This window comes from Miscanthus floridulus, chromosome 1 (genome assembly GCF_019320115.1).
Source record: "Miscanthus floridulus cultivar M001 chromosome 1, ASM1932011v1, whole genome shotgun sequence".
NCBI classification, from domain to species: domain Eukaryota; kingdom Viridiplantae; phylum Streptophyta; class Magnoliopsida; order Poales; family Poaceae; genus Miscanthus; species Miscanthus floridulus.
Genome location: NC_089580.1, coordinates 160,498,661 through 160,567,455, shown reverse-complemented (window position 1 = coordinate 160,567,455; position 68,795 = coordinate 160,498,661). Strand labels below are relative to the sequence as shown.

The 68,795-nt window shown below is 46.2% G+C and overlaps 8 protein-coding genes across 8 annotated transcripts; 3 read left to right on the top strand and 5 right to left on the bottom strand.

Annotated features, from left to right (window-relative positions):
- Positions 1-17,367: 17,367 nt before the first annotated feature.
- On the bottom strand, positions 17,368-18,260 carry LOC136499854 (octanoyltransferase LIP2, mitochondrial-like). Its single transcript, XM_066495364.1, has one exon. The coding sequence runs from the start codon at positions 18,235-18,237 to the stop codon at positions 17,503-17,505; it is 735 nt and encodes a 244-aa protein (XP_066351461.1). The 5' UTR covers positions 18,238-18,260; the 3' UTR covers positions 17,368-17,502.
- Positions 18,261-18,349: 89 nt separating this feature from the next.
- Positions 18,350-20,747, top strand: LOC136499863 (tRNA-specific adenosine deaminase TAD2-like). Its single transcript, XM_066495369.1, has 7 exons — positions 18,350-18,686; positions 18,761-18,798; positions 18,891-18,957; positions 19,078-19,237; positions 19,329-19,434; positions 19,630-19,733; positions 20,383-20,747. The coding sequence occupies exons 1-7, from the start codon at positions 18,651-18,653 to the stop codon at positions 20,421-20,423; spliced, it is 552 nt and encodes a 183-aa protein (XP_066351466.1). The 5' UTR covers positions 18,350-18,650; the 3' UTR covers positions 20,424-20,747.
- A 7,490-nt stretch (positions 20,748-28,237) lies between these two features.
- LOC136545612 (uncharacterized) lies at positions 28,238-36,368 on the bottom strand. Its single transcript, XM_066537621.1, has 5 exons — positions 36,277-36,368; positions 35,698-36,075; positions 29,573-31,535; positions 29,091-29,297; positions 28,238-28,862 (listed from the first exon to the last, which is right to left on the bottom strand). Exons 2-5 carry the CDS (start codon positions 36,027-36,029, stop codon positions 28,527-28,529), a joined length of 2,838 nt encoding a protein of 945 aa, XP_066393718.1. The 5' UTR covers positions 36,030-36,075; positions 36,277-36,368; the 3' UTR covers positions 28,238-28,526.
- A 1,300-nt stretch (positions 36,369-37,668) lies between these two features.
- Positions 37,669-38,998, bottom strand: LOC136499843 (uncharacterized). The gene is made up of 2 exons (XM_066495355.1): positions 38,898-38,998; positions 37,669-38,434 (listed from the first exon to the last, which is right to left on the bottom strand). Exon 2 carries the CDS (start codon positions 38,415-38,417, stop codon positions 38,085-38,087), a length of 333 nt encoding a protein of 110 aa, XP_066351452.1. The 5' UTR covers positions 38,418-38,434; positions 38,898-38,998; the 3' UTR covers positions 37,669-38,084.
- Positions 38,999-40,694: 1,696 nt separating this feature from the next.
- Positions 40,695-46,240, top strand: LOC136545603 (14 kDa zinc-binding protein). Its single transcript, XM_066537614.1, has 5 exons — positions 40,695-40,846; positions 41,404-41,461; positions 45,534-45,623; positions 45,735-45,852; positions 45,950-46,240. The coding sequence occupies exons 1-5, from the start codon at positions 40,791-40,793 to the stop codon at positions 46,015-46,017; spliced, it is 390 nt and encodes a 129-aa protein (XP_066393711.1). The 5' UTR covers positions 40,695-40,790; the 3' UTR covers positions 46,018-46,240.
- Positions 46,241-46,909: 669 nt separating this feature from the next.
- Positions 46,910-50,362, top strand: LOC136545583 (uncharacterized). The gene is made up of 9 exons (XM_066537594.1): positions 46,910-47,173; positions 48,162-48,337; positions 48,533-48,637; positions 48,762-48,818; positions 48,906-48,986; positions 49,498-49,532; positions 49,638-49,727; positions 49,824-49,980; positions 50,099-50,362. Exons 1-9 carry the CDS (start codon positions 47,038-47,040, stop codon positions 50,222-50,224), a joined length of 963 nt encoding a protein of 320 aa, XP_066393691.1. The 5' UTR covers positions 46,910-47,037; the 3' UTR covers positions 50,225-50,362.
- Positions 50,363-51,125: 763 nt separating this feature from the next.
- On the bottom strand, positions 51,126-54,814 carry LOC136545592 (ABSCISIC ACID-INSENSITIVE 5-like protein 2). The gene is made up of 4 exons (XM_066537604.1): positions 54,519-54,814; positions 53,826-54,421; positions 53,649-53,720; positions 51,126-51,743 (listed from the first exon to the last, which is right to left on the bottom strand). Exons 2-4 carry the CDS (start codon positions 54,402-54,404, stop codon positions 51,663-51,665), a joined length of 732 nt encoding a protein of 243 aa, XP_066393701.1. The 5' UTR covers positions 54,405-54,421; positions 54,519-54,814; the 3' UTR covers positions 51,126-51,662.
- An 8,521-nt stretch (positions 54,815-63,335) lies between these two features.
- Positions 63,336-65,302, bottom strand: LOC136466323 (uncharacterized). The gene is made up of 2 exons (XM_066464702.1): positions 64,978-65,302; positions 63,336-63,523 (listed from the first exon to the last, which is right to left on the bottom strand). Exons 1-2 carry the CDS (start codon positions 65,300-65,302, stop codon positions 63,336-63,338), a joined length of 513 nt encoding a protein of 170 aa, XP_066320799.1.
- Positions 65,303-68,795: the final 3,493 nt, after the last annotated feature.

Here is a 68,795-nt window from a genome sequence, read left to right as displayed (position 1 = left end):
CTTGTGGGCCATGTTTGACCATGCTCTAGACCTTTTCATGAGTTGACCATAAAACAACTTTTGTTCCTTAATAAATTTACTACAACTTTGCTTTAGGTTGCTCCAACATGCATAGACTCTAAGTTACTCTTTTTAAATAGTCAAACAGTGAGACTCCTAGGGTCAATTCAAGTCAAAATTGCACTTGAGGGCATTTTGGTCATTTTGATCTACATGAACAATGTTCCAACAAGTAAACTAAGTATAGTTAAGGTGTATTAGACCATGATCAACCATTTTACAAAGTTGTTATACCACTTCTACTGATCACATGTGATAAAGAAAGTAAAACAAGCAATCCATACATATGTTTCGATACAGTGTTTCACATGTTGCGTGACCTTGTTGTTATCCTATACTTGTCACATTACTACCCTGTTGCCATGCTTCAAGACATGGGAAATTCATGTTTCATTGCTATGTTGCACTACTACCATTCACAAACAATCTAGTACGAAACAAACAGAATATGCGAATGTTTCATATGTATATTTCAGGGAAAATGACATGATGAGATAAATGATGCACATGTTTATGAGATGAAATGCAATTAGTAGAAGCCAAACACTGAGGGTGTTACACGAACCATCCAGTTTCTTCCATGGGATCATCTCAAGAAGTTCTGAGATCTGCTCCCAGTGCTCGAGCTTCTTCGACCAGCTGTTCTTCTTCTCTGGAATGAACCCCACGTCACACAATGTGATCGTGTTCGGCTCCTCGCGGATATAGAACCACTTCTTGGACCAGTCATCCAAAGATATGTTCCAAGGACAGTGCAGGTACTGGGCCTTCATCTCATCACGTAGATTGAGGTAAACACCTCTGGCTATCTTCGAGCCACCTCTTCCTTTCTTCCGCAGACAAAAAAGATGGCGAAAGAGGTTGAAATGGGGCTGGAAGCCACCATATGCTTTGCAAAGATGGATGAAGGTGGAGACAAGAAGAATCGAGTTGGGATGCAGATTGCAAATCCCAATCTCGTAATACAAACAGAGCCCCTGAAGGAAAGGGTGCACTGGAACCCCAAAACCCCGCTTGAAAAAATCTTCAAAAACCACAATCTCACCTGGTTGTGGATTGGGGTACCTTTCTCCTTCCGGTGCGTGCCATCCTGCGAGTGCCTTGTTATGGAGCACCCCCATGGTGACGAGGTCTTCGATGGTTTGCTCATTGCTTCTTGACTTCCACCACTCCTTTGCCATGACTCCGGCTTTCTTCTAGGCGTCACTCTTCGCCATGAATCCGCCCTTGCTGATGGAGGCGGATATGGTGGAAGGGTGATTGGTGATGAACCCGGAGGTATTAGGGTTGGCAAGAGGAAGAAGAAGGTTGCAGCGGCGAATGGTAATGGGGATCGGTAAAAAGTAACTTACCAGTTCTATATTATATATAACCAAGAGTTCCATCGTTTCGTCTGCCCGAGATTCTTGAGAGACGTGCGCACGCGCCGCAAGCGGTTGTTTTCACAACCTCGAGATCTGCGCCAATAAACGCGCCCCTTCGTTACCAGTGTACGCTCTTTGTTGCTAGTGTGAGAGGGCCCACACTGATGCACCTACTTACAGGTGCCAAGCGACTGTTTGCTTGAAAGGGTAAGAGGGCAATATGACATGCTATACCCATCTACTTTTTTGACCAGACGTGTCAGATTGGACTTGACAGAGTAAGAAGATAAATAAATACACCAAAGAATAGTACAAGCAGCGTTCGATTCTTCGCTTCATGTCTCGTGCTTAGGGACTGCTCAGACCACTGCCATGCTCGGGGACTGCTCTGACCACTACCATGCTCAGGGACTGCTCCGACCATTACCGTGCTCGGGGACTATCCAGACCACTGCCGTGCTCGAAGACTGCTCCAACCATTCCAGTGCTCGGGGACTGCCTAGACCACTACCATGCTCGGAGACTGCTCCAACCACTACAGTGCTCGGGGATTGTTTCGACCGCTACCGTGCTCGGGGACTGTCCTGACTACTGCTCGGAGACCGCTCTCCTCGGCTACATGTGATTTGTACTCACATACAGTTGAGAGACATTTATTCAGACCTTGCTACAAGGTTCATACCTTGCCTTCCAACAAGCTCGGAGACTACATCGGTATGATGCACCTGCCAGTGCATCTCGTATCGCCTGTTTGACGATTGGGTTCTCAACTTAACTGGGAATTCTTTTTGTACCCTGGCATCACATGCCTGCAATCACCCACTACCATGCTCGGCGACTAAGTGGGCACACTTCACCTAGCGGTAAATGTGTTTATTTAGTTTACCCCTATGCTTTGACTAATTGTTAGGATTACTATCGTGCTCGGGAACTGTCCCGACCACTGCTCGGAGACCACTCTCCTCGGCTACATGTGATTTGTACTCACATACAATTGAGAGACATTTATTTAGACCTTGCTACAAGGCTCATACTTCGCCTTCCAGCAAGCTCGGGGACTACATCGGTACGATGCACCTACCGGTGCATCTCGTATCGTCTGTTCGACGATTGGGTTCTCAACTTAACTGGGAATTCTTTTTGGACCCTGGCACCACGTGCCTACATCACCTACTACCAGGCTCGGGGACTAAGTAGGCACACTTCACCTTGCGGTGAATGTGTTTGTTTTTTGACCCCTACGCCTCTGATGATCAAGAATGCTACGCTTCAAGACGCACTTACATTTCTTCTTAGAAATACAAGTGGGCACACTTCCCAGGATAGGAATCTTTTTATTTTTTCTTAAGAGCACCACACATTCTTCGGACAACCTACTTCTCTAGTTGAATATGGTGGTTAGAGATGTCAAGAACTCAAACCTCAATGTTCAGAGAAGGTTAAAATGGCGTGTCGTAGCATAATACATGGTGCTCGGGGACTAGCTGTGGGGGTATTAACCCCTATACCCTTATGGCTAGGCTTGGGCCGGCCTAGATTAGAGGGTCCGGTCCACTAAAAGACAACACGTGGCCCGGCCAACCTGTTCGGAGTCTCGCGCAAGGAGTCAAGACAGATTTGGCGATCAAGCAAGATCCTAGTCGGTTAGAATAGGAACTCTTATCTGGTCATCTATGGCAATTGTAACTGGCTAGGATTAGTTTCTAGATCCATAACCCTGCCCCCTGGACAATATAAGGTGGGTAGGGGACCCCTCTAAAAAACATCTCTCATTGACATACAGTAATACAATCAGACGCAGGACGTAGGTATTATGCCTTCTTAGCGGCCGAACCTAGATAAAACCTCATGTCTGTCTTACGTCACCGTCTTGTTTGTGACTTGCGCATCTGTCTGCCAACAATCTACTACCTTGGGCATACCCCTAGGTAGACTACCGACCATATTTCATCGACAGCTAGTATGACTGAAGCAGCCAGCTCTGATGATGCCACTGAGGAAGGGAGCATCTCTGTAGTCCCGGTAATAGGTGCAACGATAGAAGGACCTAGGACATGCAGATATGGAGGAGTGGGCTACCCTATCAACTCACTGAATGAAGCACCATGGCTCCTAGACACTATAGTCTCTAGCACTAGCAGCGAGGGCATCTCAGCCTGTGTGAAGCCCATCTGAAGAGGTATGAACTACCGGGCTATCACTGGTGAAGCAAAATACTAGGACACCTACTCTATAGGTGAAGCAAACTATGCTGGTGGCTGTCCCTGACTCTGAAGCCCACTAGGCTGTAACGCTAGAGTCATCGAAGTGGTGGTAGGCTGACCAAGCTGGGGCGAAGGCTATGGAGGTGGAGCCCCAATCACTGTCACTACATGCTGCATAAATCCAAGTAGCTGCTGCATGAGGATCTGCTGCTGATGCATGGCCAGCTGCTGCTGCTATAGAGCATGCGTCTGCTGCTGAATAGCAAGCTGCTGTCGCTGAAACTCATCCTGCCGAGTCTATAACTGTGCAAAAGTGGCAGCGATCTTCTGAGCCTAGCGTGCCTGATCCTGCCTCATCCGCTCAAGTATAGCAAGTAGAGTGGGGTCTATCTGCGGTGCAGGTAGAGCTGAACTGGAGTTGCCGGCCTCATGATCATGTCGATGTGCAGGCATCTGAGGAATGTCCCGATAGTCCTCGTCTGAGCTATCACTGGGGTCGCTCTCGACCATCCCCTCCTACTGAGCAAGCTACTCCTCCTCAGTAGTTGCAATACCCCTGATAATAGCATCCTGTTGGGCTATAGTCTCTGGTACATCTAGATGACGACGCAGCTAACTAGGTGCCTATGGTGTACTATGACGGATCATCTGAGTCAGGTTGTATGTAGGGAACTCTGTAGTAGCACCACTATACTTAGCTAACATCTCAGGTGACCTCACTGTAACTGCCCTGTGAATAAGAAATGTGATCCAATGGGCATAGGGCAACTGTCGATGACCTCTGAACCTCTCAGCAATAGTATCCTCCATCTCTGATAGAAGGAGATCCCAAATGTCAAATATGGTCTGCTACATCTAGGAGTTGAGAAGCCATAGCTACAAGCGAGTCAAGCCCTCGTGATACCCTATCCTCTAAATCAAGGTCCACCTCATAATGGCATCCAGCACTCTAGCTGTAGGAGTGAGATCACTAGGAGTCCTGCTCGACCCCTCACCAAAGGGCTCCTTGAAGCAGTGGTGAACCAAATCTGTGGGAGGCACCATACTGCCATGAAGGCATCTGGGAGGCGCTGTTTGTCCATAGCAAACATCATGTAACCTGATAGGCTGCTCCTGAAGCCTAAGTATCTCCCTGACTCTAGTGCTCATTAGCCTGTAATCCCTGCCTCTGAATGCAAAATGAATGTATCTATGCTGTGGGTCAATCCATAGTGTAGCATAAAACTAACAAACCCAAGATGAAACATATAATCATGTCTGTCCAATCAAGTCAGTCAGCCCTAGCAGATATGTAAGGTAGGGGCGAATATGCTACAACTATAGACTCAATGTTGCACACCCTCTGAGGTCTGAATACAGCTCCACTATTAAGATATGCATTGTAGAAATCTTCCTAGAGAGGTGTGTAGAAGTCCTCTGATGCTCTGTCATCCCTCCTCGGCAGGAACCACTACTCAAACTCCACAAACCTGAGCTATTGCACCTGCTTGGCCGTGGTGGCCCTCAAGTCCAAGTGTGTCACAGGAGGCAGACCCTATGGTCTAGGTGGTGAACGAGAACCCCTCCACTGTGTATCCACCCTTGGTGTGACTGGAGCACGGGTACGACCATAGCGACGAAGCTATGGCTGAGGTGCCTGCTTGGTCTCCAAGGCCTGCTATCCCTCCTAAGTCTGCTCTGCTGACGGTGCCTGCTGCTGTGACTCCCCCTGAGGCTGATCCTCATCAATGGCAACACACCGTCCTCCAATCATGAGAGTCCTAGGTGGACCACCATGAAGGCGCTCAACTTGCTCAAGTGTAGCCCTTGCTTTTGGTGAAAGTTGATCTGCAATCCAAACTCCACTACGAGCACCTCCTCTCTTGGCACGCTCTATGACCTCTGCAACTACGGTGACTCTCGTTGTCTCTACATCTGGGTACTTACGCTTCTTTGTTGCAGTCTTCTTTGTTGCCTTGCCTTTAGGATCTATAGGTAGGCAAGGCGAATGCCTCGGATCCTTATCACCCGGACCGCCCCCAATATTCTTGACGCGAACCATCGGTTGGATCTAAAGAGAACAACTGCCACTGAAAAGAGACAACTATCAATTGTTACTTCTGAGGCTTGGCCTCGATCCGTACTTGCGAGCTTGGCCCTAAATTGATTGACAACTGCCACTGAGACCTCAACGGCATCGACTCGCTGCACGATGGAATAGATAAGTTATACAAATAATTTTAATTATTCATCTAGGGATACAAAACCCTAATAGAGCAAGCAATTAGGTACAAAATTGAAACGTGGGCTTGCTACCTGACGAACCGACGAGAAGAGGTACGAATAGGGAACCACCAGATCGGCTAGGGTTAGGGTTCCGACGAGGTGCGATGGCCGAGCGATGCAATGTTGGCCCTAGAGCTATACTATGTCAAAGGTGACGCTAGGGCAGAGGCTCGGTGGTGTTGGAGAGGCTGTGCGTGGGCACGACGGCACTAGGGTGGCACAGCACGGTGGCTTGGGCTTAGTGGTGCACGGGGCATGCGGAGCAGCATGGCTATGGCAAGCAGGGTGGCATGGCGCGATGGAGGCGGCATGGGCGGCGTGCGGGAGCAGCACGGCGCAGGCAGGGCACTGCGGCGTGGCGGATGCTCGATGCTGAAGACGGCGGCTCGGGGCGGTGTGGCAAAGTCGGCGGCTAGGGTTAGGCGTGGATGCGGAGTTAGGCATGATGGCGCGATGGTTATAAAGGGGTCCCTCGCGGGATTGAATAGGAAACAGAGAAAGAGTTGCAATCCACACGATTCCTACTGACCAGATGCTCCGGTGGTAGCGACCGGACGCTGCCACCCAGCGTCCGATCGATTCTAGAGAGGACCAATTTCTCAGGAATCATGACCGGACGCATCCATTGGACACCGACCGGACACAGACAGAGTCCGGTCACCTTGCCTTGACGCCTTCTTGCTCGACCAGACGCTGAAGCTCCAACTGACCAGACGCTAAAACACAGAGTCTGATCACTCCTTCGCAGCAAATTCACCTCCTATGAACTGACCGGATGCTGGACTCCAGAGTCTGGTGCAGTGTCCGGTCACTCTTTCTTCAGCAAATTTTCAAAGTCCTTCGTGCTGCCTGTTCTCAATCAAGTCCCAACTTGAATAAGATCCAAATAAACACAAATTTTGACTGATATGAGTGACCTCTCTCAAACCCTCAAGTTTTTCAAAATATTTCGCCTTAGGCTATAATTCTTTTTAAGAAAATAGTCAATAAGAGGGCAATTTGAAGACAAACAATAAAACAACATTCATGCATATGTAATGCAATATTTCTAAGTAAATCTAGTTGCTTGTCAAGTTTGATCCAAGGTTAAGCTTCTTCACATGCTTTTCGGTGGTTATCTTAACCATGTTAGACAAGCCCTATATGCATTACAAAATATTAAACATGTTGTATTTTACAATGCAATGCAAGGGACAACACAAGCTCATTTTTTTAGTAAAGTTACTAAAATCAAGCACATTGAGCTCATTTCATAATCTACAAAATGTTGTCTCATCTAGAGGTTTAGTGAAGATATCCGCCAATTGATCCTCAGTCCTTACACCTTCTTGTGATATATCATTTTTAGCAATATGATCTCTAAGAAAGTGATGGCAGATATCTATGTGCTTGGTGCGAGAGTGTTGAACCGGATTATTTGTAAGTTTTACCGCACTTTCATTGTCACACAAAAGAGGTACTTTATCTAGAACTACACCATAGTCTAGCAAAGTTTGTTTCATGTAAAGTATTTATGCACAACAAGCACCCATGGCAATGTATTCCGCTTCGGTGGTGGATAAAGCCACACTATTTTGTTTCTTGGAGGACCAAGACACAAGTGATCTACCAAGCAAATGACAGCCTCCGGATGTGCTTTTTCTATCAACTTTGCAACCGGCATAATCCGAATCGAAATAGCCAACTAACTCAAATATTGCTCCTTTGGGATACCAAAGGCCAATGCTTGGTGTGTGCTTAAGATACCTAAGGATTCTTTTTATGGTAATTAAATGAGTTTCCTTAGGATTAGCTTGAAATCTAGCACACATACACACACTGAATACGATGTTGGGCCTAGATACGGTTAAATATAACAAGCTACCAATCATAGAGTGGTAGAGACTTTGATCAACCATGTTACCTCTCTCTAGGTCGAGATGTCCATTAGTTGGCATTGGTGTCTTGATTGGCTTACATTCATCTATCTTGAATCTCTTGAGAAGACCATTTGTATATTTCTCTTGAGAGATAAAAATCCCTTCTCTCATTTGCTTGACTTGAAAACCAAGAAAGAATATAAGCTCCCCAATCATTGACATCTCAAACTCCTTCGACATCAATTCACCAAACTCTTTGAAAGAATCTTCATTTGATGATCCAAAGATGATATCATCAACTTACACTTGACAAATGAAGATGTGCCCATCAAGCTTCTTGGTGAATAGTGTGATGTCGACCTTCCCAATGGTGAAGCCCTTCTCAATGAGGAAGTCCCAAAGACGCTCATATCAAGCTCTTGGGGCTTGCTTAAGCCCATATAGCGCCTTGGGCAACCTATAAACATGATTAGGATATCTAGGGTCTTCAAACCCAGGAGGTTGATCAACATAGACTAGTTCATTAATAATGTTATTTAAAAATGCACTTTTCACATCCATTTGGTATAGTTTCATGTCATGATGTGATGCATATGCAAGGAGGATACGAATGGCTTCTAGTCTTGCAACTGGTGCAAAGGTCTCTCCAAAATCCAAACCTTTAACTTGAGAGTACCCCTTTGCAACTAGTCTTGTCTTGTTCCTCACAACTACGCCATGATCATCTTGCTTGTTGCGGAATATCCACTTTGTTTTAATGACTGTTGAACCTTTTGGCCGCTCTTCAAGAGTCCAAACTTCATTGCAGGTGAAGTTGTTCAACTCTTCATGCATGGCATTTCTCCAATCCGGATCTTGAAGATCTTCTTCTACCTTAGTAGGCTCAAAACAAGAGACAAAAGAGTAATGTGCAATAAATGAAGCAAGTTTTTGTGAGCGAGTCATTATACCCTTTGATGGACTCCCTATGATGAGATCTTGTGGATGATCTTGTTGTAGAGGTGTGTTTCTTCTATTGACCACTTGAGGAGGAGGTTATGGGGCATCAACATCTTGTGCTTGTACCACCATTTGATCATGGGAGACATGAGTGTCTTCATTTTCTACTCTCCCATCTTTATCACCATCTTGTGGCATATTTGATGAAGAAGGTGGATCAATTACTTATACATCACCTTTATCATCTTTAGGCTTGATGTCTCCAATCGGAATGTTCTTCATAGCCTCCCTTAATGATTCATCACCTACATCATCAAGATTCTCATATGCTCCTTGGGAGCTGTTAGATTCATCAAATTCCACATCATATGTTTTTTCAACCAAGTCAGTGGCGTGATTAAATACTTTATATGCTTTGGACTTTGATGAGTAACCAACAAGAAAGCCGATATCACAACGTCTTTGAAACTTCCCTAGGTGTTGCCGCTTCTTGCAGATGTAGCATTTGCAACCAAACACCCTAAAGAAGGAGACGTTCGTCTTCTTCCCATTGAGCAACTCATAAGGTGTCTTACCAAGGAACTTTTGAAGGAATAGGCGGTTGGATGTAAAGCATGCGATGTTGATAGCTTTCGCCCACAGAGCTTTGGGGGTGTTGTACTCATCTAGCATTGTTCTTGCAAGAGTGATCAATGTCTAGTTCTTTCTCTCAACTATACCATTTTGTTGAGGAGTATATATTGCGGAGACCTCATGCTTGATCCCAACTTCATCACAATAGGCTTCTATGTTTGTGTTGTTAAATTCTTTGCGGTTGTCACTTCTAATCTTCTTGAGCTTCACTTCAAATTCATTTTGTGCTCTCTTGGCAAACTTCTTCAAGCAAGATGCAACTTTGGATTTGTCATGAAGGAAGAATACCCATGTGTATCTTGAATAGTCATCAATAATCATAAGACAATAAAGATTTTCTCCCAAACTCTTATATGTTGTTGGTCCAAATAAGTCCATGTGAAGGAGTTCTAGCACTCTTGTGGTTGACATGAAAGCTTTTGTTGGATAAGTATTTGCAACTTACTTGTTGGCTTGACATGCACTACAAAGCTTGTACTTTTCAAATTTCACATCCTTTAACCCTCTCACCAAATCATTCTTCATTACCTTCTTGAGTGAGCTCATTCCAACATGAGCAAGTCTTCTATGCCATAGCCACCCAAGTGTTGTTTTGGTGAATAGGCATATTTTCAAGTTAGCATCTTCGGAGGTGAAATCCACTAAGTATAGGTTGTTGTATCTAAATCCTTTGAATATCACTTGATCATCATCCCTCTTAGATACAACAACTTTCTTCTTGGTGAACAAGCATTGGAAGCCAAGATCACATAATTATCCAACAGATAGCAAGTTGAAACTCAATGAAGCAATATAGAGCACATTTGAGATAGAATGATCATTTGATATTGCCACTTTGCCAAATCCTTTAACCTTGCCCTTAGAATTATCTCCAAATGTGATTCTTTCTTGTCCATCTACTTCTTCATCTAGTGAGGTGAACATATGAGGATCACCGGTCATATGTTGTGTGCAACCACTATCAATAACCCAATAACTTCCACCGGTCTTGTAGTTCACCTACACACAAGAGATCAAGCTTTAGGAACCCAAACTTGTTGAGGGCCCTTCACCTTCTCAACAAGTGACTTTGCAACCCAAATTTTCTTAGGCCTATTCTTATTTAGAGGTCCTAAGAACATGACTTTCATCTTTCCACTAAAATCCTTTCTAAGCATGTAATGAGCATTAAAGGCAAAAGGTCTAGCATGCTTGGATAAGGGTTGTGGTGGTGGAGTTTAGCACTCATGGGCAAAGTGGCCTTCTTGTCCACACTCAAAACACTTTTTTGGCTTTAGCTTTTGTTGTTGTTGAGCTTGAGCCTTCTTCTCTTTGTTTGCCATGTACCCAATGCCACTTCTATCCATCTTCATGACAGTGTTCATTAGTAGCTCACTTTAAAGATGCTTGCCTCTTGTGAACTTGCTCAATCCAATCTTGAGATACTCTTTCTCCAACTTGAGCTTCTTGTTCTCTTCCTTGAGAGCATCATTATTTTTCTCTTGCTTGAGCTTCTTGTTCTCTTCCTTGAGCTTCTCATTCTCAAGAATTAAGTCACCATCATGATCACTAGTTTCAAGCACTATGGTGTTGGTGGTTTTGAGCTCTTCAAGATCTTTCTTGAGCTTTTCATTGTCATTCTTGATCTTGACAAACTCATCATAATCATCAGCCTCAACCACTTGCTTGCCCTTCCTACTAGAACTTTGCTCAATGCTCTCAATGATCAAATCATTATATGATGTGGCTATATCAATCTTAACAATATTGTTAGTAGCAACATGTGGCTCATTGGATAGAAATTCTTGAGCAATGACAAGATTATCATGATTAATCTCAAGAGTAGTATATTCTTCTTTTAGCTTGTTGTGGCTAGTGATGAGCTCTTTGTGCATCCCTCTAGGTTTATCATGTTTATCTTTAAGCTCTTTCTTAGAAGATTTGAGCTCCTTGAGTTTGGATGATATAGCATCATTTGCTTCTCTAAGCTCAACACTAGCCTTTTCGGCTATATCACCTTTTGCTAAAAGTGAATCATTCTTAGCCTCTAGTTTTTCATTCTTAGTTCTACTCTTTCTCATGATCTTAGTGTATGGATTTAGCAATTTAACAAGATCATCATAAGAAGGTGATTCATATTCTTCATCATCACTATCGCTATCATCATTGCTAGCATGTTCATCACCACTACTATCATCATTTGATACCTTGCAATCACCCTTGGCCATAAGGCATAGGTGCGTAGGGGATGATGGTGGTGGTGGCGGTGAAGATGATGAAGAGTCAATAACAATGGCGGCCACCTTCTTATTGTCATTGTCATCATCGGATGAGCCACTAGATGAATCAATGTCCGTGAGCCAATCATCGACGATGTATGCCTTTCCACTTTTCTTCTTCTTGTGGAAGTCCTTCTTCTTGCCATCTCTCTTCTTGTATGGCTTGTTTTTCTTCTTCTCATCTTATTCTTCATTGCTTGAGTCATCTTTCTTGCCCTTGTACTTATTCTTGTACTTGTCTTTCTTGGGCTTTGTGCATTAATGTGCTAGATGACCAAGTTCTCTGTAATTGTAGCAATCCATCTCGGAGATTGGCTTCCTTCTAGAGCTTGTGAAGAACTTCTTCTTCTTGCCATCGAACTTGATGCCACTCTTGTTGAGCTTCTTTAGCATCTTGGCGGTTCTTTTCACCATGAGAGCAAGGCTTGCATCATCGACATTATCATCACTTGAGCTCTCATACTCAAGCCTTGCTTTGCCCTTCTCTTGGCTAGCTTTGAATGCTAAGTCTTTTTCTTTCTTCTTAGCAGAGGATGAGCCATCTTGTGGTGTGATGTCCATGTACATCACATGAGTATTGATCTTTCCCAAGATTTGTGTTGGTGTAGAGGTGGAAAGATCACCTTGATGAAGCACAGTCATAATATGCCCATATTTGTTAATGGAGGGCGCTCAAGATCTTTCTTACAACATCAGATGGTTGCATTTGAGTGAGTCCAAGCCCATTGACTTCCTCTATAAGAACATTCAAGCATGAATACATTTCATTAGAACATTCTTTGGGAAGCATCTCAAAAGAGTTAAGCTTTTTCATGACAAGATGATAGCGTTCCTCACGCTCACTCTTTGTTCCCTCATGGAGCACACAAACATCCGACCATAGTGCATGGGCGTCTTTGTGGTTCCTCACCCAATTGAACACATCTTTGCAAAGACCTCTAAAGATGGTGTTTCGAGCCTTTGCATTCCATTTTTTGTAATTCACCTCATCGCCTTGTAGGTGTGTAGCATCTCGAGGTTTTAGAAAGCCTTATGAGGCAGCTCTAAGTATTCCAACATCTAGAGCTTCTAAATACACCTCCATGCGGATTTTCCAATATGTAAAATCATTCCTCTCAAAGATAGAAGGAGGTCCATCTTCGTGAGACATCTTTCTCTAGGTAGTTAAGCCTAAATACATGAGCACGAGGCTTTAATACCAATTGAAAGGATTAAGAAGCCCAAGAGGGGGGGGTGAATTGGGCTAATTCTAAATTTCTTTGCAATAATTAAGTCCTATGGTTAGCCTAATTAACCCCTTGTGCCTAGAAAGTGTATCTATTGATCTACCGCACAAAAGTTTAGCAACCTATGTTCTAATCCTACTCTAGCATGGCAATTCTATGAATGTAAATGACAAGAATTAAATTGCTCAAAGTAAATAGAGAAGGAGGAACACGATGATGTTTTACCGAGGTATCGGAGAGTCGCCACTCCCCACTAGTCCTCGTTGGAGCACCCGTGTAAGGGTGTAGCTCTCCCTTGATCCGTGCAAGGATCAAGTGCTTTCTGCGGGTTGATTCTTCGACACACCATCGCGGTGAATCACCCACAACCGCTCACAACTTTAGTTGGGTCATCCACAAGCTCCGCCGGATGATCACCAAACTCCCAATCACCACCAAGCCATCTAGGTGATGGCGATCATCAAAAGTAACAAGCACGAACTCTCACTTGACCACGACAAGCCTAATGAGAAGGGTGGATGCACACTTTGCTACTCTTGACCTCACTAATGAGGGCTCTCTTTGGGATTCTTAAATCTCAATCACCTCACTAGGACCTTGCTCTTCTAGGCACTCTCAAAGGTGTTTCTCAGCTGTTGGAATGAGTAAAAGTGCCCCCACATATGAATAGAGGAAGTATTTATAACACTGGCTGAAAAATGTACTGTTATGAGCCTCTGTGGGGTGACCGGACGCTCTGGTCAGTTCACCCCGAATTCTAGTGATCAAGTGGTGACCGGATGCTGGATAGCGTCCGATCATGATTTTCCCTCTCTAGAACCATACTGGAGTCGACCGGACGCTGGGACTCAACGTCCGGTCACTTCACCTCTCAGCGTCCGGTCACTTCCAGACGACTTCACCTTGATCAAATGAACTGACCGGACTCTGCACCAGCGTTCGGTCACACCGAAGCCAGTGTTCGGTCAGCATTTGACCCTCCATTCACTTCCAACTTTCGATCATACGTGAATGAAGTTTGCTCCAATGGATCTAAGGGTTTTTTAGGAGCTATCTAGTGCTAGGTTTAGCAAGTGTGCACCACACCTAACCCACTAGACTCACCTAGGTCAAGCTACCCGTCCATACCCCCTTAATAGTATGGCCAAAGGAAAAACAAAATCCTAAACTACTCTAAGTGTCTCTTCAACTCCAATCGACACATAGAACTAGTCCATCCTTTGAAAACCGAAATGATTTCCATTGTAGGGGCATGACCACCATGATTGCCCAATCGATCTCCATTACCATGACCTAACTTAATTGCCTCTACAAAATACACGGTAGTCAGAGTAATCATGTATTCTCAATAATCACCGAAACCCGACTAGGGGCCTAGATGCTTTCAGGACGTGACGACGATGCGACGGCAGCGGCAGCGTCGTGATGTGAGGAGCAGTGGCAGACGTGTCGGCAGCGCAGCACGGGACAGGGCAGGTGACAGCGGCGGTGGCTCCGCGTGGCGGGCCAGCGGCGGTCGTGCCATTATGAAGCTAGAGGCGGCCAAGGCTGGCCGCGCGCGGCAGCATGCGCGACCAATGTGGCGATGTCGAGCGCCCGAGCGCGGTGATTGCGGCCACGTGACCAACCGGCCTGAAACCGATAACGCGCACGAATTTTAAAGCCCTCAACATGACCAAACATGCTCCTAAACCTAAACCGTCTTCATCATGCTCAAGATGGCACATGAGACTATCAAATCGAGCTATAACACTACACCATTCCTTAACTCAATCTCTCACCATAAATTGCTAAACATAGCAGTGTCTAACAGTCATCAGACTTGAAAATTTCTCAGTTTTAGAGCTGAATTTGATTTCCATTTGTGATTTCTAAGCTAGTGGAAATATTAGCTAGTAATATTATTTTTCGACTGCAAGTATTTCACTGTCATCTACAAAGTTTGTACTTCAAGCTTTATTTAAGTATCACATGCATGTTCTATAATATTTTTGCTTAATAAAAATTGGTTTTAAACCCTAAGTGATATAGCATGACTATCGAATCAACTTTTGTTTTGCATTTTAGTTGATCGTTTCGAGTTACAGAAATTGAGCTACACACATTATCACATGCATTAATACATAAACATGATGCTCATGACATGTTTTAGCAAGTGATTTACGGTGTAACACCGAGGGTGTTACAAAGCCATAGAGTGAGCATCGATAGGCCAGCACCTCCTCTAAACTCTTCCCTCACTCTCTATTTCACTATTCTATTTATAAGAATAGGTCCTATGGAGGACTAATCTTCTCTTGATTGTTGGCTCTGATCCTTAAGATATGAATTAGGGTTTTAGGGATCTGCTGAGGGAGGGGGCAGGGGCGGGTATATATGGGCCGAAGCATCCATCGTGAGTCATTGGATCAAACCGACTTAAAGAACGGTGTAGATGCAACCTAGGAGGCGGTGGACAATCGACATAATGAAGCGGAGGCTGACAGGTGGCCCCAGGGGCCGGGCGGCCTGTAGGTGGGGCCGACCGGCCCCACATGGCAGCCCCTCGGCTCCTGCTTCAGTGGTTTGCCTTCTGGACTCTTCTAGAGTCTTCTGATGCTCGTTTCGCGACGGATAAGCACGATTAATTCTGACTTGTAGGTCTGCCTTGACGGTTTTCTGGATAAACCCTGCAAAAAATACAGATTCACCAAAACTCATAGAATTTGTTAGTTTAAACCCCTAGACCTTTATTGGTGATCACAATTATGCCCTTATACATGTTTTATTGATGGTTTATAATGGTTGTTAACTATCATCAACATACTTCTCCTTAATATGTATGTATTGGGGTAGCCCAATATTATTGAGGTTGCTACAATAGTACCCCAATATATCTTCCCAATACCATATAAAAGGTGGATTCCATAGGAGTGTAAGAGCCTTTCTAAATCTCACTCTCTAAATCTTCATTTGGAGAGCCATTTGCATAAAAATCGCTTTCTATATCTTTTCACTCTCCAATTGTTTTTCTATTTCTCATGCGCACTCTAGAGAGCCACTCTCATCTTCTATTTTTGGCTAGCGAAAAAATCCGGAATAGCAGATGGCTATATTTGATAACCATTTAGAAAGGTTGTTCGAGGGTAGTTTTTCTCTAAAATCGTTATTCCTAGCATTTAGGAAGGATGTGGAGAGTCTCTTAAAGATGCTCTAAGAAAAAAGATGACTACAAATGGTAGTTGAGCTGGTCCCCATGGTATTGAGAGAGATACAACTCCTCTTTATTTAATGGAAGATAAGAGAAATATTGATAACAAAAAGAGAGATATTAGGGAATTGCTGGAGTAACAAAGAAAACATAGTTTTATGAGTATATGGGTAGGTATTGAGAAACCGCTAGAAACCCTAATCTATTTCTAACTAACCAATCCTTTTTTTAATAATATGTTTGCCTCTTACTGTTTTCTCATATAGAACTATTTATTTTCTTACTTTACTCATACATCCAATTTACTCTGATCTTCCGAGAAAAATTCTCTTGATTGCGGAAATTTATGAGTTAGAGAGGATATTTGACAACTTTTTATTTTTATAAGGAGCTCTTTTTTACCAAACGTTGGAGTACACGTTTTTCCTTTTTGCTAAAAATTCAAAATAGGGAGTTGTTTTACAAAATTCCTGAAGATGCTCTAACTACTTTTTCGTCCATCTAAGCAGTATGTGACTAAACGCAGGAATTTCATAGTTATACCTAAATTTTATAGGAATCAATTTAATTTCACGGAGAAAACACAGGAACAGGGAAAAAAAAGTTTTGCATTTCAAATGGGCCCGACAACAAATCGTAGATCATTGTCGTGAGCTTTTTTTTTTTGCAAGGGCTTCGTTGCCGTCAGCTTTAGGGTCTTTTTGGAACGCAGAAATTTTACATGAATTCCGCAAGAACTTCACAGGAATCATTTCATTTTCACAGAAAAAACACAGGAATAGAAAAAAAATTCCCGTGTTCCGAACATGGCCTTAAGGTTCACTGCTTCAAAACAGAAAGATGATCACAGCATCAACAGTGCTTGCTGCATTAGAAAGAGAATCACAGCATCAACAGTGCTTGCTGCATTCAATTTCCACTGACGATTCAGCGCTTTGCAACGACAATGGGCCTGTTCGCTGGTTGGGGCTGGTGCTGGTTTGGGCTGGCTGGTGCTGGTTTTTTGTGAGAGGAAAACACTGTTGGCTGGTTGGTTTGGGCTGGAGTACTAAGGTCTGTTTGGTTCCTGTATGAAAATTTTAGTCTCTGATTCATCGAATGTTTGACATATGCATGGAGTATTAAATATAGACGAAAAAAATAACTAATTACATAGATTGTGACTAATTTGCGAGACAAATTTTTTAAGCCTAATTAGTCCATGATTTGACAATATGGTGCTACAGTAAATATGTGCTAATGGCGAATTAATTAGGCTTAATAAATTCGTCTCCATCTATGTAATTAGTTTTATAATTAACTCATATTTAGTTCTCCTAAATAGCATCCGAACATCTGATGTGACATGGACTAAAATTTAGTCCGTGGAACCGAACACCCTAATGCAAAGTGTTACTGCCGTGTCAAGCTTGCTCCAAAAAATGATGACAGGATGTATCAAATGAAAAAAACATTCCAAAATTTGATCACAGGACGTTCTAAAGAACGCAAACTGAACCACGCGTCAGCGTTGCGTAGCTGCAGCTCCAATCAGGTCACCACGCTCAGAATCATCCTTGAATTCCACATCGGTAAAACCCAAAGTAGTCGCCAAGCACCGCACGAGCTGATCGTGGATGACCCCGTCGGCCGGGAGCTCCACTCGGTCCCCCACCTCCCGCCGCAGCGACGTCACCCCCTTGCCGGCGATGCCGCATGGCACGATGTGCTCGAAGTACCCCAGGTCGGGGTCGATGTTGAATGCCAGGCCGTGCCACGTGAACCCGGAGGAGATCCTGACCCCGATGGCGCCGATCTTGCGGTCCCCGACCCACACCCCGGTCTCGCCGGGGTCCCCGGGCCGCGCGGAGACGCCGTGGAGCGCCGCCACCTGGATCATCGCGGACTCGAGCCCCTCGACGTACCTCCGCGCGCTGAGCCGCAGGGCGCGGAACGACAGCACCGGGTACAGCACGGCCTGCCGCGGCCCGTGGAACGTGACGTCGCCGCCCCGCTCCGTGCGGTGGAGCTCGGCGCCCAGGACGCGCAGCTCGGCCTCCGGCGCGAGCAGGTTCCGCTCCGCCTTCTCGCGCCGCTTGCCCAGGGTGTAGGTCGGCGGGTGCTGCAGCGACAGAACGAGGTCGCCGACGCGGCCGACCTTGCGGTCCGCGACGAGACGCTCCTGGAGCTGGAGCGCTTCGCCGTACTTCACCACGCCGAGCCTCCACGCCTCCAGGACCCTCCGCGCGCCATCGCTCATCTCCCTCGCGGTCGGTAGGGGAAGAGAGATGGTCGGGGATAGATGCACGACGCCTCGACGCCGTGGTCAGGGACGAGCAGAGAGGAGGGAGGCGAAGGGGATGGGTACGGCCCACGGGCTTATGAGACGCCGAAAAGTAACCCAGCCCACCCAAGCTAGAAAAGGGCCCAGAGGGTATAGTCCAGCGCCGCCGCGGAGACGCTCTCCAGCAACGCCCGAGCGACGGCCGCCGCCGCCCGACGCCCCTAACTCGACGCGCTGCGGCCGTGCGTGCCCCCGAGTTGCCGAGCGCCGTCCAGCTCGTCTGCTCCAGCACCCTGCGCGGCTGCGCCCTGACGCCAGCCGACCCGTGCGGTCACTTCCTTGTGCTTGCTTGGCGTAGAAATTCGGTTCCTCGCTCCCTGGTCCGGAGGATGGCGGTGGCTTTTATGGAGCTAGCACTCGAGCAGGTACGGCTGCTAATCCTGCTCGCTTTGCAACTGGAGCGCGTATGATTTTACCTTCGGCTGATTGTTTTGTGTAGGCAAAGTTTGCGCTGGATAACCTCGAGGTCCCTGTTGGGTATGCTCTCGCTTATTCGCGGTAGTCGTTTACTTATTCTTACTTTGCTAATTGCTTGGCTATATCCTTGCTATTTTCCTCACTCATGTTAGGTGTGTGATTGTGGAGGACGGGAAAGTGATTTCCTCTGGTAGCAACAAGACGAATGCCACCCGAAATGTGAGATATGCTTTCTTTACTTTTTTTACTGGAGCCTGTAGATGCCAGCTTTAAGATATTTCTTTCGTGTGTTCGTTTGGCCAATTCATGTCATTATGTTGTGACTTTCCATGTTGCAAGGCTACCAGACATGCTGAGATGGAAGCTATCGATGTCCTGCTTCGGGAGTGGCAAAGCATGGGTCTTGATCAGCCACAGGTCGCAGAGAAATTTGCAGGATGCGACCTTTATGTCACCTGTGAGCCCTGTATAATGTGTGCGACAGCATTGTCGATAATTGGTCTGAAATTTTTATTGTCTATGTTCTCCTGTTAAACTGTTTGTATTTATAGGAACTTCCGATTTTGACATGCTTTGCTTTCATTGGCTAGGAATAAGAGAAGTTTACTTTGGTTGTGCCAATGACAAATTTGGAGGATGTGGATCAATCATGTCATTGCACAAAGGTGCTACTTCTTCGTCAGATGATTTATCAGGGTAAGTGGAAGGCAACACGGAACATCTTGTCAAAATGATTGCTTGTTCGTGCTGGCACTTAGTATGTTGCATGCGCTGTCATGATTTCTGCAAAGTTGGACCTGCTTGATCTTTCTGTTTTCATGCTTGTGATACATAGTTTTAGGCACTAACAACGTGTACCTATAAACGTTACCTTGTATGTTTGTTTGTTAGGAGCCAAGCCTCTAAACCAAAAGGTTTCAAATGCACTGGAGGGATCATGGCTGAAGACGCGGTAGCTCTTTTTAGGTGTTTCTACGAACAAGGAAACCCAAATGGTTTGTACTTTTGCATGCACGTATTATTATACAATGATTTCTAGAATTTATGCCTCTGCATAGACTTCTCATGCAGGTCTCAAGTTATAATAATATTACCGTGTTGCTTATTTTGATTTTGTATGGTTAGCTGGGTTCATGATTTTGTGACATTATTACACACACAAGTACAATTTCATTAAGCATCTTATGACTACACAGCAGGCTGAAAGAAAATTCCGAAAATTTTTATATTACATATTTTCTACTGTTTATGTTGCATATTCTTCTCTACTCAATAGATGTGTGTAGTCATAAATCATTGCTAATATTTTGTTTAGATCCATTTTTTTTAGAAAAGTCATACTTCATGTGTGAGTTTCAAAAGAAAATTCAGCAAAATTTTGGCTGAATTTCACGAATTTCGGGGTAACCGAAAAACTATTGAGAACCATATATTGGTGTTATGGGAAGAAAAACTAGTGGATATATATAAAAAATAATCTTATACCAAAAAACATGGTTAGGCTAACAGTCATTTTGCATATTCAGTTAAGTCATTTTGCATATTTCTACAGCAAACAGAACTTTTTTCATGTCATTTAAGCTTCTGATAAAAATTTTTCTTCAATTAAGCTTCTGATGAAGTTCTTCTGTGTACATGTTTCAGCCCCAAGGCCTCACAGACCAGTACGAATGCCTCAACAATGATTGGTTTGTTTTCCTGGACTACAATCATAACGCAAAAACCTCAGGAGTCAGGAGTGCAGACATACAAACTTGACTGTAAAACTAGTTTAGGATTCATTGTATGCTTGTATGCTGCTATTTGATAGTCTTTTTAGTCTGGGAGCGCAGCCACATTTCTTGATCGCAGATACCCAGCATGTTTGTCAATTTAAAAGGATTTGTGACAGAAGAGTTTTGTCAGTGTCCGCAAATCCAGCGTTATGCAATTGCGATATATGCTTTGCTTTGTACGAAATACTTTTGAGAGGTACCTCTATGCTTACCTCTTTGAAAATTACAAATTTGAGAGCAAAAAAAAAAAAAAAAAATTGTTTACGACTTCAAGGCTTTGTTTGGGATTTAAAGGCTTTTTTGTTGTTGTTGTTTATGACTTCAAGCATTTCAAAATTGATATAATTCCTTTATAAAGCATTGAAACACCGGTTGACCACTTCTATTGGTTCTGGAAAATTTCATGCATCTTTTATCTTATTCAAAAAGAGAAGATAAGCAAGACAGCAATGCCACAAAAACCAAGCGTGTAGTAGATATATAGAATAGATCGCATGGTGGTAGACGAGTTTTTGCTATAAGCTTTCGACCTCCTATCTATGTAAAGAGACTAAAAGCATCTCCAAGAGCGACGCTCATACGCGGCGGGCGCGCGCTAGGAGTGATAGCGGCGGGCACGCGCTAGGATGAGTAGCAACACGCATGCGCTGAGGCTAGTTAGTTGCGAACGAGCCCAGCAAGTTGCATCTTACTCTAGGCCCATCGACTTAGGAGCCTGGTTCCCAGTCTAGCTTCGTCACCAGGCTCATTTAGCTTCTCGAGTCCAGTTTTCTACGTAAATCGATTCTCCTGGTTTATTTGGACCACCATTTTTTTCTCTAGCTTTTTTCTTTTTCTTTTTCGGGATAGCGGGTGTGTGGGTAGTGAATGGGCAGAGGAATGGTTTTACTTACATATGTAAGTAGAAGTAACAAGCTGGAACACAAAATGACATAAATCAACTTTTTTTAAAAAAAAAAAATGAGAAGAGAGAAAACGTTTATTACGTAATAACTGGTTGGAACGAAATGCTTTTTCATCGAATGAACAAACTTTACACTAGAACACTAAAAACTTTGTATTTTCCGCACCATAACTTTTGCACTTGGACATAAAAACTTTGTAATTAAAAAACTTTCAACATCACAAATTTTCTCTGAGATTGCTTGATTGAAACGATAAAAAAAGAGACGTACCTAGAGAGCTCCCGCTCTGTGCGGCATCTGAGAAAGGATGTCAGTGGCAAACTTTACCCTAGCCTGTGCAATGCGAGAAGACTGCGACTCGAACCCGAGACCTTCTGGTCACAGGCAGTAAGACTATACCGCTTGCACCAGGCCCGCCTTTCGCTCGATTGAAACGATACAAGAAAATAAATAAAAAGTTCCATAAAACAGACATTCAAAGTAATAATTGCACAAAAACCTATTACACTTAGAGTTGAGAGCTTACTACATTTGTATAGTTTGATGAAGGAAAGATACAACGGTAAATAATCAGAACATATCAAAATACAAATTTAAAAAAGACTAACATCTATTTACACACCATATCACGTTGAAAAGTGAAAAGCAACTTATCAATCTAAAGACAATCAGTTTTATTTTGAGGAAGAGCACCAATTGCGAACAGGCTGCAAGTTCAGCAACATAAGTCTGTTGCAGTTTTCCGATCACTTTTCTTCCCCGATCAACTAGTGTATCGTCTTCATACTTCAAATTGACCTGCAACCAGTAAAAGATAACCACATTGATAACTAAGGTATGAGAGCGACAATAAAGAAATTCAAGAACTTTATACTAGCACATTTAAACTTTGTACTTTAAGATTTAAAACTTTGTAATTTCAAAGTTTATTTTAAAATTATAGAACTTTATACCAACACATTTTAAACTTTTTATTTCAAGATTTAAAGCATTGTAATTTTCAACTTTACATTTTAAATTCAGGAACTTCATACAGCCACCTTTTAAACTTTGTATTTCAAGTTTTAAGACTTTGTAATTTAAAACTTTACATTTTAAATTTAGGAACTTTATACTAGCACATTTAAAACTTTCTACTTTAATATTTAAAACTTTGTAGTTTCAATTTTATTTTTAAAATTCTAGAACTTTATACTAGCACATTTAAAACTTTATACTAGCACATTTAAAACGTTGTATTTTAAGCTTTAAAACTTTGTAATTTCAAACTTTACATTTAAATTCAGAAACTTTATAATAGCACATTTAAAACCTTGTATTTCAAGCTTTAAAACTTTGTAATTTCAAACGTTACATTTTAAATTTAGGAACTTTATACTAGCACATTTAAAACTTTCTACTTTAAGATTTAAAACTTTATAATTTCAATTTTTTTAAAATTTAGAAACTTTATACTAGCACATTTAAAACTTTGTATTTCAAACTTTAAAACTTGTAATTTCAAACTTTACACTTTAAATTTAGGAACTTTATGCTAGCACATTTAAAACTTTTTACTTTAAAATTTAAAACTTTGTAATTTCAAAGTTTATATTTGAAATGCAGGAACTTTATACTAGCAAATTTAAAACTTTGTATTTCAAGCTTTAAAATTTTTGTAATTTCAAACTGTACATTTTAAATTCAGAAAGTTTATACTAGCACATTTAAAACTTTATACTTTAAGATCTAAAACTTTGAAATTGGCAAGACACGTCACTTTCCATCCATCTGAATCATGGTTCAAAAAGGCGCTACTAGGCGCTCGCCTATGGGGGTAGGCGGAGGGATAGGCGGCGTCCACCCAGATCTAGAGCCGCACTGCACAAGGGAGGAAGCCGCGCCAGGAGCGGAGGTCACCGGTGGGGGAGGAGGACCGGCGGACGGCGGGTGGAGGTCGCTGGTTGGGGAGGAGGACCAGCGGACGGCAGGCGGAGGTTGCCGGTGGGGGAGGAGGACCGGCGGACGGTGGGCGGAGGTCACCGGTGAGGGAGGAGGAGCGGCGGGCTCGTGCGCGTGCGGGCGGCGCGCCGGCCAGAGGAAGACAGAGAGAGAGAGAGATGCGGGAGAGGAACCATTCGGCGGCGGCTGTGCGTGTGTGGCCATGCGGGAGACCGAGCAAAGGAGAAAGAGGAAGGGATAAGGTGTTGGGCAACTTGGGCTTCGGGCCGTTTACAGTTTTATGGGCCTTTCTCTTCAATGAAGTCCACTTATCTCATGTTTTCTTTTCCTTTTTTCAACATATATGTGTGTATATACTATCGCCTAGAAAACGCCTTGGCAACGCCTAGGCTAGCCTAGGCTCTAGGCTGTGGGTCATCGCCTAGATATCGCCTAGCGCCTTCTTGAACATTGATCTGAATCATCAAATGAGCCGAACTTTGTGCTCAACTAGACCAATGGTCCTGGGCGTTGTAGTATTTTTCGCTATACTTCATTGGTCTCCAAATGCATAGCCTTAGCACTGTTCTATACATAATTGTTGCACTTGCACTTAAATAAGCCAGACCATCAAGCAATGCCAAAAATATCATTACGAAACCACTACGAAAAAGATTCTATAAAGACATCACCATATGCATTTCCTATGCCATATGCTGAAACTATGTTCATATCATCTAAAACAGCTCTCATGTGCTCTCAAGAGTATAGCCCAGCATGGCAACAGTTTAATGTATAAGGTTGGAAATCTTAAATCTATTTTACTGAAAGGTCAATTTCATTTCTCTCAACAGTATGAAAATATAACAATACTCTTCCGATCCCAAATGTGACATCATACTGCAAAAAAGTAGTGTTGTATGTAAATAACTAAATGAGGAAGCGATGAATCAAATAGAAGTATGTCATTTTTTTCATAAAGATTTCTCACAACAAAAAGCTAATGTAGAAGCACCAAAAGAGCAGTTGCTAACATTTTCAATATATCGAACAACAGAAAGCTAATGTGGAAGCTAATGTGCAAACATCATAAGGCAAAGGTGCAAGTGCTGCTCGGTAAGTGTTAAGAGAGGATGTATCAAGATCTGTGTCAATTGCAACTATAGCAGAAGTTGGAGATGATCCATCAAAGGCTGAAGACAAGAGTTCATGCTCCTCGGGATTTTATCGATGCTGAATAACGCAAAACGAAAGTAAATTTTGCAGCACAAAAGATTAGATGCAAACACAAAGCTAGTCCTGAGTCAGTTTCAGTCATGTTCTTTTCTTTCTCCTTTTTTGCATATGGAAGTGATCATCACATAAGGTAATATTAAAGCAACTGTGATATTATTGACAGAGTCTGTATTTCTGATTACCAAGGACTATACGAACAACAGGGAGATTCACATTACAGGCAAAATAATTCCTTCGGTTGCATCAAAACTTCTATACAGCCGTTAAACTTTTAGTATTGTGAATTGTGAGACATGGTAGAAACCAGGATATTGTTGTAGTAAATGGTAAGGGTGCCAAAAATACTTGCTGAGGATTGAGGGAATATTTTGACATGAAAAGTAAGACAAAGCAGGTTATACATACATAGATATACACTGGTGCTCTATCTGACTCAGACGCCCTTGATGAGCAGCCACCCATTGTATCTCCTGAACGAAAAAGCTTACTCCAAACTATCCTCTAGCTACTGTTAAAACCCAAAGTTCTGTGTTCATATACCCCTACAAAGAGAAACCCTATGCTGATGCAAGAAGGATAGGAAATCATGTGATAAATAAATGGTGCAGAAAGAGGTTAACATGCAACAATATCCAAGTAGCAATGGAGACGATTCTAAAATATCCTAGATTAAACTGCGCCTGGTTGACTTTAGCAACAACTTCTATCCAGCCCACTTGAATGTATAGAGGCATGCAGACCGCAATCTCAAACTGATATCGGCCTAATCTATTGTTGAAAAAGCTAAATCATCAAGTTTTCTCAGATATTTTGTGAATCCTATAACATCAAGTTTTATGAGAGGGAGTACATATAAAACTTTTGCACCTTGGTAAAAAATGAAAGAGAGATAAATAATTCAGATGAAGCTTCTTTATAGAACAAGAGAAATTGGAGCCGATCAACTAAAAAGTAAAAAGAGTCTGTAAAATCTGTATAGAGAAGTTTGATGCAATCTGTAATTTTAATAATTCAGTTATGCATGAAACCAGCAGAATAAAAGAATACATTTCTACATTAAGGATGTTTGATGAAGTAATTAGACAATTCATACCTGCAGAAAAGGATGTTCTATCCACCCGCAGATCTACAGCCCCAGTACAAGCTGTAATTTCTACACACATAGAAGAAGCTAGTTAGTACCCATCAATGGTGGTGACCACGAGCAATAGGATTTGAAAACGAGCTGTCTAGGTACCTGAATCGAAGGGATAGAATTGGTCAGTTGGCATGCTTGCTGGAGATCGACAGAGGCCCTGTGACGAAAACGTGGCAGCTGCCCAAGCCGGCGCGGCGGCGCCAACTGCCAGCGGCAGGGCGGCAAGGGGCACCCCCTAGGCCCTAGGGGCAGGCCGCAGCCGGCAGCCGCCCACCGGCTGGCTGCTGGCCTGGCTGCCGCCCGCCGACGTACGGAGGCCAGGAGCGGAGTGGTGGAGCGTACAGGAGGGGCCGAGGGGGATCCGCCGCCGCGGCGCATTCGAGTGGAGAGGAGAGCGTCGTCGTAGGCCGCTTGACGCCCTGACCACGAGCGTGACTAGACTCAAGCGACCGAGCGAGCAGCGGCAGCGGGATTTGGCGCAGCTGCCGAAACCCCAAACCCTAACCAATCCGACGCCGACGCGGAGCGTCGAGTGTCGGCGGAGTGCACCGGCGGTGGTCGGGGAGGGGCCGCGAAGGCAGATGGTGTAGCGCAGGTGCCGGGATACGGGTGGAGGTGTCTCGAGCGGCGGCGTATCCTGGGAATGATCGGGATATTTAACTTTTTATCATTATTATCAATGACGACCTGCAGCTTTACATTTGGCGCTACGCTAACACATTTGCTATTTTTACCGGCAGGTCCGCTGTGCTTCTCGGATCCGAGTCAAGTCAGTAGGCCGATGTAAAATAACCGCCCCGCCCTAGCGTCTGTATTACCCGCGGCCCACTCCACTCTCTCCCATCCGCTCCCCTTTCTCCTTTCTCTGCTCCGCGCGCGACGCCCGCCAGCCGCCGCCGCCGCCGCGCACAACGCTGCCCTCGAGAAGCACAACCTCTTCTCCCACATCCGCGGCGAGATCACCCTCAACATTTACCACGTCAACTCCGGCGACGTCGCCGTCAAGTCCAAGTAGGAGAAACCGACAAAGGCGGTGGTGGTTGGGCCGGAGGTGGTGGCGGCGCCGACGGTGACTGGGCCCAAGAAGCAGCCGCACCCGCACCCGCCGCCGCAGCCACAGCAGCAGCACCAGCACGATCCTGTGGTGTCCGTGCAGCCGCCGCCTCCGCAGCCGGAGCTACCCATGGATATCATGCCGCAACTGCCGGTCCCGATGGCCATGAAGCCGGTGACGATGCACGCGGACCCGTACCTGGTTCCGCCCATGTTCTCTGGCCCCGGGGACTTCTCGCTGAAGGAGACGCAGCCCCGCCTCGGCAGCGGCGGCGTCGCCGACAAGGCGAGCGCGACCTACGACCTGGTGGAGCAGGTGGAGTACCTCTACGTGCGCGTGGTGCGCGTGCGCGGCGTGCCCATGATGGCCGAGGCCGTTGCGGAGGTCAAGCTCGGCAACTACCGCGGCATGACACCGGCCGTCCCTTCGCACAACTGGGACCAGGTGTGCGCCTTCTCCAGGGAGACTATCCAGGCGTCGTTCGTGGAGGTGTTTGTGCGCCCGCGCGGCAACGACGACCACGTCGGCCGCGTCTGGTTCGACCCCTCCGAGGTGCCGCGCCGCGCGCCGCCCGACAGTATGCTCGTCCCGCAATGGTACAGCATGGAGGACCGCAAGGGACAGCGCGGCGGCGCGGAGGTGATGCTCGCTGTCTAGTTCGGCACCCAGGCCGACGAGTCCTTCGTGGAGGCCTGGCACTCCAAGGCCGCCGGCGTCCACGGCAACGGGGCGCTTGGCTCCATCAGGTCCCAGGTGTACGTCGCGCCCAAGCTCTGGTATCTTCGTGTCTCCATCATTGAAGGGCAGGATTTGTTCCCGATGGACAAGGGCCCATTTGCAATCGGCCGATTCCCGGAGCTCTTCGTGCGTGCGCAGGTGGGGAGCCAGATTATGCGCACATGGCCGGCGCCGGTGGTGTCTACACGGGGACATGTCTCGCGGTGAGGGCGGCGTTGTGCGTGGCGGCGGCTGGCGGGCGTCGCGCGCGGAGCAGAGAAAGGAGAAAGGGGAGTGGATGGGAGAGAGTGGAGTGGGCCGTGGGGTAATACATACGCCAGGGGTAGGACGGTCATTTTATATCGGCCTGCTGACTCGGATCCGAGCTGGACAGCGGACCTGACGTGCCACGCGAGCAAAAGTGGCAAATGTATATCGTTTTTCTCTCTCCGATGCTAAAAACGTAGCGCCAAACCTAAAGATGTTATCTCAAGAGTCGTCATTGATAATAATGGTAAAAAGTTAAATATCCCGCAATGATGGAAAGGGAAAGGGAAGCAAGAGAAACGAAAGGTGCCTGACGGAAAGGGAAACAAAAGCCAGAAATAGGAAGTGCACGTCGCTAGCGCCCGTAGCGCACGCGCGCTGAATAATAATTTGGTGTCCAAGAGCCTTTCTAAATCACCATTGGAGTAAAAGTCATTTTCTTTGTATCTTACATCAACTTTTCTATATCTCGTGCGTACAGTAGAAATTCATCCTCGTTTTTTATCTTTGACAAGCGAGAAATTCATAATAGAGAATATCTATATTTAGATATCCAATCCAATAGATCGTTGGAGAGTATTTTTCACCAAAATATTGATTCCTATAAATTAGAAAGGATATAAAGTCTCTTGGAGTTGCTCTAAAGAGCCATACAAGCTACTATTGTTGTTCACAAAGGGGAAAACATCGTCTATTTCAGATTCGAGTTCAGCTATTTGTTATATGCAGATTTACTCCATGATGAGGCCGAGTTCTGCTATTTGTTATATGCAGATTTACTCCATGCCGAACTGCCTCATCGATCGAGGGCTGCAGATGATGTCAAATGGCTTGTCACTACCGTCACGCAATATTGAAATCTCACCCTCTCGAAGCAGTATCTCACTCTCCTTAAGCTGTAAATCTTCATCAAGTGCTCTAATCTTCTGCTTTAACGAAGCAACTTCATTTTGCAAGCCACTGACAGTTCTTCTCATCTGCTTAGATTCCTGCCATGAGACATCCCTTTCATCGCTTACTGTTTTGAGCGTGCAGCGAAGAGCAGTCAGTTCCTTTGCAGATTCCTGGTAATCCTGCTCAACCTGGTTAATTATCTCGTCTTTCTTCAAACCCTGCAAATTGCAAAGTTGAAACCAAAGATGACAATGGAGTCATGTGCAGGTGTAATATCATCAGAAACAAGTAGAAAAATATAGCTGGCAACATCTAATGATTCACCTTTAGAAGGATAATGCATCAAGATAGAAACAACAGATTTTAGGAAGTAAGACAAACTAAAATCAACTTGACAAGGGAAAATATGAAGAATAGCTTTTCAGAAATCAGGGTTTTCGGGTCACCTGAACTTCCAAATGCTTGTACTTGTGTGTGAGGCAACGCAGTTCATCTTGAACTCTGTGGATCTCGCTTTGCAGTACCTCTTGGACCCTGACTGAAGCTGCTAGATCTGACTGCAATTGTTCAATGTCTAATTCCTTGGACAGAAGTTTCTCCTTTAGAACCCTACTGATCATAGCTTCTTCTCTCAGCTTAATTTCAATGTCATCCTGCACAAAAGAAAAATACAAAAAATGTGGATTGGTTTAGCTTCTGATGCTGGCTTTTGGCTTGAATTACCTAAGCTACTATATTATTCCAGCAACTTCTATGCTAAGAAAATGTATTTTCATATTCTACAAAACAGATACTACACTAGATTTATTTTACAATGAGTTACAAGAACTTGTCTGTCATGTTATAAAAATGGAACTCATAATACTACTAACAACATTTAAAGAGTTAAGTTATTCCTAAACATAAGAAACCAAAAGATAGGTCATACCCTGGATAACTTCTCTTGTCCTGAAAGATAACCTTCAGCTCTCTGTTCAATCTCTTCTTCGTTTTGCTTCTCAGTCAACAGAGATTTGATCATACGCAGACTCTGTTTTACATTCTCAATTCCTCCTATCATGCTTTGGTACTTCAGAGTGTACTCGATGGCTACTAATGCATCAACATCACTGCTGTTCTCACTCTTCTTTGATTTGATCAATTCCAACAACTTGCCACAAAGTTGGCTAGAATCGTCAAGTAATGATAAACCTTGTGTCTGCAAACTCTCCACTCTAGCCTGAAGCTCCTGGTCAAGACGAACTGTGGAAAAATTCGCTCCATCCTCACTCCTTTGTAGACGATTGAAAATCGCTACATTCTCTTGCCTAAGAGACTCCATCTCAATGGTACAGGATTGAATTTCTTTTCTCAGATTTTGCTCAACTCCAGTAAGTCTGAGAAGTTCCATCTGCATCCTGTTTATTATATCACTATTTCCACCATCTCTCTTTTCTATTTCAGCGCCAAATCCTTTTCTTAGGCTAGTAATTGTGTTCTCCTGTTCATTAGACGTCCTTTGTAATCTTGCAATTATTTTGTGTAACACCTTTTTGTCCTCCTCTTTGTCTTTCAAAGATTCTCGGATCATGTCCCTTTCCTCTATAGCTATATTAAGGTTATCTTGCAATTCTACGGATGAGCTATGAAGATTGTCACGGTCATCTTTTACTCCCTGCAACTCATTGTTCAGATGCTTGTTTTGCAGCTCTAGACTTTTAATCCTACTAGTGGTATCAACTTTGTATGATTCAAGCAAAGTAATTTCTCTCTGAAATGACACATTCTGCTCTGCAAGCTCTCTTACCCTTTCCTGTAGTCTTTGTTCTTCAGATTGAAATCTCTCCAGTTTGACTGAACAATCATTTGACCTTCTATCCAATTCCCTTTCCAAGTTACTTTGTAGATCGATCTTCTCCTTCTCCAGCCTTCTAGTTCTGGTTTCTAATTCTAACTTGGATCTCTTATATTGTTCTTTGGCTGCAAATCTTTCTGTAAGACGTGCCTTAATCTGTGAAGATACTTCAGCTGCCAATTTTTTTCTATCTTCAATCAGACCCTCAATGAATTGCCAGATTTCAGTTGAATTTGACCTCTTATCCCTGAGCGCATTAAGCTTACTGTTTTCTACAAGGGGAACCATAAGGCATGCATCAACTTCTTTAGCTCTTTGAAGCAACTTTTCATCAGTGTCCTGTTCCAAGTTGAAATCATGAACACCATGACACTGATCATGACAATGAATGTCTGCAGTGAAGTATCTTGAGGTAGCACTGGAAATAGGATCCGCTGAAGTGCTGTAGAAGAATGGAGATGGAGGTCGTACATCTTGCAAGTCCTCATAGTCCTCATAGATGTCATCCACAGTAGTCATACTCTGTGATCTGCACTCTTCAAAATATGAAAGATACTCAGAAGATGCTTCAAGACATCTTGCATCATGTCCACCTTCATGACACACAGATGAAACCTTGAAGGCACCCTTTGTTCCCTCATAAGCAAGATAGGAATGCCAGATGTCATCGGTATCAATGTTAGAGGGGTTCTCAATGATCTCTTTGCACACTTTTGGTGAAGATGGTGCTGTGGAAGGTGGCCGTGGTGGCCGTTCCTGTCCCAAATAAGGAGCTGTACATCTGACGGGGAATTTCTGGTTCTGCTTCTCATTTAGTCTGGCAACTTCTTGCTCACCATCAATATACAGGTCCAGTACCTCATTCTTATTCACGAAATTGGTCAACTTAGCAGGCCTGCATTTTAATGCAACAGGAGAACTAACAGGAGAGTGTCCTGTTGAGCATGAGTGGCATCTTGAATGGGATGAGTCAGTTTCCTGGAATCCATGTGAATTTGAGACCTTTACCATGTATTTTCTTCTACTGTGGTGTCTTCCTGGTGAACATGTGTAGCTCCTGTGGATAACCTTTGTTAGTAATATTTTCAGGCATGATAAAAAGAATATCATCCATGTACTCTGTGTAAACTAATTTCAAAGAACAACCTGAATGTTACTGCAGATTACATAGGTCCAAAGGAGATTTTCTAACAACAATGTCATGGAACACATAAATTAAATTAAAATAACAAGCTGAATGTTTGGGGCGTAACCCTCTTAGCGACGCGCCATGTTGGAACCCGGGTATGGTGTTAAATGAGCAAGGGCCGGGTCGTCACCCCCGTGACGCACCGTGTCGCGATCTGGACACGGTGTCAAGTGAGTAAGGATCGGGTCGTCGCATCCTTAGTGGCGCGCCACATCGGCGCCCAGGTGTGGTGCAAAATGAGCAAGGGTCTTCACATCTACCTCGGCGGGTGCGAAGGGTAAGGAAGCTAGTCGAGCTAACTAGGATCCGTTTAGGTAGCTGGAATGTAGGGTCCCTTACAGTCAAGTTAAGAGAGTTAGTGGACACAGCGGTTAGAAGGCCTGTAAATATCTTATACGTCCAAGAGACTAAATGGAAGGGGCAAAAGGCGAAGGAGGTGGACAATACCGGCTTCAAGCTCTGGTACACAGGGATAACTTCAAATAAAAATATAGTAGGAGTTTTGATTGATAAGAGCCTCAAGGATGGTGTGGTGGAGGTGAGAAGGCAAGGGGATAGGATCATCTTAGTTAAACTTGTCATTAGTGATATGGTCTTAAACGTAATTAGTGCGTATGCCCCCCAAGTAGGCTATAATGAGAGTGCTAAGCGGCTTTTCTGGGAAGACTTAGATCGCTTGGTTAGAGTTGTCCCTAGTAGCGAGAAGCTCTTTATAGGAGGTGATCTTAATAGCCATGTAGGTACATCAAGTGCAGGTTTCGAGACGGTTCATGGGGGTTTCGGATATGGTAGTAGGAACCAAGAGGGAGAGAAAGTCTTAGACTTCGCCATAGCTTCTGATCTGATGATAGCTAACACTTTCTTCCGTAAGAGGCAGTCCCATTTAGTAACCTTTAGTAGCGGCCAGTACTCTAATCAAATCGACTTTGTCCTTATAAGAAGGAGGGATAAACGAACATGCGTGGACTGTAAGGTGATACTTGGAGAATGTGTGGTCGCTCAACACAAGCTGGTGGTGGTTGACTTCCGCTTTCTAGTGCAAGCTCGTGGGAACAAACAAGCTAGGGTTGCTAGAACGAAGTGGTGAAAATTAGAAGGGGAGGCATCAAAGGTCTTTAAGGAAAAGGTCATTGAAGAGGGCCCTTGGAATGATGAAGGCGATGCAAACAGCATGTAGCAGAAGATGGCAACATGCGTTCGGAAGGTTGCTTCAGAGGTGCTTGGAGTGACCAAAGGGAGCGGATACGACTCGAAAGACACTTGGTGGTGGAATGAAGATGTGCAAAAGGCTATTAAGGAAAAGGAGTGCTATAAGCGCTTGTATCATGACTGGTGTGCAAACAACATAGAGAAGTACCAGGTGGCAAAGAAGACTGCAAAACGAGTGGTGAGTGAGGAAAAGGAGCTGGCCTATGAGGACCTTTACCGATGTTTGAGTACGAAGGAAGGAGAGAAGGACATTTATAGGATGGCTAGGGCTCGTGATAGGAAGACAAGGGGCTTCAACTAAGTCAAGTGCATAAAGGGTGAGAGGGAGCAACTCTTGGTGAAGGAGGATGAGATCAGACATAGATGACAAGAGTATTTTGATAAATTATTCAATGGTGAGAACGAGAACACCACCGTTCAGCTGGACGACTCGTTTGATGACACTAATAGGCGCTTTGTACGGAGGATTCAAGAATCGGAGGTAAGAGAAGCCTTGAAAATGATGAAAGGGGACAAAGCGATGGGCCCTGATGGTATCCCAATCAAGGTGTGGAGATGTCTCGGGCATATAGCTATAGTATGGCTAACCAAAATGTTCAACAATATCTTTCGATCGAACAAGATGCCTGAGGAGTGAAGAAGAAGCATATGTGTACCAATCTACAAGAACAAGAGAGATATCCAAAGTTGTACTAATTATCGGAGAATTAAGTTGATGAGCCACACTATGAAGTTATGGGAGAGAATCATCGAGCAGCACCTGCGAGGAACGACGCAGATATCAACAAACCAATTTGGTTTCATGCCCGAAAGATCAATCACAGAAGCAATCTTCTTAATAAGACAGGTTATGGAGCGGTTTAGAGAGCAGAAGAAGGACATCCACTTTATTTTCATTGACTTGGAGAAGGCTTATGACAAGATACCAAGAAATGTTATGTGGTGGTCTTTGGACAAACATAAAGTCCCATCAAAGTAAGTGGCCCTCATCAAGGACATGTACAACAATGTTGTGACTAATGTTCGAACAAACGATGGTAACACAGATTACTTCCCGATTAAAATTGGACTTCATCAAGGGTCAGCCTTAAGCCTGTATCTATTTGCCTTGGTAATGGATGAGGTTACCAGGAACATACAATGGGATATCCCTTGGTGTATGTTGTTCGTTGATGATGTAGTGTTAGTGGATGAAAGCCAGGTGGGAGTAAATAGAAAACTAGAGTTATGACGGCAGACCCTTGAGTCTAAAGGTTTTAGATTGAGCAGAACTAAAACCGAATACATGAGATACGACTTTGGCGGAGCTGCACATAAGGAGGGAGATGTGAGTTTGGAAGGTCAAGTAGTGCCTAAGAAGGATACCTTTCGGTATCTGGGATCAATGCTACAGAGGGATGGAGATATTGATGCGGACGTTAGCCATAGAATCAAAGCAGGGTGGATCAAGTGGCGACAAGCTTTTAGCATTCTCTGTGACAAGAGGGTATCACAAAAGCTAAAAGGCAAGTTTTATAGAACGGCGATTAGACCGGCTATATTGTATGGAGTAGAATGTTGGCCTATAAAGATTCGACATGTTCAATAACTGAGTGTTGCAGAAATACGTATGTTGCGATGGATTTGTGGTTACACGAGAATGGACCGAGTTCAGAACGATGATATACGCGATCGCCTAGAGGTAGCATCAATTGAAGAAAAGTTTGTCCAACATCGGTTGAGGTGGTTTGGCCATGTACAAAGAAGACCTCCAGAGGCACCAGTGCATTGTGGAATCCTAAGCCAAGCTAATAATATGAGGAGAGGTAAAGGAAGACTAAAATTAGCATGGGGAGACAATAAAAAGATATTTGAAAGCTTGGTCTATACCTAGAGATCTATGTTTAAATAGGAGTACTTAGAAAGCAGCTATTGAAGTGCCTGAACCGTGACTTAGGGCTCTTGGTGGGTTTTAACTCTAGCCTATCCCAATTTGTTTGGGACTGAAAGGCTATGTTGTTGTTGTTAAGCTGAATGTTAACAAAGAAAAGAAAAATAAGATGTAGAGCTAATTATGAACTAAAAAGTGAATAAGCCCTTGTTTAGTTGGACCCCAAAATCCAAAAAGTTGCTACAGTACCTGTCACATCGAATGTTTGCGGCCCGTGCATGGAACATTAAATGTAGACGAAAAGAAAAACTAATTGCACAGTTTGGTGGGAAATTGCGAGACGAACGTTTTAAGCCTAATTAGTCAATGTTTGGACACTATTTGCTAAATAAAAACGAAGGTGCTACAGTAGTCCCAAAATTCAAATTTCGCGAACTAAACAAGGGCTAAATTAAATTCTCATGAAAAGTAAGTCTCTTAGTAACTCACATTAGCAATATTTGTAGACGTACATAATGAATACGAGTATGCACCAAAAACAATAGTTCTGCTACAATGTGATTCATGCATGTGGCCAAATTCGATGATATCGTAGCAGGCTATTATGAATGTCCGACTGTAAAATGTAACTATAGAAAACTAATCGATGGTGTTTTCTCATCATAATTATAACTCCCTCCATACTAAAAAAAAATGAAGTAGTTTTTGACAGGATTTAGCATACCAAGAAATGATTAAATAGAGTGACTAAGTGACTTCCACCTCCTAAAACTTTAATTGTGAAAGCACTTCCGCATCTAAAACAACTTTATTTTTTTTAGCACGGAGGGAGTATTGTTTTACCAAGGGAGTGACTAAGTGATGTTGCTAGTAGTATTCATTGCCATAATAGTGAAGTTCTAACCATTCGAACTGCTAGTAATAGGTAAAATGTGTAGTCTAACCACTTACTCCACTTTGCCGAAATGACCAGGCGCGTCTGAATCATTGGACTTAGAACATAGAATATCATGTGAGTAACTCATCAACTGTTCATCCAAAGAATGATTCATGGCTGATGATGTCAACGAAAAGGACCTCCTGAGCTGTGGATGGGATGATTCCTCATTCCTTGATGCACCATGCCGGCTTCTAGATCTGAATGACCGTGCACCAGGAGATCGATGAACGCCACTGGTGCCTGCTTCGTCAACTTTGTTCTCATTCATGGTATCATTTGCCCGTGCTGCTTTGCCATTGTCGGCACTGCTTGTGAACGAGCGGAATTGGAAGAATCTTCTCATATTCTAAGAACGGGATGGCTAACACTCTGCTGCATAGAGAAAATCTCTGGTACAGGAAAACAGCCATCAATCCATCATCATAGACTGAAAAGCAGGGGCGGACGACAATGGATGTACATATGTACACAGTACAGCCGATAATTTTTGCAAAGGGCTCGAACTTGGCAGGCATCAAATAGCCAAATAGAGTTAGGGTTTGGGTGCTCGGTTTCGCACAGCAGGAAGGAAAGACAAGGGGTGGGAATACCTGGTGGGTGCTCGCCGCCGGAGAAGAGGCCGACGAAGGCCTCGACACCTGGCGTAGGCGGCGGCGGCGGAGACGGTAGCCCACCCAGTCGTCTGCTCGTCGCAGAGAGAGAAGAGAAACAGAGTGCACGCGGGACGAAGTTGAACCGTGAACGGATGCGGGGCATGCGGCGGCAGCCCAGTCCGGCGTTGTTCGGCCCAGGGGAGCTCACCCGTGCTGGGCCCTTTTTCACGTATTTTTTAATTCCTTTTTTCTTCTTTCATTCTTTTTCTCTTTTTATCACCCCTATTTTTTATACTTTTTTTTCTGTTGAAGCTATAAGCCCTTTTCACTTTAACCTAGGATAATTTTATAAACCTGGAAAATTTTCTCAGAAAACTATAGCACTTTTCTAATGAACTAAAGACAATTTTATCTTTGTTTCAAATGAACATGAAATCTTTTTATGTTGAACATGAAACAATGGTTCGCATGAATCAGTGACATCGGTCTTCTTAATAACAAAAAAAAAGAATGATATGAACTCACTAGAAAATGTCCTAGGTGCTCCAACAAGGACCGATAAAGAGTATCGACACTTGATGTCATGTTAAAAAGTTGAGCTTAGATGTAACTTATTATGGAACAAACATTTTTTTTTCTAATTAATAGGTAGAACATTTTTTTTACTTACCTCTTTGAGATAGGATATTTTTTTAATTGGAAACAACTAAATGTTCTAGCAGAAGAAACAATATTTTATGAAGAGAAAAGAAATGTTCTCATCATAGAAAAAAATGTTAGTAGTCTGAGCAGCTTGCCTTCCAATCACATAAGCAAGTTACCTTTCACTGAGGAGCTTCCAAATAAATGGCGAGTATGCATGAGCATGACACACAGTTATTATTCTTCAAGCTAAAGTATGCCACTCTAGATCTAGAAATTTCACATGATAGGAATTATCTAAGAAATAGATAAGCATGGAGAGATTTTAAAATATAGAATAGTGTAGATAGGAATTTTCTCAGTAAAAGAATTACATTTGGATTGCAACTCCACTAGGTATAAAAAAGAATTCAGTGCAAACCTATGGAGAGAGAGACTGCATTTCGTTTGTTTATTGCAGTCGAAAAGATTATCCAGACAAAAACTCCTCTAGTGTAGGAAAAATCACTTCAAGGAAACTAGGTCCCAAAGATGTTTCTTATTGAAGCAATGAACTCCTATTCACATTTTAGATAATAATATATACTCTCGCCATTTTAGATTGCAAGTCGTTCTAGCTGTTCTAAATATATAATTTTTATTATGTATCCAGATATAATGTATCTTTATTAAGTGCGTAGCAAATGATGTATACATAGAAAACCAAAATGACTTACAATTTAGAAGGGTGGGAGTACAACTCAAGGGAACAAAAATAAAATTTAAAAGATGATAGATCAAAAGAAAATGGTTCATTCTCTTTTGAAATGTCTGCAAGCGAAAATGTAACCAGTCCACTAAATTTATGAGTATTACATCTACAGCTCTTACAGAATGTTTTTAGGACGATCATGTGCCTGGCCAAAAGGATCTCACCAAACGTTTCATTTGAAAAATAGCGAGGAAAAGGTCTATTTTACACGTATTTTGCCGTGCTAATCAGCACTTCATTATTTTGTGCAACACACAAGAAGGGTGGAAAGTACTCGTACAACAAAAAGACCGTCGCACCAACTCTGGAAATGACGGAGGAAGATGTCAGCGCACGGGATCGCCGTGGAAGCGCGCGACGCCGAACGTGCAACGCACCCGCGGGCGCAGGAGTCGCCTTCACCTACTTCACCTCACGACGACTTGTCCGCCTGATCGGCGGCGGGCGCCGTTTCCTGACCCTCTTGCTCGTGGTGCTTCGCGTCGGCGTCGGCCGCGGGGGCCTCATCAGCGACATGCGCCGCGGCGGCGGCACCGAGGTTGGAGACGTGGCGGTGGTGCTTGCAGCGGAAGGAGCCCGGGTGCGTGGTGGGCGCGCACACGCACGAGGCCCTGCCACCCCCGCCGTAGCCGGCGAGCGAGTCGTTGGACCACGACTTGCGCATGCCCGGCAGCCTTGGCGACGCCCGGTGCCCGTACCGGTACGCCCGCCGCTCGCTGTCCGTGATCACCGGGCTGCCGTCCATCTCAATCTCGCCGGACCCTGTCCATGGAAATTCACAGCGCGCGAGCAAAACAGTTTCAGCCGAAATCACGTGTAGGCAGCGCGTGTTGCACGCAATCGCTGCTCGTGCATCAAATCGAAGCGAGACGAGGGCTACTTCACAGCTGCTAATGACACGTAGGAATTGCGGTTTGAGAAATCCATTTATTCTACATGAGGTGGTGCATTATGAACCGATTTTTCAAAGTTGGTGAAATGATCCTACTCGTTATATTAGTTCTAATTATTAGTTTACGAGGAATAAAGAGTGATGAGATAATGAACTAGCTCAGTCCCTCAGACCAAACCTGATTTTCTATTGCTGGCAAGACGATGGTAGCAACATTGGCTGATCCATAGGTATCAAAGAACAGGGGAGATAGCAAACGAGCTCTGCTGCTCCCAATTTCTTTCTCATGGCACTGGAAGAAATATAGCAAAGGGTTGTTGATCGGGTTCGTACCTTAGGCCAGCAGTTTCAAGCGTCCAGCAGCAGCACACCACGGATGAAGACGGAGTCCGAACGAGGAGGCTCTAGTTCTACGCTGAACTCTTGGAAATTGGGAGAGGATACAAGAGAGGCCTGCGTTAATAGGGTGTGGAAAGAGGCGCATATGCATATGACACGTCGGCGCGGTGGGTGTCGATTCATCGACACGGAGAATAAAAAGAACGCCACTTCAACGCGACCCTGCCGTTCCGTTGGACCAGGGCCAATATTGTTTTCATTAGCAGCTACTACCGTAGACACGTGTTCGAATGCTCAGAAAAGACATCACCATGACATTGGCAATGGTGTCAGATGGTTAAGCATATGAATTGTACTTGTATAGCTGTAGACAACATTGTTGTAAGATCCCATTTAGATCTTGTTTGATTAATCCCATATCCAACAATGGATTAGACAGCATCAAAGGATACCGAGAGGAATTAATTTGTAGGGGGACTTAACCTCCTTCAATCCGCTTCGATCCTATTAAACAAAACAAACTTTTAAAAATGTTTATTCTTTTAAAATATCTCTAATTAGTTTTTAGAGAATCTTATTTATATTGTGCACCAGTAGGAAGTTGTTTCTTTGCGGAGCCTTAGTAGAGTCTGACCAGATGGTTTGTGATAACCTTGTACACAGATTGTTTACAAAACCATAGCATCAACATCAACATTCTTTATCTGGCTCCTAGATTCTTACTATTGACATGCAGGACAAGAAATGCATGGAGGGACAACTAATCCCGGTAGGCATGACTTGTTGGCCAACTTCATGGCGGCTTTCATTTTCCATTGACCCTTTGCAAATCCATGCGAAAAGGCATAATTGACCACATATTCAAAGATCCTTCTGACTCCAGAATAACAAAAACTCCTAACTCCAAATTGCTTAGCAGCAAATGAGGCGATGATGGATGACCATTGTTATCCGTGCGACACCTAATTTACTACTGGTGCGTCGCTTAACAACGCTCACTATGAAAAATTGAACGAGATGAGGAAAATTACATCTTCTAATCTTCGGTAGTACTTTTGTCAAGGTCAAATCACATCTTCTAATTTTTTGGTGTTTGCTCTGTAAATTTTCCTTGAGATTTTATATGATTGTTGCTTTTGACAAGTTATATGATTGTTGTTGTATTGCTAGATTCTAAACTGTCCTTATTCAACCGATGTAGGAAAAGCATGCTAATTTATTTAGTCGTTACTTTAAAAATACTATATAGAATACCCATAAAGAACAGAAAAAGCTCGGATATGAATTTTAAATAAACTCTCCATAACAAAGGAAGAAAGAAACCAAAGACATATTAGTAAGTAAGATGCATACTAGCAGTATATTAATATTATTATTGTGTCACCAAACACGGTGGTTCCTAAGATGACACATGAATAATTTCAATCAAAGTATTGCATAATAAAGAGAAAAAAAGAAGAGAAAACAACACAAATAATTACATATTATGTATTGCACCCTTATTTAAATGCTGTTTTTTTTTCTTTTTGCATAAGTTTTTGTTCAAACTCAAATTATAAATGTACATAGATGATTGCATTGTACGGAGTATATCATTTTAACCATTCATATCTTGGTCTGAATTTTCATGCATCTGGTTTAGGTGCAGCTTTTTTCCCCCCAGGTTAGCGTAAAGCCGTAAACCATGGCTTGACAAAAAAAGGACGAAAATGCCAAAGGGCACGAAGCACAGCTCTGTACCTCACCTTGAGAGTTGAGAGGGTAAACTGGTAACTTGACAGAGAAAGCGAGGGTTTCTTCGGAGGCTTTATCGTTTATTATCCACGGAACACTTCCTGTGCCGGCGGCGACCAATTGTGTGCTCGGGGAGGCGATCGATCTCTCACCATGTCCTCGGAGAAGGAGGCGGCGCTCGCCACCGTGCCCAACGACAGCCCAACCATGTAAGCACCCTGCCCTTATCCCCGCTCCTTCTGTTACAAGACCCACTGATTTGTAGTAGACACCTTAGCAGTACAGTTCGGTGGTAACCGCTCCATCTATCATTTGGAACCTGAGGCTTGGGAGATTGTTGATCTGGTAATCCCCAACGTCAGATCGGGATTTGGTTCCCCAGTCTTTAGTAACTCGGGGGGCCTCCGCGTAAGCGGGGATTGCTTAGGTTAGGTCTAGATCCTACTTTATAATCCTGCTTTATAGTGGATATAATAATGGATTATGATAGATTATGCTTCGAAGCATTTGAGACCAGTAGTTTCTCTATGGGAAATTTGGGCTGCTGAATTGGTCAGCTCATACTAACTAATGCAATGCACAAAGAAACCGTCTGAGCTTAATGAATACTGAGATATGGTGCTTGTAATCATTGAGATAAGTTGTTTGGCAATAGCAGTTTGGGGTTGAAAATGACAAAAAAAAGTTCAAGTACCTGCATTGTGCACATTGCATAGGAAAGACTTTGGGCAAGTGTATTAGTTCCTGATGTTTGTTGCATCTGCAGATTTGACAAGATCATCAAAAAGGAAATACCTTCTACTGTGGTTTATGAGGATGAGAAGGTATTGTGTAGTGTTTTCCTCTATATTCAATTAGGTTGAAAAAAACATTTTATTAGATGATCCGTTGGTTGCTTTGCCTGCAGTTATTCCATTACGTGCTTTATGTTTAGGACATGGTACTATGAAAATTAATTTCCTGATAAGTGACAACTGATAAGCATTTGAAATTGTGATGCGGGAAATTGTGAGAGGGTTGTTCTCAATAAGTGGTCAAATGCTGTTGGTGCCCATATGTTGAATTGATATGCTGGAAAAATGTTAGTACCTATGTGTTATGTGTATGCCAAGTAACCCCTTAAAGCTTGTTTCAGGTTACAGTAAGAATATTCTATTACTAGAAAGCCAGGGCGCGGCGTTGCCGCGCCATCTTTGAGCTGAGCTGTCGTAGTTTTGCCAGAGTTCCATTAGGTCATCTTTGTAGCACTTTAGGGAATGTGATTTTATAAAAGAAAATTAAATGGTTGTAGTCAAAGTTTTGAATTGGCTTTTCAAATGGTCAATCCGAGAGAAGTTTTTGTGCAATGCATTTATATATCTAATATTCTGCAAAGGGAAGAACAAAGTGATCTTTGAATGGATAAAATGTTATTTGGCCTGGTGATTTGACATTTTATTTAACTGTAAGTGCGTGGGTAAACAGTATGCATCTCCAATCATAAGACGAATGATGCAGTACATCAATGTGACAATGTTTAAACATGTAGATATGGAGAACACGTTTCAACCCCTGCAATATGTCAGGTGTTCTTCTAAAGAATAATTTCAATTTTTGCAAAAAGAAGTTGATCTAGGACTTTTTCTAGAATGTTATCAAAATTAAATGTAGAAACTCCATCATGCTCTAGATTTTCAAATTCCAAATAATGGTCTATCATTGTGATGATTTGTAGCTAGTTTCTTGACTCGCCTTGAGTAACTGGTAAGCTGCAGTTGGTTACATATTGCCACCTAATTGAGACATACTGAAAACCTGAACCTAGAAAAGAATTAGTTGCTCTTTTGAAGAAACATCCGATATAACAGGGACAGTACAAAACTGAAAAGGAAAGAAAAAAACATGCTTAGTGTGGAGATGATAGCGATAAGCCTGATAGTAATAAAAAGAAGGGATACATACCTGATAATGGCATGCCATGTTATTTTCTGACAAATACACTTAACCAGCCGCAATCTTCTTGGATGTAAACTTGGATATCCAGGTCATGTGTGCGAGATAATTCAGTTGTGGTGGTGCTACTGCAAACTAGCAAACAAAGAAAAGTATTGTTATTGTAAGATTATTAGGATTGGATGTGACAGTTTAATTTAAAATCGAAATTATAACAAAATAGAGTGCATTGACACATATAGGTGTTTAAAAGCAGAGCAGCTTATATTTGCTTTTTTTTTTCAGGGGAAGGCATGGAGTGCCGTTTTGTGTTAGTAAGATAAAGATATATATTAGGTATTTTATGACTCATCACGGTAGCATAGGTAACTTTTAGCTTGTGCATGTGGCACTTCGATGGTACTATCAGATTAAATTGACTTCATTATTTTTGCTGGTTAAAAAAATGAGACATGGAAGTAAGATCAATTACCAATCACATATAAACAAAAGTTATCTATGTTTCCATGTTTTTAGACTGCACCTAGAATGATTAATTAATAGTGCTAAATTGAAGAAGAAATGTTATTAGCAGATGCCAATGTCAGTTCCACACTGCTATCACAAGTTTTTACAGATGTATTGATCAAAGCCTTGCTAACCCGTTTAAATTCCTGTAGTTGAAGATTATAAAAAAATCAACATACCATCGGATCCCAAATTATAAAAATCGATATTAAATTTGCATGTCTACTTGAATCCAGAAACCTGTGACGAGAGGAAGTAGATATCATGTATGCACAATAAACTATTTTAGACTAGTGTAAATATTGTACATTGATCAGTAACACTGAGTATTACTTTTTCATCAGAGGTTTGTCTCTGAGGTTTAAGTAAATCATTATTGGTAATTTGCATAATTACTTGGCTTATCTTTGAGGTTTAAGTAAATCAATCTTTGGTGATTTGCATAATTACTTGGCAGATATTTCCGGTGATAAGTGAACTAAATAGAACACTGCATCACAGACATAGCACAGAAATGTAATCATGGTGCTCCTAATCGTCAAAGCTGCAGACATGCACATTTTATCAAACACCATGGCTGCAGTGCAGCAATTAGAAAAGAGGAGGGAAAACATACCAACAAGGATTGTAATCGTTGCTTTTGCACACCCTTGAGGAGGACGGAGTTGCCCGCTGCTTGCGCTCCCAGCCATTTCTCGTCTCGTACCTATGCTGGTCGGTGTAGCAGCTCCTCGCGGATTCAATGCCATGGGCCATCGCCGTTATTGAAGATGAGCTGCTTGGGCCATCGCGCTGCGCGTGCTCCCGGCCTGTGCTCGGCCACTCCCGCGTGCGAGGGCCGCGGGCACGGCGGCTCGGCCTCCCGGCGTGTGCGGTAACCCCGGCGGGCGGCGGCCCCCTCCCACGGCGACCCCGGCGCAGGAGCGCTTGGCCATTGGTGACTACTTGCAGGGGTCGCGAAGGCAGCAAAGGGCAGAGGGAGCCAGGGAGGCAGCGTGGACTGGCGACGGCAGCGAGGAGAGGAGTTGCTTGCGAATCACAGGCTCGAGACAAAGAAGGCTCTTGTGCCATGCTCCCGGCCGGTGGTTGCTCTGCGCCGGGCTTGCGCGGCTGAGTGCTCGCGCGTGTGGGTGCGGGCTCCGGTGAGTGGCGCAGGGAGGCCCGCGATCTGCCTCGGCAGTGTCCAGGGCTGGCCGTCGCCGGAGCTGCCGGCAGTGGCTCAAGTGGCGGCGCCATGGGCGGGATTTGGGAGACCTCGATTTCGGCGGCCCTGGTCACCCTTGCGCGGTTGGGTGTGCGAGCTGCGGGAGCTGCGGACGTGGCGCCCCCGTCCACCCCGGAGCGGCATTAGGGGCCCTGCGCTGGCGGCGCCGCGGGAGCGCACGGGCGTGGTGGCCCCGGCTGGCCTGGCGCAGGGGGGAGGCGGGGTATGGGCGCGGCGGCTCCGGCCGCAGGCAGCGCGCGGAGGCGGCAACGTTTTGGGCCTCCCGTTGCGGCGCCACGTCGGGAGAGAGGGAGAGAGAGGAAGGGGCGCGAGGGCAGCAACGGCGGCGGGGGCAGGCGGCGCGAGGCCGTGGCGAGCTCAGGGCGAGGAGGGCGAGGACGTTGGATTTGGGCCGGAGGAGGAGAGGCTGCGCCGCTGCGGGAGGAGAAGGTTCGTAAGCTGAGAGAAGGCCTGGATCGAGGGTTGATTTCGGTAAAGTTCAAGGGCTTTTTTAAAAAAAACCTGAGAGGATGTCTGGACTGCGGGTTGATTCGACTAAAGCTCGAGGTTTTTTTTTTGCAAAAAGACCGAGGCTCGCCCGATCTGGGCCGTCCGTGCGCCCGATTGAACGGCTTAAAAAAACACGCGACGTGGCACGCTGGCTGGCCAGCTTTTGGAGGCAGGATTCATATAAGAAGATTAGGTGGACTATGTGATGATGTGCGCATCTTTAGATAATTATGATTATTACATTTTGTTAGTGAAACAGAAAACTAGGCGACTGACTGAGCCTTGCTGCTTAGAACTTATAAGGCTCAATGCTTCATTGTCTTGTTTAGTATTTAAGCTGCTTCCGAAATTGGTGAACTTTTACCATTTGAAAGTAGAAAGCATATTATGTAAATGAAAACTGTAATTATCAGATCTGCATATTCTTTTTAAGCTTTATCACTTCTATACAAAATTAGTTTATTTAAATGAGAACAAGGAACCTGGTCTTTTACCAAGTAGCTGTTCTTGTCAATTATCTTGTTACAGGAGTATAGGGATCTGAGTTTCTATGTTGTCAATGGCTACTGTGCAATAGATTTCTAAATTGCAAGGTTCTGAGTGAACTGGGTGCTTGGTTGAATTCTGCTGTTTACTGCTGTGTGAATGGCTAAACCTTCAGCCCAATATGTGGTTCTTCTTCTGCTACAGATTATGAGTATTCGTAATCTATGAAGTGCATCAATCAGATGTTTTGGTTCCAGGTACTGGCTTTCAGGGACATAAACCCTCAAGCTCCAACGCACATCCTCATCATCCCCAAAGTCAAGGATGGACTAACTGGCCTGTCAAAGGTAGAGTTTACTGCTCATCAGTTACACTGTACTGTATAATTGTCTAAAATTTGTAATCCACAAAAGCCAAAAGAAATACATTTCATCTTGGCCTATTTTCCCACTTCATAGGCTGAAGAGAGGCACGTAGAGATACTTGGCTACCTCCTCTATGTTGCCAAGGTTGTTGCAAAGCAGGAAGGACTTGAAGATGGCTATCGCGTTGTCATCAACGACGGCCCAAGTGGATGTATGTGCAGCTGACTGAATGCCCGTAAACCACTCTCTTGTCCTTGTTTGGCAACTTCTGTTCCGTACTAACCACCTGTGGGTTTCTTCGATTGCAGGTCAATCTGTTTACCACATCCACGTTCATCTCCTCGGAGGCAGGCAAATGAACTGGCCTCCGGGCTAATTATATCTTGTGATTGATCAGTCTTCATGGCAAGGATTGCTTCTCCATATCTCTAGAATAATTCCTGTAATTTCCATAAAAGCTAGTGCGCTGACCTTGTGCTATATTTGTGGAATTACCGGAAGCATCCTGCTGTGATTTATGAACAAAAGAAACTTGTACTTGGTATCGTGGATTGACTCAGCTGGTGGAGGTTGTCCACTGTCCTTGTTGATCTGCTCAATCTTCTCGCCTGTCAACATTTTTATCTTCCAACGAATAGCTTCGCTACCTACATTGGGTTTCATTATATATGGTTCCTGCATTGGCTTTCTTCTTTCTAAGGTTATCGAAATTGCAAAGTCTAAATAGCATAGATCGGAATCTTAGGATATTTGTAGATTCTATTGACTAAAATCGGAGATCAAACCTCTCGTGATAATACCGATCGTAAATGTACGGCACAATTGGGATTTTGACAACCATGCTTAGCACGTGTGATGCGTGTTGAACACTTGAGCATTCTGGCCATGGTGGCACCGAATGAATCTGTGTCAACTGTCTGGAATTATTTCAACACTTAGCATTCTGGCCATGGTGGCACCGAATGAATCTGTGTCAACTGTCTGGAATTATCTAGTGTGATAAAAGAAGTTCCTTGTCTACTGGGCCGGGCCACAAAACAAAAGCTGGATAGGATTGAGACCCGGCCGTTACGGCGTCCGCAATAGCAATTTGCAAATAACTAGCTAGATGAAGTATAGAAATAATAAAAAATGAACACTTTAGTGAAGAGTTATGTGAACTCTGAGAGAGATGTTTTTAGAGATCGTGCTAACTAGCTATTTGATCTCTGTTTGATAGCCAATGAATTTTTTCGTAGACTTACGCGAAGATATTTTACGGTTTTGTGAGGGCTTCCGGAGTTGGATTGTGGCGAGATGCCAGGACGGCCACGGCCAGTCACAGCCTTGCCTCGCTCGCTTTTCGTCCTGAATCCTGATTAGCTTGAAACCGCAGTCCTGATAGCTTGAAACCGCCATGGCCATGGGGCTCCCAGGCCTCCGCTGCTGCCGCCTCCCCGCTCGCGGGTTGCTCCCTCCACTCGGTCCCGCCCTCGCTCGCAGGCCCCTCCCGCGGACCTCGGCTCTCCGATACTCCTCCCTCCAAGCCCAAGGTATTTTCACCCACCTTTTGCTTCATAATCTCATCCGTTTTGGATGTGCTCCTACCTCTCCGTCGCCGGAGGTGTCGAATGCTAGGGCAACCAGCACACATCAGCACACCATCGCCACATCCACAGTCGGTGGCGGCGCTCCGAGCACGCTCGACGGCTGCGGCTCGCCCTCACTGCGCCGGCGCACCGGCCCCCCCCTCTGGTCCATCTTTCAACTTCCGTGCTTCCATCCGACCCCTCCGAGCTCCGGCTCCATCTCCGGCCCTCCGCCTCAAGCCCCCAACGCTCTCCTGCAGGTTCGCTGCGCGTTCAGCAGGCGCCGTGCAGCGGCAGCCGGCCAGCTGCGGCTCCTCACCGGCCACCGATAGCGCCCGCGGCGCAGCGGCAGTATTTGCGTTCCTCTTTTGCTGCTCAGCAGCAGGCAGCAGCAAAAACTACTCGAGCTCGGTTGTTCTTTTAGGGTCAACAGCAGTAACAGTTGCAGTTGCGCAGCTCCGCAGATAGTGGTTTTCATCAGCTTGAGGGTTAAGGTAGCAGTTTTCATCAGCTCAAGGGTCAAGTGGTAGTATACTGCTCTGTTTTTGGTTGGTACAGTACAATTTGGTTTTGTTTACCGGTACAGTGTAGCTTGACTAGCAGGTTGGGATATTTTAATGTCATTGCCTAATGTGTTAGCTTGCTTTTGTCGACCTTGTGCATGCTAGAGCTTTGGCCAGCTCCTTCCTTTTGTCGCTCGCATTCTGCCTAACCTGTCATCATAAGACATAAAAGCAGTAGAGGATATCAGTAGCAGCTCGTGTACTCTGATTTTCATGTTGTTGTTTGTAGCCAAAATTTTGTAGTCTAATTTTGCCCTACCTCCTTTCTGGCTTTCTCGGGCTGGGTCCGCCACTGGCTGGAGTATCGAATGCCGAGCGCTTAGACGATCAGCAGAACTTTCGTGTTTTTTTTTTGGGTTGGTATAGATTATTTAACCTGCTGCTAACAGCTGGGGACAGTGTTGGGGAGGAGGTCCTGCGCATGTTCCTTGAGGAGAGGCAGCTGCACGGCGGTTTCGTCACCAAGATCTCTGACATGGTCTGGAGGAGAAATGGTGCCAATGTTGATGCGACTGAGGCGACCACGGGCCAAGGGAGTGCTGTAGATGTTGCCCAGCCTGAAGACGTGAGTTCTGTCAATCATGATGTCTGTGTTTTCTTTTTTCTCGATCACGCAAAAGGTTTGCACGTCTTTATATTAAGATAGAGAAAAAAGTTTAATACAACACGCCTTAACGGTGCCCTAGGGGGTCAAAAGAGAAGTACATGTCTTTGTTTTCGACTTTAATAACAGAGATTAACCGATCCAATTGGGATATAGGTGCGGGAAGATGCTGTGGACGAGGGAATGTTGAGATTAGCAGCAACCAGAGATTGGGTGTCCGGTGACAGCAGCCCTCCTTTGAGCAAGAGGCTGTCTGCTAAGGTGTGACATCCTTGCTGTTCATTGTTTAGGATTGTGAGTATGCTATTGCAATAATAGCTTATGCATTTCATAAAAAAAAAACAATAGCTGATGGAGAATTGGGAATGATTGCAAATGATGACAGGATAGGCAGAATGAGAGTGACAAAAGGAAGGAGCTGAATCTTTTGAAATATGAAGCAGTATGGTTCCTTTCCAGTGTTCTATTTTTCATTTTCTATGTATTGCTTAAAAGAGTAATTACATGTTCATCTTTTGATACCTTGCAGCTCAAGGATGAATTGCTGCTCTTGACCACAGGAATTGGAGCAGCATGTAGTTTATACTGTCTCCTGGTTTTCTCTCTCGAGGTACATCCTCATATCAAAAGAAAGAAACAAGTAAACTAACTCTATATCATAATTAAACGTTTCTGTGTCTGATTTAGAACTCTTGAAGCCAACTGATGTTTACCCCCAAAACAGCAGCTCGGTTCTATGGATAATAAAATGCATTACCTAATATGTTTCTGCATAACTGGCTGAACTGGGTTGTATGGGCAAATTGCCCATAGTTTGTCATTTATGCATTCTGGACCTTGCACCATATTTGTGTTAGTTTTTGAATCATGGACTCGAGCCAATATAAGGGGATGCACCAAACATACAACTTGATGTGTGTAATTTTTTTTCTTGTATGAAGTTCTCTTTCTTGAATGATTTATTAATGGTCTCATCATTAATTGGACATCCAGACACCTAGCTAAGACCATCAGCTCTGCCTTTACTTTGAAATGATTCGATGTTAATGAACATAAAACAATTTTAAGTGTGCCTACATGTGAGTAACTACTGTGACTAAATCATTAATCTTATTGAACAGACTGCTGTCAGTTATGCTTTTGGGGTTGGTTTCAGGTAAGCAAGCCCTTCGCAGCTTAGGAGATTTTTACTCATGATGTCTGCTGAAGTTTTAACAAGTGCTTCAAGTATTCTGAAACTTGTTGCTCTTATGCTGAACAGTTGCTTGTATCTTCAACTTCTGTATCGACATGCCGATAACCTATCAAAGGAAGATATTCCAGAGGTTTTTCTTAGGAAGAAAGTGAAGAAGTAGGTTTCAACATTCCACCTGCAGTCTGTATCCCATTATTCGGTTCCTCGCATTCTGATTGTTTAAATAATTATGCCTATTTATGGGAATGCTAGAATTGGCATTACAAGTGAAGATTTGAAGAATACAATAGAGAAGACATTGGGTGGTGCAGGAGTAGGTCTTTCATCCCCAAGGCTTGTGATTCCTGCCGTGATTTTTGGATTGTCAGCTTTATCAGATCACTTCCAAAATAGCTTTTTCAGTTTTGAGGTGAGAGCACCACTCTGCTACTGTACTAGATCTCATTTAATTGGCAGATTGCCAGATATACCCTCCAGAATATATTCTTCCGCAAACATTTCCTGAAAGACTAGCTCTCTTTATGCAGGTTCTTCCAGGGATGATGGGTTTCCTTGCATACAAGGCTGCAGCTTTGGTCCAAGTGTACAGAGATAACGAGGACCTCCGCTTGATACTCCCTGAGGAAGAGGACGCTGACAGTGACAGCACTTGATGTATACCAATTAGAGATTATGTTAACCCAGTTGTTGATAAATACAGAACAGACCAGTTTACAGAGTCATGCTTCAGTTTTGAATAAAACTTCTCTTTAGGATATCCTGAAATTCGTTTGCTTAGTCTACCCTTTTGGAGGGGGGAAAAAAAGGAAGAGTTGGATAAAAAAGAGTAAAGTGCACCAGCGGTCCCTAAACTTGTACCGATGTGTCATCCCGATCCCTAAACTCGTAAATCGACTGTTTAGGTCCTCAAACTTATTCATCTGTGTCATCTTAGTCTCTAAACTTGTTCGGCTGTGTCATCCTAGTTCTTAAACTTGTAAATCACCCGTTTAGGTCCTCAAACTTGTTCAGTTGTGTCATCCCGGTCCCTAAACTTGGTTTTGAGTCTCATCTGGGTCAAAACATGATGATCTAACAACTTTATATCAAAAAATAATTCATAATTTTTTCATATGAACTCGAATGAAGACAAACTTATATCAAAATTGTAGCCCTCGACGCGATCTACGACTTTGTAGTTGAAAAGTTTTTGAATTAAAATTGTTTAGGGTCTCAAAATATTATTGTATGTTTATAGATTTTGAAATTTAAAATTAAATTTTGGGTCACTAAATGACTTCAAACAAAAAAAAATCAACTACAAAGTTGTAGATCGTATTGAGAACTATAACTTTCATATAGACCATATCAATATCCAAGATTGTTTGATAATTTTAAATTTTAAATTTTAAAATATATAAACATACAATAATATTTTGGGACTGTAAACAGTTTTAATTCAAAAAAAATTCAACTACAAAGTCGTAGATCGCATCGAGGGCTACAATTTTAATATAAAGTTTGTCTTCATTCGAGTTCATATGAAAAAATTATGAATTATTTTTTATATGAAGTTGTTAAATCACCATGTTTTGACCCTGATGAGACTTAAAACCAAGTTTAGGGACCGGGATGACACAACTGAACAAGTTTGAGGACCTAAACGGGTGATTTGCAAGTTTATGGACCGGGATGACACAGACGAATAAGTTTAGGGACCGAGATGACACAGATGAACAAGTTTGAGGACCTAAACGGTCGATTTGCGAGTTTATGGGCCAGGATGACACAGCGGTACAAGTTTAGGGACCGCTGGTGCACTTTACTCAATAAAAAAAATATTAGTAGAGACAGCTGAAAGATAGATGGAACCCACATTGTTTTGCCCTTGGGAAACCATACAGCACGTTGCAAGTTCAGTTGGAAGCAAGATTGCCGCAACAACAGCATGGTAGGAGTACAATGGTTTGCAACAGTAGCCAATCCATTCTGCAAGTTGGAGACTGCATAGAAGAGTTCTTACAAACTAGATGAGTATTCCCAACAGGCCGAAGGGCAGTTACAACTTGAACAGCCTCGTGCCAGGACAGCTCACTACTACTATTAACATGATTAGAAGTTGGCCGAGTTAGCCCGCCGGAGCTGATTCTTCAGCTCCTGTCGCGGCACATACTGCACTACCGGCTCCGGTGCCTGCAGCAAGAACAAAACAGTTGCCGTATCAGTTTACAGTTCCAATGGACATATACATATATACATTAATACATATATGGGACATCGAAGTATGGGACGAAGTCCAGATCTCAAAAGAGCAAATGTCTATGTGAGCTCATCGTTCCCTGAGAAGTAAAAAAGAATACAGTTCTTCAGCACGTAAGGCATGCAGTTTCGAATTTTCGATCGTGCTGCATGTGTATAAAGAATGTCTTCAGTGTACCGCCTTGCGAGAAAGAAATCGCTCAAGTTGGTTATGTGAAGCACGGTGCTCCTGAAACACACCAGTCAATTGGCAGCAGCTGTGAGAGAAGTTAGCACCTAGGCCGGCCGCACCCGTTCTGGAGCATTGCTATGCCAGTATACCAACATAGAGCCAACATTGCTATGCCGTTTTGGTTTATCAGTTCATGAATGCCTGTTTGGTCTGGTCATCTTGTGATTTTTCTGGACAATTATGTCAGGGTGTCCCACCCCCAAAGTGCAGGGTAGGATACAGATCTACCCTTTCGGAGAGATTGCCACTTGCAGGGCTATACATACTGTCTTCAGATTGCATGACACAGGGCATAGAAAGGAGCACAAGACGACTATGAAAACCGGCAAAGAAAAGCGTCGAAACGCGGTTCAAGATAGATGTGAAGATGGTATTATGTACTGGCACTAGCGGTAATATTTTCACACAAGCTGAATCCAGTCCAATGGGCAAAAAGTAGTGTATTGCTGACGGGGAGTACAAACTAAAACTAGTGATGTCTCGTGTCTGTCCAATGAGCAGACATCAGGCATTGGCAGTGATGTCAGTCCAATGCGCACTTGCTCCACAACGCATTGGTTGGCTTGGCTGCTGCATACATAAGAAACACTGGGCGATGGCCGAAAGATGGATAGGAATGGTCGACCATCCAACGCTGACATTTCACATTTGCAGATGGCCAAGCGAATGATCATTTTAGAATATGTATGGTTCACTTTCGCTCTCTTTTTTTCCCCTTCTCAAAACAGGATGGAAAAGGAGTTTTTAAGGAGAGGAGACGAGAGAATTTCCCGTACGAGAAGATCTGAAGATGCGCAGAAAAGGCTCGCCTGGGACGGGCTGATTGGACACAAATTTGTGGTCCAGGGGCGGCCATCAATCAGGATTCGTGGGACGTCATGTTACTGAAACCACTCACTGCAGCAGAGAGCCAATCACGCGTGGACAGCGGCAAAACGGGCAGTACTTGGCACGTCGCAACACGAAGACCCCCTGCGCCGCTGCGCGCCGGCTCCAAAGGAGAAAGTGTAACGCGAAGCAGTTGCGGTTACGCGACCAATGATTGGCCCGACGCCATATCTCGATCGTCACTAGCGTAACCATACCAAGCTGCTGTGACCGTTTCGGCCATGATGGTTTGATGCCAAGCAAGAGAAACAAAAGGGTTTTCTTGTCGTGTATTACACATTTCTTAGCAGCCGTCATTTCTCAGCGCAACAGCAAGGGGAACACACAAGGTGGCGTTACATGCTGATGCTATTTATTTGGATGAACTTGAGACAAATGTGAAACCAAATGGATATGGATCAAAGCGTGTCACCACGATAATACCAGCTTAACCCTAATACACACGGATGGCGAATTTTGGTGAGTCATGGTCTCATGGAGCACTAGGTTTATAATCTAGGATTCGTGCTTGCGCGCTCTAGTTATATACTCTATAAACCAAGAAGGCAAGAATTGACCATGTCCACTTGGAGTGCTACCACAAGTTGTTCCTACGAGCTCTTCAACTGCAAATTTCGACCTAGAAGCATGCAATGGTACTGAAGCCATATTCGTCTCAAAAAATTTTGTAGTGGATTCGCTTGGGGCTGCATGGTTTGATTTGTGCATCGGTGCCATACCTTGTGCCTCCGGAGCCGCTCGTTCTCCTCCTCCAGCTGCGAGATCTTGTTCTCCAGCTCGTTCGTGTACGCCTGCGTTTCATCAATGAATCCAAACACCACAAGTTTATAAGTACGCGCCCATTTCATTTCATCTAATATTCTAATGCAGTAGGGGGATTGGGGTTGGCACGCCACCTGCTTCCGCGCGCGCGACCTCGCCGCCGACTCCCGGTTCTTGATCATCCGCTTCTTGCGCCGCTCGTTGCACCTCTCCGCCACGCCGCCCTCGCCGGCGGCACGCTTCGCCCCGGCGCCGCCCTCCTGGCCGTCGTGGTACAGCGCGTCCAGGACCGGCCCTGCGCCCGCGCCGAGCGGCCGCGGCACGGGACGCCCGACGACGGCGGGGCGGTGGCGGCCCAGCTCCAGTTGCGCCGCCGGGTCCGGGGCCGGCTGGTACAGCTGCTGCGCCCAGCCGCAGGCGCCGGAGCCCGTGTCCGTATCCGCGGCGGCGTCAGCGGGCGGGCCGCCGCCGCGGGACAGGAAGTCCTCCAGCGTCATCTGGGCCCGCGGGCAGGCCGCCGCGGCGCCTTGGATGTCCCGCCACACCTCGTCCGCCGTCTTCCTGCCCGAGCGGAGGAGGTCGTCCAGGTTGTCGCCGTGAAGCTGGCCCTCCACCTCGCTGAACGTGAGGCTGCACACCGAGCCCTGCCGCGACAGGGCCCCGCCGCCGCCACCGACCCTGCTGCCGTGGGACGACATTGCCTCGGCTCCCATTCACCGACTACCTACTCCTGCATGCGATCAGCACGCGCTTGTCATCGCGACAAAGATGGAAGCAAGAACAGAGGGCGATGGCAGGAATCCTAGACGACGGCGCATGGCAAGAACCTGGGAGGGAGGCGCGCAGTACAAACAAATCGCAGAGGGAGGGAGGCCACCGGCCAGGACTGGAGCAGGAGAAGCGGGAGGCGGGCGTGGGCGCGGCTGCTGATGGCTACCTAGCTGGCTTGCTGCTGCCGCTTGCTCCTTTCCCTAGTTGGAGAGGCAGGTGAAGAAGCAGAGGGGAGGCAAGAATTTAGGATTCCACGAAGAGGGAGGTGGGGCTTGGGCCAATGGGGGCAGACAGGCGATGCCTGGGAAGAAGAATCCAAAAAGGGTGAGGTGGTGGTGGTGCGTGTGACGGTGTGAGGAGCTGAGCTGAGACTCGGAGAGCGAGGGGGAGTGAGGAAAGCTGAAAGCTGGAGAGAGAGAGGAAATAAGAGGTGAAAACTGAAAGGGTACTGAAAAGAGGGGCTGCCTTTCAGCAGTTCGAGGCCAAGGTTCGTGGCTTTCCACTGCCAGCGCTTTGCTCAGCTCAATTTCATTCGAGGTGTGTGGTGCAGCGTGGAGTGCGTGTGTGCAGCGTGGAGTACTGCGAACAGTGACCAGTCACCGTGCGGGGCCCCACTTGACCAGTCCCTTCGTTTGGATGTATGGACACGAATCTTGTTGTAGGGAGGGAGCAGGGAGGAAAGGAAGGAAACATATGCTTGCGAATTGCGAGAGATTCGACTCCAACCAGAGGCTAATGTGTGATGATTCTTTGACAAGCTCCTGATTCGCTGGCTTTTAGAAGAATCGCAGTAATCAGTCGTGTTACAAATCTATCCCTAATATTAAAAAGCCAAAATTTCTTAACATCCTGATTTTCGTCCGGCCCATTCATCAATAGCTTTTCGGTCCAAACCTGCTCTGACTCGCATTCGGCCCAAACCTGCTCTGACTCGCGTTCGGCCCACAACTCACTTCTCTCTAATCCGTCCACATCTCGTACTCCCTCCATCCGCCGTCAGAACGCACCGCTGCCTCGGCTTCCCTCTGTCCGCACGGATCGCCGCCCCGGCTTCCCTCCGTCCCACCGCCGCTTGCCCCAGCCGCCGCAGCGCCGCGTGCTTCCTCCGTCCGCACGCTGGCTCCTTTGCCTGTGCCTGTTGCCGCGTTTTCCCAAGAAGCCCCTGCCTTCGCCGTCGCCGTGGCCGTATTCCATGGCGTAGTGGAATTGCTCACCGTACGGCAAGTTAAAATCGGAATCGGAATCGGAATCGAAACGAAGGACCGTCTCGGATCAGAAAAGCCGACCGGCAAGAAGCCGGATGGGTCGCTGGTGCTCAAGGTGCCTTCGCATCACCGATCCACCCTGTCCTTGATTCAATGTTCGTATCTGGAAGATATATTCTCACTGAGTGCTTTAACTGCCTCCTTGTGGCTGGCTTATTGATGATAAGATCTTTTGCATGCATGGGGGTTGTCTCCTAAGCTTAAGAACATGGACCCTAACATTTCTCGTCCTGTGGATGTTCCTGACATTGGTCTCCTTTGTGATTTGCTATGGTGGGACCCTGATAAAGAGATTGATGGGTGAGGTGAGAATGATAGGGGTGTTTCCTACACCTTTGGAGCTGACATAGTTGCTGAGTTTCTTCAGAAACATGATCTAGATTTGATCTGCAGACCAGGTATTCATTATCTTATACACCTTTCTTGTAAGTAAGAACAGTTCTACATGTTTGTGTGATCATTTTTAGTTGGATATTATTCCAATAAGTAATGACTATCATGCTGAAAATAAATGGCCACCAACCTGTCAATCAAAATAAAAAAATTGAAATCCTTATCTAAGATGGTATGCTCGTGTAATTTGGTGCTACATTTGTTTACAGCATTGATTCTTGTGTTTCAAAGGTTACAGATCTTTGCTCAATCAAGAATTTAGTTCTAGCAATGCAAAACTGGTACTAGGAATGGCTGAATGAGGAATAGTGAGAGTATGTTTTGTGAGCATTTTTTAAAGCATCCAACTGTTTGGTGAAACATTCTAGCATTGGAATCATAAATAGCAACAACGGAAGCTATATTTTCTAACAAAATTGTTATCCCATATCAGTTTTCTTTTAGTTTTTAGTGCTACTTATTCATCGAGTTTTTACTCTGAATTAGTCCTTCCTGGCACATTTGGTTTCAGTAAAGATGCAATTCTTAACGTCTGTGTATCAAAAGATTACAGGTCTTTGAGGTACATCATGGCAATTAGAATCCAGTTTGATTTTACTCTGCTCTATAAGAGTCAATGCATGTCATAGGCTTAGCTTCAGTACGTTTTGATATTCTCAGTGCAACAAGTTTTGAACTATGTACAACAAATGCGATTTGCAGTGTATGTTAACCAAATTCTCCTTGCCTCAACTGTTCAGAATACGAGGCCATATTATAGATTGATAATATATGTTTTTATTACATTGTTTTTCTTTTCTTCTTTGTCTTAGGAATGGTTTTTCTGTTTCGACAAACTCTCTAGCTGATAGGGTTCTGGTTTTCTTATCTTTTGATGCAGTACCAATTATTACGTACCATGTTGTCCAAGTTCTTTTTGTCAAATTTTTCAATCTTGCAGACCATGAGTAAATGTCAAGTTTATTGCCGAACATAGCAATCCTGTACTTCCCGCTGGCTATTTAGAGGTAGGGGAGTAGTCTACTGCAGAAGGAGCCTCTAGAGAAACATTGGAAAAAGCCTTTACGGATGTAGAGATAGTGTCACCTTTTGCTCAATGGGATATTCCACAGATTGGCCAAGTGAAAATTGGTAGATCACTATTAAGTTAATCTTCTTGTGTGTTATATTGAGAAGCAGTTCAGTTCCATTATTTTCACCCCAAAAAAAATGAAGACCCACCAACATCTGCACCAGAGTCTAGAATGTGCACCTTCCGTTCTTTAATGTTATCTTTTGATTCTCTAGCATTTTTTCAGCCCTTATATCCTCCCTCCATGTCTCCCGGCTTACTCCACATTTCCTCTTGCCATTTATATAGGTTTATAACATGAAAAGTTTCAAATGTATATACAATTTATATCCTCCGTTGCAACGCACGGGCATATTTCCTAGCCTAATAATAAAGAGGCAAAATTTCCGGCCATTTTTATTTTTTTTGTCCGTCTTCCTCTAACTGCTAGACAATAGAAAGTTTCGTCAGTCAAAACTTATATATATAATCTGTGCTCAAACGAGTTAGAATAGCTTTTGTCAAACACGATACAGAGTCTAATTCCAAAACGTATTGGGTCGTGTATGTGACCCGGAGGTGTTAATAAGTGTTAGAACAACACGCGTCTAGTGATTATATGGAGTCCGATTCTAATATATATTGGGTCCAATTATATTATATTAGAACATACTCTTATTAATGTACTGTCACGTTGGTTCTTCGTTTGGACGTGTAATACTCCAAACACACACGCAGTATTTCTCCACGTGGACCTACGATTCGATCTGCGACACAATCCGCCGTCCACTGCCACATCTGATGGCTCATGACCGTCATGGCAAAATAGGAAAAAGAATTACCGCCCGCTCGCTTCCTTGTCATCCATGGAAACATAGATGCATGGAGTTCATGCTTGATTTTCTTTCTTTCTTTTTTGTTTGTTAGCAGGATTGCATGCACGCATGGCAAGCAAATCAGAGGCTCAACTGTTTGATAGCAATGTGGGCCGCATATGCATGCATGCATGGCAAGCAAATTAGAGGCCTGATCGTCTATACGTCCAGCAGGGCGCGAAGTGGAGGTGGGGCCAGGGACTGGTTGGACTTCGGCTCTGAAACCACGTAGACTTCGTTCGCGAGACTTCCCAGGAACGCGCATACGAAGTCCTGTGTGCATGAAACCCTCTCTTTCTCTGGAGATTTTTCCATCCACAGAGTCCAATCCAATTCCTCCATTCCGGTCCCAGAGTCCCATCCGGTGATTTCCTATGGAGCGTTTTTATCAAGAAAGAGCTCGGTCCGGTCAAGAGTCCGTTCTTTTTAGAGTCAGCGTTTTCTTTTGCCGGAGAAGATTTTGCCGCGTGAACTATTTATCTGGAATATTTTTAGGTGCAGAGATAAATCATTTAATTGACTGCACAGTAACTTATGCGTCTCGTTGCAACGCACAAGCACATTTGCCAGTAAGATTTTAAAAGAAGAGTATCAATATTTATACGATAATGTTGTGGGCGGGGCATCTGTCCGGGTGTATTTGTCTGGACGCCCAGTTCCGTAGCAATGATTGGGCCCAAACAGACGGCCTCTGGCCTCCCGATTCATTTGCTTGCTACGAACATTTCCCACTCCCGTGGGCTCCCCAAGTCATCTGCCTACTGCGAACATCTCCCACTCCCGACCGCAGTAGCAGCTTTAATCGCGTTGTTCGCTCGCAGCGGCCGGGTTCGTCGCGCCATTCGCCTGTCGCGCCCGTGACGTGCCGTCCACTGGCCCCACTCTGTCGCGACCATCTGTGTTGCGCAACATCCCGCGCCGCGCCCCGCCCCAATCTCGCGCCGCGCCACGATTCCATCCCGGGTTGCGTGGGGCATCCCCTGCCGCGTCCCCATCCACCTCAACTATCGCAGCTACAGCGTGCACCACACAATCAGGAGGAGGTCGCCAACCGTTGCTCTTGACGTTCCCATGACCCGAACTTGCTGCCTAGCGTAGTTCCATACCAGGTAGGCCGTGCCGTGGCCGTTGGTGACGTTCCGTGTTTCAAGTTTCAGGCGTTTCAGACTTTGTGTTTCAAGTGTTTTGTCGGTGTTTTGGTCCGGCGGGTCCTCAACCGACTAGTGAAAGTGTATTACGTGCACCTAATCCCGGATGGTGATGCAAAGAGACACAATGTTTATACTGGTTCAGGCAATAGGTGTCCTACGTCCAGTCTGAGAGAGCGATCTTGTATTCCTTGCACCGAGGTGCTTGTAGTAGGAGCTTACAAGATGAGCGAGAGAGGGAGCTAGTCCTAGGTCTCTGCGTAGAGTGGCGTGGGTGGCTTGAGATGTTGATCTCTTGCAGTGAGGGAGCGTGTGTGTTACAGAGCGTTGTGCGTTGCTTGCACGTGTGTGTCTCATCCCCTCTAGAAGCGGCCCTGGTCACTCCCTTTTATAGTCGAAGGGAGGCACAGGGGCGGTACATGTATTTGCTACGTGGCGTTTTGTGAGCAGAGGCGGTATGTTCGAGCCATGCAGCTCGTCACTGTGGCAGCATGGTCAGTGGAGCGGTCTTGTCCTCGGTGCACTGGAGCGACGCTCCGGTCACGCCTGATCCTGTGCGACGTGGGAGCTCCTGTGGTGGCATGCACGCCTTCTTCTGTTGGAGGCGTGCTGGTCACTGTATGTTTGACCGGCGCGGAGAACCAAGGCTGGGTAGATGCGACGGCGTGGGTGCGCTGATTCCGAGGCTACATGAGCTTGGCCTTATGCACGACGTGGGAGCTCCTGCAGCTTGACGCAGGGCATGGCGTGTACTGCGGACGACGTGCCGGTCCCAGAGTGCTGACAACGTAGAGAGTCAAGGCCCAGTAGATGTAGAGGCTGGACCTTTGTGGGGGGCTCGGCGGGCGCGAGTCCTGAGGCTACAGGAGCCCGGAAGCGGATAGCCGAGGCTCGGAGGGAGCAATTGGTCTTGTACGTCGATTCTGAGGCTACAGGGACCCGAACTTGACTTTCCACGCCGCGCTGTCCTTGGAGCAGGGGTTAGGCAGCACAGTGCAGCACGGGTGTCAGCCATGGGCACAGTGCCGAGCACAGCGGCCGGTAACCCCTGCCCTGTCCTGTCCCGAACGACATGGCGTCGATGTGACTCCCGTCTCGTCGGCCACTCCGCTGTATCGTGCCGTCGTTTGGCTGACGTCGTGGGAGTGGTTGGACGTGTTAGTTGGATGTGACGTCCCGTCAGAGAAGTCGGTCAAGGCGGCGGTGACGGGGTTGATGCCAAGCCGTCCTCGAGCGAGTCGGTAACTGGGTGCTCGTCCGAGGCCTCGTGGCGCGGGGCCTCGGGCGAGTCGGAGAATCGGTACCTCGTCCGAGGCCTTGTGGCGTGGGGCCTCGGGCGAGTCGGAGAACCGGTACCTCGTCCGAGGCCTTGTGGCGCGGGGCCTCGGGCGAGTCAGAAAACCGGTACCTCGTCCGAGGCCTCGTGGTTTCGTTCTGGGCCGAGCCCGCTTTGGGTGAGCCCGGATATTGTTCGAGGTGGGCCGGGCGGTCCAGCCGGGCCTCGGATAAGGTGGGGGTTTGCCGGTGGTTGTCTCTTGGCTTCGATATTTACAAGGTCTAAGCGATTTTTTCGGTTCTTGCTTAGGGGACCCCTTTTATGGTACCCGACAGTAGCCCCCGAGCCTCGGGGAGAGTGTGAGCGCTCTTCCTGAGGTTTTAACGAGACTTGGCTCACGGCAGCTCCTGGCGGGATGATGTTACGTACTCGAGGCTTCGGTGGGTGCGCGCGAGCGCACCCACCGGTTGTAGCCCCCGAGGCCCTAGAGGAGTGGATTTATTCCTCGAGGGGCTTTTTTCATGTTGAGTGAGGGGTTTTATCGCGTTTGCCGAGCCCCCGAGTGCGAGTTCAGGTCGCTGGGCCTCGGCTTGGTTGCAGGAAGAGCCCCTGAGCCTCTGCTCGGAGCAAGAGGGCGATCAGGAGTTTCCCTGTCTTTTTTGTGTGGCCCTCGCGCATCCTTTTCGTTCGGAAGGAGGGGTGGAGTATGCTAGGCTACCCTCGGTGGGCGAGCAGCGACACCTTCGGTGAGCTGTTATCGGGTAAGTCTGAGTGGAGGCCCGTGCCCCATTCGATAGGGGTCGGCTAGTGGTCCAGAGATGCACTCCAAAAGTACCAAAGGGCTTCTCTAGTGGGTCCCAGGGCCATTCGATTGGCCTTAGGGGCTCGGTGCCTCCCTACGGTGGGATCCCATTTAGAGACCTCCCTACCGGTCTCGGACACGACTTAGGGCATCCCAAGCAATTGCTTGCTTGGGCCTCGGCCATGTACGGGCTCGCCCATAGTCATCCCTGACTCAGTTTGTCCTGGGGCGGCTGTCGAGACCCTCGGGGGCCCAGCCTTCAAACCCCTGGACCGTAACGGGCTCGGTGCCCAGCTCCTTAGTCTGAAAGGAATCGGGTGGGGGACATTCTCTTCCCATCGGCTGACGACGGCGGGTGCGCCTTTTGAGGCGGTTCCTCGGGGAGACGGAACGGCGCCTACCGTTGTTGTGGTCGGATGCGACGTGACATCTGCGGATGGGACATTATTGTGTGCGCGCGGTTAATAAGAAAAAAAGTGGACGCGTGGGTGGTTTGGTCGGATCCGGATTAACGGCGCTAGATTTGAGGGAAACTTTCCAAGTTTCGTCGCTCGCTCGTTTTGCCCTCTTTCCTCCCTCATAAATACGTGACGAGCCCCGCCCCGCCCCTCCTTACCTTTTCCGCCTGCGTTCGCCCTTTCTGCCCTCGAGCGGTTGCTAAGAACAGAGGAAGAGAGCGCCGGGGAGAAGGAGGGAGAAGGGGGAGGAAAGGAGAGAGAGAGAGAGATAGCGAGAGCACGCCTTACCGCCGTAGCCACATTCTCCACTGCACCCATGGCCGGCGGCGCTGTTGTCCTCTAGGCAGATCCTTGGGGTCCGTCCGACGTGTCCGTGGTGACATTGCAGTCACTCGTCGACGATGGTCTCCTCCGTCCGGTCACCGACCTCAATAGACCAGAATGGATTGCTCCGGGGGATGAGCCGGAGCCGAGGCCACGCGATGGCTACATCGTGAGCTTCGTGGCCTTCCACGAGCGCGGCCTCGGCTTGTCGGCGGATCGGTTCATGCGGGCGCTCCCGCATTACTATGGCATGGAGCTCCACAACTTCAACCCCAACTCCATCACGCAGGTGGCCATCTTCATCGCCGTCTGCGAGGGGTACCAAGGCATTGCCCCCCACTGGGAGTTGTGGCTCCACTTCTTTCGAGCGGGGCACACCACCAAGCCAGCGGGCACGACGGACACGCGGAAGGCGTTGAGGGCCGGCGGCTGCACTCTCCAAGTGCGCCAAGACCGGCAGCCCTTCTACATCCCGGCCCAGCTCACGTCGTCCAACCGCCGCTGATACAACAGCTGGCTCTACCTCCGCAATGATGACGGCGGGCTTCCCTTCTATACCGGGTGGGTCATGGAGAGCCAGCCGGAGAGGTAGAGGTATGGCGTCCTGTTGGCTGATCAGTCCAAGCTGCAGCCGCTCTTGAGGGCGCTGGAGAGGCTGCGCAGCCATGGCCTTACGGCGGCCATGGTCGTGGCGGCCTTCCACCGCCGGAGGGTGCTGCCGCTGATGGCTCGGCGGCAACGCCTGTTCGAGATGACAACGGGTGAGCCGATCGACGGCATTCGGTTGTCCGCCGTCGCCCTTTCCGACGAGGAGATTCTACGTCGGGTGAGAGAGACGGTGGAGGGGCGGTAGAGGAGCAGTGATCTGACCCCGTTCCCGATGCGCCCATCGTGGGGGTACATCTCTCTAGTGAGTCACGTGTCGCTGCGGCCCCCGAGGCCTCCTTGCTCATTACATTTTCAATCTGTTCCCTTATTTGCGTTTGCCGTTCTTGCAGGGGATGAGGGATGTGCTAGCCTCCCCGCCGCCCGTTCCCGAGGATGTAGAGCGGCGAGCGGAGAACAGGGTGCACGTCGAGGCATACAAGGAGCGGAAGGACGCCGAGGAGGCAAGGCGCAAGAGGAAGAGCCTCGAGCGCGATGAGCTAGAGAAACATCGCCGGCAATAGAGGCGCGACGGTCTCCTAGAGGAGCCATCTCCGTCATCGTCGTCGATGGATTTTTCGAGCGATGACGACGAGAGTGAGGCGGGGCGGGGTCCCCTAGACCACCTCCCTGACGTTAGGGAGACGGCACCCGGTTGGCGAGCGGCCTGGCGTCTCCAGGAGGAGGAGGAGAGGGTGCCTCGAGGCTGGCGATCGCCCGCCCCGGGGCCGAGGCCGACACGCTCGAGACACGGGCGTCGGGGAAGCGCGCCGTCAGCCCGATGGGCTCGACGGCAGAGGTGGAGCGGGCGACGGCGGGGGCGACTCAACCGCCTCCCAGGCAGCTGAGGCGGGGTTGAAGAAGGAGGCCTCCCAGGCAGCTGAGGCCTCCGTCGTAGTGCAGGTGGTGCTCGAGGCCGAGATCCGAGAGCACAACGCGCTGTAGAGCGCCGCCCGTACCGCCTACGAGGCCCTGGAGGTCGGGGGAGGTCGAGTCGGGCAGCTCCCTTGGGAGCCGCTTGATCGCGTTGAGCGGCCGAGTCCACGAGCGGCTCCGGGGGGCGCTGCATACGGGCGTCAAGCACGCCCTGGCCGTCGTCTCCTCGTACTACGCCGGCATCGACCTCGAGGCCGTCAGCGACGGTTACGTCGTGGCTGAGGATGACGAGAAGGCCAAGGAGGAGGTCATGAAGCTGGTGGAGGCGGCTGAGGCCCCTAGCACGGCACTGGCCAGGTTGTTCAAAGAGGAGGTGGTTCCTCCTACGCCGACCGCCGACGCTGGCGACCCTGAGTTTTGACCTGGGCTAAAGGGGCCATGCAAATAGATTAGGACTTACATCATTGTACCATGACGCTTGTGGCCGTCGAGGCATTTTAAAGTACTTCTGTGTATATGCTTTTTAATCATTTTTATTGTATTTCCAAGCCTCTGCCCTCTGTCTCGTCTTTGAACATATCTCTTGCAAAAAACTTTCTCGGAGCCTAAGCTGCCCTTCAGCCAAAAGGTGGTGAGGGAGTTGCCGTAGCCCAGAGGCGTAGGCCGTCTCACGGCTCGGTCGACCTTTTGGCCCTGAGACAGACTTTCGGTCCTTAGGTTTTTTACAATCGATTTGTCAGAGTACGTGAGAGAGTTTGGCGTAGAATTTTTTTTTCGAAAAACGACTAAAAACGATGTCTGGGACTTAGGGGGGCCCTTCTAGCCCCCGAGGGAGGCTCGGTTCTACAGAGGTAGAGCCAAGTCTTGTTCGAGCCTCGCGGTGGGCACCTCTGTAGAGGTAGAGCCGAGTCTCCCTTATAGCGTTATCGTAACGCCGATCCCCCATCGATGGGCTCGGGGGGTTTCTTGGAAAATTAGAACAACGAAAGAACGTTTTTTTATTGTATTTCGAGAAACAATGTATACAATGCTTGGGAATTTAAGGGTAGAAGCGACGTAGTTGTTCTATGTTCCAAGCGTTGGTGAGGATTTCGCCCTTCTCGTTGGCTAGCTTGTAGGTCTCGGGCTTTAGCACTTGGGCGACGATGTACGGCCCTTCCCATGGCGGGTCAGCTTGTGGCAACCTCCCTCGGTATGCCCGGCATGTCCGAGGGACTCCACGCGAATACATCGACATTCGCGTGGAGAAAGTCGACGAGCACGGCTTCCTATTTGCTGTCGAGGGTGGCGCTGACCCTCAGCGCTCGGTCGTTGGAGCAGGTGGGGTTGACCGGGACGAGCTTGACGGCCTCTGTGGGCTCGAAAGTCCCGGCATGACGCTTGGAGTCGGGCACCTCGCTACCAAGTCGGTCAAGGTTGACGATGAGGGTCTCGGCCTCCACGAGAGCCTCGACGTACTCGATGCATTCAACGTCGCAGTCATATACATGCTTGTACATGGACTCGACGGTGATGACACCGTTGGGGCCCGACATCTTGAGCTTGAGGTAGGTGTAGTTGGGGATCGCCATGAACTTGGCGTAGCACGGGCGCCCTAGGATGACGTGATAGGTCCCCTTGAACCCAACCACCTCGAAGGTGAGGACCTCCTTGTGGTAGTTGGAGGGAGTGCCGAAGCAGATGGGCAAGTCGATGCGCTCGAGGGGTCGCGTGCGTTTCCCTAGCATGATGCCGTGGAAGGGCGTGGCATTGCCTAGGAGCCGTGACTGGTCGAGCTCCAGGAGCTCCAGGGTGTTGGCGTAGAGGATGTTGAGGCCGCTGCCTCCGTCATCAACACCTTGGTGAGCTGGGTGTTGCCGATGATCGGGTTGACGATGAGTGGGTACTGCCCGGGGTTTGGGACATAATCGGGGTGGTCATCCCGATCGAAGGTGATCGCCTCTCGAGACCAGTCGAGGTATCGGGGAGCGGCCACCACAACCAAGAAGACCTCCCGGCGCTCCTTCTTTCGCTGACGCACCGTGAGGCACGCTGAAGGCCCACCAAAGATCATGAAGGCATTGTGCACCTCGTGGAACCCGTCGTCCTTGTCGTTGTCCCTATCGCCGGCGCCCTTCTTCTTGGCATCGTCGTTGGGGAGCCCAAGCTTGGCGTAGTAACGTGGAGCATGGTGCACTCTTCGAGGGTGTGCTTCACCGGGCCCTGGTGGTAAGGGTAGGGCTTCTTAAGCATGTCGTCGAAGAGCCCGGGGCCTCTGGCGGGGCCTCAGGGATTCTTGCGATCTGCGACCGTGACTAGATCAGCCTTGAGGACCTCCTTCTTTCCCTGGCAACCCTTTTTCTTTTTCTTAGGGAGGTGGGGGGCCGAGGCCCCGGGGTCCTCGTCCCTCTGCTTCCCCTTGGCGTCGTTGTCGGGGAAAATGGCCCCGACAGCCTCTTCGCCTGAGGCAAAGTTGGTGGCGATGTCGAGGAGCGCGGCCGCCGTGGTCGGTACGTTCCGGCCTAACTCTCGGACCAGGTCTCGGCAGGAGGTGCCGGAGAGGAACGCCTGGACAATTTCCAAGTCGCCGATGCTGGGCAACTCGGTGGATTGCTTGGAGAAGCGTCGGATGAAGTCTCAGAGAGACTCGTCCGGCCTCTGGCGACAACTGTTGAGGTCCTAGGAGTTCCCGGGGCGCACGTATGTGCCCAGGAAATTCTCGACGAATACCTTTACCAAGTCACGCCAGTTGTTGATCTGCAAAGGAGGGAGGTGTTTGAGCTAGGCTCGCGCCGAGTCTGATAGGAACAAGGGGAGGTTGCGGATGATGAGCAGGTCATCGTTCGCGCCGCCTAGCTGACAAGCTAGGCGGTAATTGGCCAGCCACAGCTCAGGGTTGGTCTCGCCGCTGTACTTTGAGAGGTTGGCCGGTTGACGAAACCGGGCCGGGAAGTGGGCGCCGCGGATGGCCTTGCTGAAGACTCAAGGGCCAGGTGGCCTAGGAGAAGGAATGCGATCCTCCCCACTATCGTAGCGACCGCCTCGGTGCGGGTGGTAGCCTCGGGCGGTGAAAGGTCCTAATGGCTAAAGGGGGGTGAATAGCCTAATAAAAATTTCTACAACAACACTTAACAAAATGTTAGACAATTATGAGGCGAAGCAAGTGTTGCGCTAGCCTACTCAAAATGCAAGCCATCTACCACAATTCTAGTTTAGATAGTGTCGATTCACACAAGAGCTATGACACTACCCTATGTTAGTGTGCTCTCAAAGGCTAACTAAAGAGCCACACCAACCAAGCAAGCAAGCTCTCACAACTAGCTACACTAAAGAACTTGTCAACTAGTTTGCGGTAAAGTAAAGAGAGTGATCAAGAGGGTTATATCGCCGTATAGATGAAAGAACCAATCAATCACAATGATGAATAACAATGAAGACCAATCACCTCGAAATCAATGATGAACACAATCATTTTTATCGAGGTTCACTTGCTTGCTGGCAAGCTAGTCCTCGTTGTGGCGATTCACTCACTTAGAGGTTCACACGCTAATTGGCTTCACACACCAAACCCTTAATAGGGTGCCGCACAACCAACACAAGATGAGGATCACACAAGCCACGAGCAATTCACTAGAGTATCTTTTAGCTCTCTGCCGGGGAAAAGTCAAGAACCCCTCACAATCACCACGATCGGATCTAGAGACAATCACCACCCTCCGCTCAATGATCCTCATTGCTCCAAGCCGTCTAGGTGGCGGCAACCACCAAGAGTAACAAGCGAAATCTGTAGCGAAACACGAACACCAAGTGCCTCTAGATGAAATCACTCAAGCAATGCACTTGGATTCACTCCCAATCTCACTATGATGATGAATCAATGATGGAGATAAGTGGGAGGGCTTTGGCTAAGCTCATAAGGTTGCTATGTCAATGAAAATGGCCAAGAGAGTGAGCTTGAACCGGCCATGGGGTTTAAATAGAAGCCCCCACGAAATAGAGCTATTTTACCCCTTCACTGGGCACTGATCGGGGTGACCGTACGCTCCGGTCCTACTGACCGGACGCTGCTCCTCATCATCCGGTCGCCCGATGGCGGCCATGTGTCTCTTACGTTCAACAAGGAACGTTTGATCTCAACGGTCGACATGTTGACCGGACGCTCCGACAGAGTTGACCGGACGCTGAACCCTCAGCGTCCGGTCGTTTATAGTAAGGGTCCAAAATGAGTTTTTGCCGACAGGACGCATCCGGTCATGCTTGACCGGACACAACCCAGCATCCGGTGCTTAACCCTAATCACTGTGCTGACCGACAACACGACCGGACGCAACCCTTCAGCGTCCGGTCGCTGAGCGACCCAGCGTCCGGTCCTTTGACCGACGCCAGCATCATTGCGACTAACTCCATTTCACCTCTAACTTCTTCACCCTTGCTCAAATGTGCCAACCTCCAAGTGTATCACCTTGTGCACATGTGTTAGCATATTTTCACAAATATTTTCAAGGGTGTTAGTTCTCCACTAGATCCTACATGCATATGCAATGAGTTAGAACATCTAGTGGCACTTTGATAACCGCATTCCGATACGAGTTTCACCCTTCTTAATAGTACGGCTATCAAACCTAAATGTGATCACACTCTCTAAGTGTCTTGATCACTAAAACAAAATAGCTCCTATGGTTTATACCTTTGCCTTGAGCTTTTTGTTTTTCTCTTTCTTTCCAAGTCCAAGCACTTGATCATCATCATGGCAACATCATCATGTTATGATCTTCATTTGCTTCACCACTTGGAGTGTGCTACCTATCTCATGATCACTTGATAAACTAGGTTAGCACTTAGGGTTTCATCAATTCACCAAAACCAAACTAGAGCTTTCAATCTCCTCTTTTTTGGTAATTGATGACAACACTTATACAAAGATATGAATTAAAATTCAATTGAATCTATGTTGCTTGTCCAAGCATATTTACCATGTGTAAAAGGATATGGACAAGTTTTATGAACCCCAAATGGTAGCAATTGCTCCTCCTACATATGTGCTAAGAGTTTGGATTGTAGCTTGCACATATGCTTAGATAGGAAATATAGGAGTCAATGTCTACCATATGATGCTAAGGTATAAAAGATGGACCTTTGAAGCGTGATACCAATCGAAGTGCACCAATATACCATCCTTAGCACCATGGTTAGCTCAATACCACTTTAGAAATATTTGGAAGTGAAATCACTAGATATCCT

Excerpts from the sequence above, each read along its gene's own strand:
- LOC136499863 (XM_066495369.1), top strand. The coding sequence starts at position 18,651 with ATGGCGGTGGCTTTTATGGAGCTAGCACTCGAGCAG. Across the intron at positions 18,687-18,760 it reads TGGAGCTAGCACTCGAGCAG|GCAAAGTTTGCGCTGGATAA; the intron begins GTACGGCTGCTA and ends TGTTTTGTGTAG. Across the intron at positions 18,799-18,890 it reads AACCTCGAGGTCCCTGTTGG|GTGTGTGATTGTGGAGGACG; the intron begins GTATGCTCTCGC and ends CACTCATGTTAG.
- LOC136499843 (XM_066495355.1), bottom strand. The coding sequence starts at position 38,417 with ATGGACGGCAGCCCGGTGATCACGGACAGCGAGCGGCGGGCGTACCGG.
- LOC136499854 (XM_066495364.1), bottom strand. The coding sequence starts at position 18,237 with ATGAGCGATGGCGCGCGGAGGGTCCTGGAGGCGTGGAGGCTCGGCGTG.
- LOC136545612 (XM_066537621.1), bottom strand. The coding sequence starts at position 36,029 with ATGAGAAGATTCTTCCAATTCCGCTCGTTCACAAGCAGTGCCGACAAT. Across the intron at positions 31,536-35,697 it reads GGTCATTTCGGCAAAGTGGA|GAGCTACACATGTTCACCAG; the intron begins GTAAGTGGTTAG and ends GGTTATCCACAG. Across the intron at positions 28,863-29,090 it reads ACAAGCATTTGGAAGTTCAG|GGTTTGAAGAAAGACGAGAT; the intron begins GTGACCCGAAAA and ends TGCAATTTGCAG.
- LOC136545603 (XM_066537614.1), top strand. The coding sequence starts at position 40,791 with ATGTCCTCGGAGAAGGAGGCGGCGCTCGCCACCGTGCCCAACGACAGC. Across the intron at positions 40,847-41,403 it reads CCCAACGACAGCCCAACCAT|ATTTGACAAGATCATCAAAA; the intron begins GTAAGCACCCTG and ends TTGCATCTGCAG. Across the intron at positions 41,462-45,533 it reads TGGTTTATGAGGATGAGAAG|GTACTGGCTTTCAGGGACAT; the intron begins GTATTGTGTAGT and ends TTTTGGTTCCAG.
- LOC136466323 (XM_066464702.1), bottom strand. The coding sequence starts at position 65,302 with ATGCTAGGGAAACGCACGCGACCCCTCGAGCGCATCGACTTGCCCATC. Across the intron at positions 63,524-64,977 it reads CGTCAACCTTGACCGACTTG|TCGCCCCCGCCGTCGCCCGC; the intron begins GTAGCGAGGTGC and ends GAGGCGGTTGAG.
- LOC136545583 (XM_066537594.1), top strand. The coding sequence starts at position 47,038 with ATGGCCATGGGGCTCCCAGGCCTCCGCTGCTGCCGCCTCCCCGCTCGC. Across the intron at positions 49,533-49,637 it reads GCTTTTGGGGTTGGTTTCAG|TTGCTTGTATCTTCAACTTC; the intron begins GTAAGCAAGCCC and ends TATGCTGAACAG. Across the intron at positions 49,728-49,823 it reads CTTAGGAAGAAAGTGAAGAA|AATTGGCATTACAAGTGAAG; the intron begins GTAGGTTTCAAC and ends TGGGAATGCTAG.
- LOC136545592 (XM_066537604.1), bottom strand. The coding sequence starts at position 54,404 with ATGGGAGCCGAGGCAATGTCGTCCCACGGCAGCAGGGTCGGTGGCGGC. Across the intron at positions 53,721-53,825 it reads GGTCGCGCGCGCGGAAGCAG|GCGTACACGAACGAGCTGGA; the intron begins GTGGCGTGCCAA and ends GATGAAACGCAG. Across the intron at positions 51,744-53,648 it reads AGCGGCTCCGGAGGCACAAG|GCACCGGAGCCGGTAGTGCA; the intron begins GTATGGCACCGA and ends TTCTTGCTGCAG.